This window comes from Coenobita brevimanus, chromosome 60 (genome assembly GCF_032717465.1).
Source record: "Coenobita brevimanus isolate Jiangsu-jjx chromosome 60, ASM3271746v2, whole genome shotgun sequence".
NCBI lineage: Eukaryota > Metazoa > Arthropoda > Malacostraca > Decapoda > Coenobitidae > Coenobita > Coenobita brevimanus.
Genome location: NC_137013.1, coordinates 23,702,532 through 23,774,620, shown reverse-complemented (window position 1 = coordinate 23,774,620; position 72,089 = coordinate 23,702,532).

The following is a 72,089-nucleotide window of genomic DNA, read 5'->3' as shown; positions in this document are numbered from 1 at the left end:
CAGCTCGGACATAGGCTATGTGAAGGTGACGTCCGAGGTCATTTGAGGTCACCAGTTGGAGGTCATTTGAGGTCACCGGTTGGAGGTCACTTGAGGTAATTGGTAGTAGTAAGTGTGCACAAATACTGTGGATCAGTCTGCGAAAGCTAAAATAGAACCTCTTGTAATCCGTCTTCAAAAGCATAAGAGGTAAATGATCTGTCTGGAGTATAGAGAAAGATTGAACTAGAACCAATAGGATAAAAGTGTTCACCTTTTTGGCCTGGCGATGCCAGGTACCCCTGCTAGTCTCATATATATATATATATATATATATATATATATATATACATCATCACATCATCATCAACTATTGCATGTCCACTGCTGAATAAATGCCTCCCTTAACCTTTTCCATGAATTCCGTAACTGAGCCAATCTCTGCCACGTTTTCCCTGCAAACTTTTCTGTTGTCGCTCAACTTCCTGTCTGGCTTTTTTCTGGAACGTTTGAAATCTCTTAGAGTCCAGTAAGTCAGCTTTCTGCTCCATCGGTGTCCCTTATTCTTGCTACATGACCTGCCCATCTCCATTTCTGTTCTTTTATAGCTTCTATAATGTCTTTGACTTTAGTCTGCACCCTCAACCAAGTTGCTCTTTTTCTGTCTGTTAAAGATATTCCCAACAGTGGCCTTCCCATTGCTCTCTGAGAACGGATTAATTGATTTTCCCTCGTTTTTTTTTTCAGTCTCCAGGTCTCACAACCGTACATCATAACTGGAATTAAACATTTGTAATATACTTTTCGTTTCATACATACTGGCAGGCTGCTTTTCATGTCTCTATGTTTACCGATAGTTTTTCATCCATCTGTAATGCGTCCCTTTATTTCACTATCATTGTCTTTTGTTACTTTATTATTTGCCCCAAGTAATAATTGTATTCGCCGACTTCTTCAAGAACTTCTTCGCTGATTCTGATGACACTCTTTGGTGTACTGTATTTGGATTAAATATTACTTTAGTTTTACTCCGGTTCATCTTTAGCTCTGCTCTGAGACTTCCTCTGTTCAGGGCTTTTACCATTTCTTGCAGTATCACTGCTGTTTCTGAGATTAGGACAATATCATTTGTAAATCTTAAATGGTTTATCTATTCTCCATCTATGTTTATTCCTTTGTTTTCCCAGTCTAGCGTTCTGAAAATACTTTCTAGACAATGCTGTAAATAATTTTGATGAAATTGTATCTCCATGATTCATATCCTTCTCAATTTTATTTTTCGCCGATTTTTTTATGCAATTTAACCGTAGGAGTTCTGCCTTTTGTATGTTTTCGAGCAGTTTTACAATGTCCACATTTATTCCTTGCTGCTGCATTGAATTTTTATTTGCTATATGCTCCACTGAGTCGAAAACCTTTTCCTAATCAAGAAAACCTAAGCATAGTTGTTTATTATTTTCTACAGTTTTCTCAGTTAGCTGATTCACTGTCTGTATATTATCGGTAGTCAAAAACCCCTCTTCATAATCCTTCCTGTTCATGACGTTGTTTTTGTTGTTATTCTATTCCTAAAGACCTTAGTGAAGAGTTTGTAAATAACTGATAATAAGCTATTGGGCCAATAGTTACTAAGATCTTTTGAGTTGCCTTTTTTGTAAAGTAAAACAACTATTGCATTACACCATGTTTTGGGAATTTTCTTTTTCATGCAATGAGTAAATAAGTTGGCAGGCCTGTTTTGTGCTTCTTCTCCTGCATCCAACAGTAAATCTGCTACTTTTTCATCTTCTCCTGGGGCCTTTCCTGTTTTCCTACTTCTAGTAGAAGTGTTTACTATGTCTAGTGTAACCTCAGCTATATCACTTGTGTCAACTGAAAAGTTAGCTATGGTTACTGGTGTGTTTGATGTATACTGTTCGTTGTGCAATTATTAAACTCTCTTCATCATCCTATCTTTGTATTTAATAACTTCATCATTACTGTTGTTCAGTATTATTATCTTCTTGTGCCATTTTACTTCGGACCTGTTTCAGACTGTTTCCTTTCTCGGTGGTTTCTTTGACCTGATCCGTGTTGCTCTTTCTTTTTCTTCTCTCTGTCTCATGTTCACAAGCTTATCTAATTCCGCTTGTTGTATTTCACCTTTCTTTTTTTCACTTTCATTTCCTTTGAGCTCCTGTGTCTTTTCTTAATACCTGTTGACTTTGATTGTGTTAGGTTTACCTACTGCCTCCTCTGATTCTCTTAGCAGTTTTGTTAGTCTATCATTCAATTTATCAATGTTACACTCAGCATAACTTAAAGCCTGAAACCTGTTCATTATTTTAAGCAGAAAAACTGCTTTGTTTTTACTCTAATTGCGCATATCTTTTTATATTTATCATCTTTCCTTCACATCTGAAACTGAATCCGCTGGTGCAACCCAACATTCTATGGTCACTTCTTATATTTGCTGATAACTGTGATATGATTGTGTTATTTTTATCTACTATAATGAAGTCTATTTTATTCTTTGTTTCTTTATTTGGCCTTACCCAAGTCCATTTTCTCCCTGTTCTTTTGTGAAAGAATGTGTTAATTATTTTCATGTCATGCATTTCACCAAAATTTATCACCATTTCTCCTTTTTCATTCCTTTCTCCCGCTCCAAATTTTGCCATATCTGCTTTTCCATTTTTCGATTTCCCAACTTTTGCATTGAAGTCTCCCATGAGTATCGTATATGTGATCTTTTTTTTCTTCCATCAACTGGGAGATGTCATCATAGAATGTTTGTATTTCCTCACCTTAGGACTGAGAAGTTGGTGTGTATACTTGTATTACTTTCGGGGTGAATTTTTTAAATAGTCTGACTACAGTCAGTGCTAGTCTGTCAGATACACTGCTGAACTTAACCCATTAGTACCCACAGTTCCTGTATGAGGGATATTGTTGGAAGGGCACTAAGCGTACCGCCTCCGCCTGTCGGCTCATAGTCGCGAAGGTCATAGGCCCCTACCCTGGGGTTTCCCTCTTTATTAAATTTTCAAAATGCCCAGTTCCGTCCTATATTGAGGATGCTGGGCTCAAATGGGTTACATAGACTGATAGATTTGCCAGAGTTTACCCCCTGGGGGTAGGGGGGTTTCAAGAATACTCCCCCAGTATCCCTGCTTGTCGTACGAGGCGACTAAAAGGGTTGGTGGTGGGTTAGTGCCCCACCCCGTAAAAAGAACTAACTAAAAAAAGCAAATAAAGCGCCTCGGACCCGGACAGACCATACGTTGACGACTAAGGAACGGACAAAGGACATTCTGAGGGTAGGAACATGGAATGTGAGAGGAGTGAATTATGAAGTGAAAGAGAGAGAGATTGTCCAGATGCTTGAGGATGCAAAAGTGGATATATGTGGATTGACTGAAACTAAATGGAAAGGTGAAAGGATGAGAGAATGGGAATACGGTGTAGGTATATGTGCAGGAGTCAGTGAGAATGAGAGGGCAAGAGAGGGAGTATGTCTGATGATAAGCAAGAAGTGGAAGGAGAATATAAGAGAGTATGGAACAGTGGGTGCAAGGATTGTATGGGTGAGGATGAAAGTAGGTATACAAGCATGGGCGATTGTATGTGTGTATGCTCCAACAGAGGATCGAGTGGCAAGAGTGAAAGATGAGTTTTGGGCGAGAGTAGAAGCATGTATGGACAAGTTTGAGAGGAGCGAGAGAGTGCTGTTGATTGGAGACATGAATGGCAAAGTTGGGAATGTACGAGTGGATGGAGTGGTTGGTCAGTGGGGTGTGCCAGCTGAAGTAGATGGGAATGGTAGTGCTTTGGTGGACATCTATGCTGGTAAGGGGTTGGCAATAGCCAACACCTACTTTCGTCATAAGATGATCCACCGGTATACATGGAGAGTAATGAGGAGGATGGATGGTGAATTTGTTGAACGAAAGGCAATGATAGACTACGTGTGTGTGGATGAGCGAATGAGAAGACAAGTGTTGGATGCAAGGGTGTGGAGAGGGTGGGGGAATGGAGTCTCGGACCATCACTTAGTGATGGCCAAGGTAGAGCTGCAAAGAAAGTGGTTGAGGAGACGAAGGGGAAGACAGGAGGAAGCAGCTCCTGTGAGAAGAGTGGAGAAATTGCAAGATAGTGAGAAAATGACAGAGTATAAGAGCATAGTGGAAGAAAGATTGAGAAGGTATGAGCTAGAGCAGATGGAAGGGGTGGAAGACGTATGTAAGATATTCATGGAAGAGATAAGCGCAGCGTGTGAGGTGGTTTGTGGAGTGAGGAGGAGATGCTAGGGTGTGCAAGGGACAGCATGGTGGAATGATGAGGTGAAACGAGCTGTGGAACAAAAGAAGAAGGCATATGGTGAATGGTTGGCGAGTAGAGGTAGGGGAGAAGATGAGAGAGAGAAGAGAGAGGTATATGTGAGCAGGAGAAGGGAGGTTAAGAGACTGGTGAAGGAGAGTAAGAAGAAAGTGGATGAAGAGTTTGGGAGGAATCTGAGTGTGAAATGGAGGAAGAGTAAGAAATTGTTTTGGAAGGAGGTAAAGAAAGTAAGGCAGTGTGAAAGGGGAAATAGTAGGGGAGTGAAAGATAGGAATAATAGATTGTTGGTGGAGAAGAGAGAGAAATTGAGGAGATGGAAGGAGCACTTTGAGGATTTGTTGAATGTAGAGAGTGAGAGCAGTGTGAGTATAAGTGGTTGGGGAATGGCTGGGAGAAGAAGAGATGAGAGGAGGGAGGAAGAGATCAGTAGGTCGGAAGTAGTGGAAGCGATGAAGAAGACTAAGCTGGGAAAGGCCCCAGGAATTGATGGAGTGTGCGGTGAAATGCTTAGGTATGGGGGTGAGATTGTTGTGGAGTGGATATGGAAGTTGTGTAGATTGGTTTGGGAAGAGGGAAGGGTTCCAGAGGACTGGAAATCAGGTATAATTGTTCCTCTGTACAAAGGAAAAGGGGAGAGAGAAGTATGTGGTAACCATAGGGGTATTTGCCTTCTTAGTGTGACTGGTAAAATATATGGTAGAATACTCATTGATAGGGTTAGGCATATGACAGAGGAGCTAGTTGGAGAAGAACAAGGGGGATTTAGGAAGGGAAAAGGGTGTGTAGATCAGATATTTGTTCTAAGATGTTTAGTGGAGAAGTATCTAGAGAAGGGAAGGAAAGTGTATGCTGCCTTCATGGACTTGGAGAAAGCTTATGACAGAATAGATAGGCAAGGTATGTGGAAGGTATTAAGAATATATGGAGTGGAGGGGAAATTGTTGAGTGCTGTGAAGAGTATGTACGAGGGAGCTAGGGCTACGGTGCGAGTGGATGGTGAGCTGAGTGAGTTCTTTGATCTCAATGTGGGACTGAAACAGGGGTGTGTGATGTCTCCATGGCTGTTTAATATATATATGGATGGGGTTGTAAAGGAGGTGCAAGGTAGGGCAGTGGATGTGGGGCTGGCCCTAATGAATGAGGGTGAGATTTGGAAGCTTCCGGTGTTGCTGTTTGCTGATGATACAGTATTGTTGGGTGAAGATGAATGGGAGTTGCAAGGTTTGGTGAATGAATTTGGGACAGTGTGTAGGAGGAGGAAGCTGAAAGTTAATGTAAACAAAAGTAAAGTTATGGTGTTTGAGAGGAATGAAGTCACAGAGTGTGCAGTGAGGTTGGATGGTGAGGATATGGAGAATGTGAGTGCATTCAAGTACTTGGGTAGTGTGATGAGTAAGGATGGAACTTTGGGGGATGAAGTACGTGAAAGGGTACAGCAGGGAAGAAAGGTTGTTGGTACACTGAAAGCAGTGATGAGAAATAGGGAGGTGAGTATGGAAGTTAAGAAGTCACTGCATGATGGTATTGTGATCCCTACCCTGACGTATGGAAGCGAGGCGTGGACCTTGCAAGAGGGGAACAAGTCAAGAGTGAGAGCAGTGGAAATGAGTTACTTGAGAGGAGCATGTGGAGTGACGTGGAGGGACAGGTTGACGAATGAAGAAGTGAAGGAACGTTGTGGGGTAGATGTGGATGTGGTTGAAAAGATTAGGAGAAATACACTGAGGTGGTTTGGACATGTGGAGAGAATGGAGAATGAAAGACTGACTAAGAGGGTGTATGTAGGTGAGGTGGAGGGAGGGAGAGGGAGGGGCAGACCGAGGATGAGGTGGAGGGATGGAGTTGAGAGGTATATGAGGGAGGGGGGGGTGAGTTGGGGGGAGGGGAGTCAAATGGTGGGTGACAGAGTGACTTGGAGGCGTTTTGTCTGTGGCCACCCTTTGCGGGATTAGGGCGTAGGGCTATAGATAGATAGATAGATAGAGTAAACCAGTAGCTCCCACAGTTCCTGTGCAAGGGATTTTGTTGGAAGGGCACTAAGTGTACCCCCCCTCCACCTGTCAGCACATAGTCTCAAAGCTCATAGGCCCCTACCCGAGGGTTCCCTTCTTTATTAAATTTTGATAATGCCAAGTTCCGTCCTATACTCAGGATGTTGGGTGCAAAGGGATTAATAATGTTGTCTGAAAGATTTCTCTTAATTAGAAATCCTACTCCACTAGCTCTTGCATTTTGCCATCCTCTGTAATAAAATAGGTATTGTTGTCTTGGAGCTGAATTAATTTTTCTTTATTCCTGTGGATTTCACTTAAATATACAATATCCCAACTAATGTTTTCTAATTCAGTCATTAGGTTATCAAGGTTGTAATCTTTTGCGAGGCTTCTTACACTGTACGTATATATCATAATGGATTTCAGTTTGTTTAATGTCCCGGTCTCTAATTTGACGAGACAGTGCACCCTCACTTTCAGTGGCACACTACCCTTAACACTAGAACGCCTAGGCTTTCAGTTCACCTTGCATGCCCGGCCGGAGTCATTTTGACTCCTTACCAGTGTTTCATCTTTCATGCTGTTCACTAACAACGAATATTCATATTTCAATCGTAATTGACCTCTTATGTTTACAGTGTGTTAGTTGGCTGTAATCTGTTGTGCATTATAAATATAATACTGATATATATCAAACAATGGATGTCAAAAATAAAGCTAAGCATACTGGCTCACTGACCTTTTATTTTTCTGAGCTGCAGGCAATATCACAATGTAACAGACAGAAACAGGAAATTGCAAGAAAAATACTTCAAAGTTATTTGAGACTAACTACAGTGAACAAAACCTCAGGCTTTCTACTCGTAATGTAACAAACCGAAAAAGGGAATTGTAAAAAAAAATACATCAGAGTTATTTGAGACTAACTACAATGAACAAAAACTCACGTTTTATTTTTACTCATTATTGCATTTTTTACAAGTGCGTCGAACCTCAGATGTGCAAGTTCCACACAACGATTTTTTGCAGTGATAACAGATACCGACAGTTCGGTTCTTCTTACAGAGTATCTTCACTTGGCAGTACTTTTTATTGTTCTGTTTATTGCTGTGTATCCTTTCCTTGAACTTCGCTGTAAGTGGCCTTTCTTCACTGCATATATGGCTCAGCTAGCTCTTCTGCCAGATTTTGGAGGAATATTCTTATGGAAATATTCTCCTTAGTGATTTCCTTGTAAAGGATCCACGCAATTATAGCGGCTAGATCCAATGTATTTTGGAACGAGTATACAGGCCAAAGTCTTGTGCTTGTTCTGACAGTGTACTTTCTGGCCATTTGATCTATGATGTCTAATCCATAGTTCGTTTCATTATATTCTGGTTAGTTTTACTTTTGGTGTGCAGCATAACGATATAATACTTATGGATTTTCTTACAAATAATGAGGTATAAATGAAATCATTCACACTACTATCAACTCCAATGATTTCACAATGAACCCCAGAACAATTGAACAACTTCAGGTAAATTTATATTAATTGAACACTTCAAATCAATATTTCAAGAGTCAAAATGACTCCTCTGGGCATCGGTGGTAATTTTTTAAAATCAACTAAAAATATGACAGTACCAAATCCTCCTACATGTGTTTCTGTAAAGCCATTGAAATCAGTAAAAGTCACCGAGGAACTTCGGTCAAATGAAAGACACAGAAAGACAAAAGCCGTTAAAAGATTTTGAAGGAATCAAAATGACTCCTTCAGGCATTCTAGTGTTATGCACAGGGAGCAGCACAGTTGGATCTTTAGTAGAAGATGATCCAACAGGAACGCCTGTGAAATTATTTACAGTAGAATTCGTTTTTGCCTGGGAGGATTGTAGCAAATTGTCTTATCTCTCTGCCACAAGTGGGTATACATGTTGAAGACTTTGTTGGGTTGATAGGTGCAAAAACTGAGTCTTTGAAGCATTAAAAACAACCAGATTATTTTTACCCCAGCTAGAGATACGAGCCAAGTCAGACATTAGGTGTGCCATAGCCTCATCCCTTATTTGTAACTGCTGAGATGGACGTTGCGGGAATTGAATGGAAAGGTGAAGGGTGGAGTCATCAGCGTATGAGTGGATATGGTTAGATGTACAGCTTAGAAGGTCATTGATGAATAAAAGGAAGAGGGTTGGTGATAGGACAAAGCCCTGAGGAACACCACTGTTAATACATCTAGGAGAAGAAAGATGGCCGTCTACAACAGCACCTATAGAACGACCAGAAAAGAAGCTAGAGGTGAAGGCACAGATAGAAGGATAGAAACCGTAAGAGAGCAGTTTGGAAATTAAAGATTTATGCCAGACTCGATCGAAAGCCTTTGAGATGTCAAGTGCAATGGCAAAGATTTCGCCAAAGTCCCGAAAGGAGGATGACCAGGAGTCTGAAAGGTAGGTGAGAAGATCGCCGTGGAGCGTTCCTGACGGAACCCTTACTGATGATCACAAAGAAGGTTGTGATAAGAAAGATGCTTTAAAATTTTTCTATTAAGGATAGACTTGAAAACTTTTGAGATACAGGATATTAAAGCAATTGGACGATAGTTAGAGGGTTGGGAATGGTCACCCGTCTTTGGGACTAGTTGAATGAGAGCAAACTTCCAGTAAGAAGGAAAGGTACAAGTTGATAGTCAAAGGCGAAAGAGTTTGCCTAGGCAGGGTGTAAGCACAGAAGCACAGTTCTTGAGAACAACAGGAGGGACTCCATCAGGCCCATATGCCTTATTAGTACTGAGGCCTGTGATGGCAGAAAATACATCAGCTGAAGAAATTTTAATGTCAGCCATGAGGAAGTCAGAGGGGGGAAGTGATGGAGGAACAGCACCGGAATCATCTAAGGTGGAACTGGAGGAGAAAGTCTGAGCGAAGAGATCTGCTTTATCAGTAGAAGAAATAGCAACAGATCCATCAGAGTAGAAAAGAGGAGGGAAGGATGATGAGGTAAAGTTGTTAGAAAGGTTTTTGGCAAGGTGTCAGAAGGAGCGGGAAGAATTCGAGTTGGAGAGTTGAGAGCATTTAGTACGGAAGAAATTATTTTTAGCAGAGCAAAGAACAGACTTAGCACGATTCCGGGCAGAAACGTATAAAAGATGTGATTCAGGCTCTTTGGAGGGTCCGCAGGCCGTACCAGAATGATAGGACAGGTTAAGGTGATAAGGTTGTGATCGGAGGAGCCCAATGGAGAGAAAAGATTAACAGTGTAAGCAGAAGGATTAGTTGTAAGGAAGAGGTCAAGTATGTTGGAGCTCTCTCCAAGGCGGTCAGGGATATGGGTAGGGTGCTGTATAAGCTGCTCTAGGTCATTAAGGATACAAAAGGTGTAGGCTTGTTGACCAGGTGGATCAGTGAAAGAAGAGGAAAGCCAAAGGTGGTGGTGAACATTGAAATCTCCTAGAATGGAGATTTCAGAGAAAGGAGAAATGGATAGAATGTGTTCCATCGTAGACGTAAGATAATCAAAGAATTTTTGATAGTAGAGTTAGGAGATAAGTAAACAGCACAGATATATTTAGTCAGAGAATGACAGGAAAGCCGAAGCCAGAGTGTAGAGAATTCAGAAGAATCGAGTTCAGGAACACGAGAGCAAGATAAGTTGTTGCGTATATACAGTATACACAACAGCCACCTTTGGCTTTGAAATGAGTATAGAGAAAGTAGGAGAATACAGAAACGGGTTTGCTGTCAATTGCCTCAGACAGCTGAGTCTCAGTTAGAAAAAGAAGGGGAGATTTAGAGAAGGAGATGTGTTGCTCAACAGAGCGAAAGTTAGAGGAAAGGCCACGAATGTTGCAGAAATGAAGAAGAAGAGAGTCAGACAGTGGTTCCAGGCACCTTGAGTCGTCACTGGGAGAGGGGCAGAAGATGGGGACATTCATGGTCCCCCCCCCCCGTGGACCCCGATGTTATGTTATTCGAAGCCATTTATATATATATATATATATATATATATATATATATATATATATATATATATATATATTTTTCCTGTGGCACCCCACGGGATCCATAGGGCCTCGATGAACTCTCTTCACCAATATTTGTCTCTTGTCCTCTCCTTCAGGTCCCTCCAACACTCCTCTCCTGCTTCTCTTTTCATTGTCCTCAACCTTATTTCCCATGGCCTACCTCTACCTCTTCTTCCTCTAGCAGTCCACTCTAGCACATCCTGTATTAAACTGCCTTCTTTTCTATATATGTGTCCCAGACACTTCCAGCGAGACAGTCTCACGTATTCATCAACTGGTTCCACTCTCGTATTATCCCTTACTCTTTCATTTGTAACTCTGTCTTGCCACTCTACCCCAAGTATCGTTCTCAGTATTTCATTCTCAAATCCTAATACTTTCTGATCTGTTGCAATTGTACTGCACCATGACTCATGCCCATAAATTAAAATTGGTCTAACCATGGTCTTGTAAATTTTTACTTTAGTATGTACCGAAAGCATTTTATTATTCCAAACTGAATTCAACATTCCAACAGCTCGCCAAGACTGTCTAATCTTCTCCTCAATTTCATTATTTAATGATCCGTTAGATGAGACAATCGTTCCCAGATATTTAAAATTTTCTACATTCTTCACCACATTATTCCCAATTACACAATCGATTTAGTTCTCCATGTTCATATTAATAATTTCAGTCTTTCCACAATTTATTACCAATCCCACTTTTTCTCCTTCCTCCAACAGACAGTCAAGCACCCTTTGCATCTCGTGAATATTTCCGCAGATCAGTACAATATCATCAGCATAGTCCAAATCCATCAACTTCTTATTTTCTTTCCAGTTAATTCCTGCACCTGTTCTCCTTGCAACCTTTCTTATAACATAATCCATAACCAAAACAAACAGCAATGGCGAAAGAACTCCTTGAATCACTCCTGACCTAACTTCAAATGGATCACTCAAAGAACCACCCACCATTGCCTTACAAAAAGTACCTTCATGCAGGCTTCTAATAATATTTACAAACTTTTCTGGTATACCATAGAATCTCATAATTTTCAACATAGCTCCACGTGAAACACTATCAAACGCCTTTTCAAAATCCACAAAACACATGCTAAGTGGCATTTTCATCTTATTAGCTTGTTGCATTAGATGCCTTACAATAAAAATCTGATCATTACATCCTCGACCCTTTATAAATCCCGTTTGTTCTCTTAAAATTTTATCAGTTACTGGCTCTATTCTGTTCAACAAGATTTTGTAAAAGACTTTTGCAACAACAAAGTGTCAAAGTTATCCTCATCCAATTGCCACACACATAAATCTCCCTTTTTTGGTATTATTATAATCACTCCATTTTTCCACTCTTTTGGAATTTCACCATTATCCCAAGCCACATTAAAAAGATTCAAAAGCGCATTCATCAACTCATCATTTTCCACCTTAAGCATTTCAGGAAATATTTCATCCTCTCCTGGAGCCTTAAAATTCTTTAACTCCTTTATAGATTTTGCTACCTCTTCCAGGGTTATATCCTTTGTTTCTATCTGCAAATCTCTCTCGGCTGGCAAAATATCCTCTTCAGCTGGGATTGGTCTATATAAAACAGATTCAGAATGCTCTTTCCACTTTCCTTTTATTTCCAAATCTTTAGTCATCAAGTTACCGTTTCTATCTCGTACAGGTATTTCCTTCCTTCTCTTTTCAGTCCCAGTTAACTCATTTATGGCCTGGTAAGCTGCTCTTGTGCTCTGACCGTCATTTTTACTTAATTTAATTTCTATCTCTGTTGCCTTTTCATCATGCAATCTCCTCTTATCACGTCTAATGAGTCTTTTTTCTTCAGAATGTAAACTCCAGTACTTTGTTCTAAGCACTTCAACTACCTGGCCATCAACATGTTGCTCTTCACTTCTTAACTTCGCCTCTTTCCTTTTCTGAATTGCATTCCATGTTTCATCTGACATCCACTTTTTCCTTCTCGCTTTTCCCTTTTTTTCATTTCAGGAACATTAGCACTCTCATGCAAAACCTCTTTTACCTCTCTCCACATTTGATTAATATCATTGTCTTCAGATTCCATCAAAGTCTGCAGGACTAGAAACCTGTTCTTACATTCCCACCGAAACTTTTCCTTCGTGTTTTTATCATTTCTCAGCTCATCAAAATCACAATTATTACCTCATGTACAATTACCATTAATGTTTTTCTTAAGTTTTATTTTAACCTTTGACACAACAAGTTGGTGATCACTACCTGTATCTGCCCCCCTCCTTTCGAAAACATCTTGCAAATAACTCCTATGCCTTCTGCTAATTGCAATGTGGTCAATCTGGTTTCAATATTTACCACATGGTGAAATTCAAGTAGTTTTATGTATTTTTCTATACTCATAGATAGTTCCACAAATCATAAGGTCATTTGCCAAACAAAAGCTTCCAAATCGCACCTCATTTTCGTTTCTTATATCAACACCCTCCTTACCCATACAATCTTCAAAGCCATCGCTGCTACCGCCAACAATCGCATTAAAATCATCAATGCAAACTAACACATCATGTCTTGCCACTCTTTTCACTACAAACTGCAGCTTCTCATAAAAGTCATCTTTCATTTTATCAGCAGCCTCATTTGTCAGCGCTTACCCTACCACCATACTGATATTACCATGGTCAGCTTTTAAAAGAGCATAAAGCAAGCGCTCATTAATTGCCTCAAACTCACATAGTACCTTACAAGCATCTCTACCCAGCAGTAAGCCTACTCCTTGGTAATGATTTCCATCACTCCTACCAGAAACCGAAAAAATAATACCATATTCCAAATTCATTTTATCAACTCCAAGCAACCTCATTTCTGTAAGAGCACAAATGTCTATATTGTATTCTCTGAACACTAAAATAAGGTCTTCCATTTTACCAGCCTGATTGAGAATTCGCACATTCCAGTATCCTATTCTTAAGGTTCTTTTTGGATGTATAAACTTATTCCTACACCGTGGGATTCTTAGTACCCCCTGCCCACTTAAGGGCTGCACGGAACTGAGGGCCATTGCTTCGTAACCAGAGTTCATCAAGATTTCTTAGGCAGAAAAATCTTTTACCCTGGAGCCAATGCCAGTGGCTCGTAGGAATCAGACAGTGGAGAGAGGAAATTAACTAAATGAAAGTAAAATGCAGAGGGTTTGGACAGACAAAGTACAAGGGAAAGAGAGACAACAAAAAGAATGTAGATAAAAGTGTCCCTTTTAGTCGCCTCTTATGACAAGCCAGATTTTCAGAGGGCTATAACTTGAAAACGGTTGAAGATAGAGGTATTTACTATGAACATATAGGAACTCGTAATATGGGCTTTCATTTGGCAGCAAGACCTTTGATCTTGAATGATCTTGAAAGGTCAAAGTCAAGGTCACGTATATTCAGGGGGTTATAATTAGAAAATAGTTGAAGATAAGATATTTACTACTATGAACATATAGGAAATCCCACATGGGTTTTTAATTAGTACATTGACTTTTGATCATAAGTGACCTTGAAAGGTTAAACTCAAGACCACGGATATTTAAAGGGCTATAAGTTGAAACTCGTTTTAGAGATATTTACTATTACCAAGACATAGGAAGTCACATATGGGCTTTCATTTGGAAGCATGACCTTTGACCTTGAGTGACCCTAACACATCAAACGCAAGATCACGGGTTTTTCAGAGGGCACAACTTGAAAACGCTTGTGCCATTACCTTAGACTTTTCTTATGCACTGACACTAAATGGTCTAAAACTAGCCAGTATTTTACAGCAATATAATAACAGCTTTCGGGCTACGTTTGTTGTGCCTGGCACCATTTGTTTCAAAAGATTCAATACCTTTGCTATGAACCAATTTTTTTTTTTTTCGCTTGTATTACATAACAATATGCAGTAGTTGTTTAATTATATTAAAAAAATAAACTCTACTTTTTCTAGTTTCAATATTTATTTTTCATTCTATATGATATTTCTGGTTTAGTAATCTCTACCTATCCACCATCACAAAAATCTAAAATGAAGAAGAAAGATTCATGTACAGATATATATTCTTCGTCTTTATTTTTCATGTTAAAAAAATATTCAATTCCAGTTTAACATTTTTACCACTTAGTTTCTCTTTCACTTAAACAGATTAAAAACTCTATTAGCTATTGCCAAAAATCATTTTTTATGGCAGTTACGACATTGGTGATTGAAATACCCGCAGTAGCAACAAAACACTGCAGAGACGTCGCGACCCTCACCCCTGGAGGAGACCATGGAGGGGATTTGAGGGCGCTTGCACTATCCAGGCAGTATGGGCATATGTCCTCCACCAATATCCATAGAATACAATGTCTACTCACGGGCCGGCCGGGAGCAAAAGAAAATGCGCCCGCTCCTGGGTGATGACGTCACACTCTCCTCTCTCTTTTCCCGCGTCCCAGCTCATACCTTACATTGTTACACATTAAAATGACTTATTGTTTCCTACAATATCTTAACATGTACTTGCACATTATGTCAGAAATGATGTAAATATATAATATATGAATCTCTAGCCAAACAATATATTGGTTTCAGTCATAGCATGCTCATATCATAGGCTTGGAAACAGTATTTATTCATATTGACTAGAAAATTTTAGTATAATTAAAGTTCATTGCATATGAATCTCTCTCTCTCTCTCTCTCTCTCTCTCTCTCTCTCTCTCTCTCTCTCTCTCTCTCTCTCTCTCTCTCAAGCAATCAGTCAGAATTTTATACATCTCTTTATCAATTATCAGTTTACTCATTTTGTGTACAGGTATTCTGGATGAAATAATTTCTTATTTAGTACTCGCATTCTAAAAAACATACGACAGCGAACAAAATATGTATTTTCTTCATTAGACAAAGAACAAGTTCAGCAGTTTGACTGGCTAGATTCTGGGCAGTGGCTTTTCCAGGTTGCAGGGCTTTAGCTCCATGATGGCAAATAACTTTTCCATTTTCTTTTTTCTAGGAATTCAAAGCTAGGTTTCATCAATTTTTCGTTTTCCCTGCTAATTGCACCAATTCATGTTACTTCTTTGTTTGATGCCTGTGAACCGCTGTACTCATACTGAGGAAATTTATGTGCTAGGAATCTACCAAAATACGCTAGGCATCTATCTCCTGTTGCTGTTAAACATCGGGTTAGGTCACATCTCGGAAAAAATAGTTCACTTGTGAGGTCAAAATACAACGTGGAGGGGAAAAAAAAAAAAATGGCTTGAACATGTCAGTAAGATCATTTTCTAGCTTCAGTGATGAACATGCTCCATTGTCTGCGGATAGCGACGAGAATCTCCAGGATGAACTGACCCTGTCTGCAATGATGTTCTGCTTGTCAGACGAAAACGATGAACAAGAGGCAGAGGGTATGGACAAGGGAAATATTTCAGATAACCTGGATTTAGAAGTTTAAGGGTTAAAAGAAGTTATTGAGCAAGATGGCCTAGCGTATTTTGGTGGAGTCTTAGCTCATAAATTTCCTCAATATGGCTACCTCTGCTCAAAGGGATCAAACGAAGATAACAACTGGATTGGTGCAATTAGCAGGGGAAATAAAATACTGATGAAACCTAGCTTTGAATTCCTAGAAAAATTTAAAATAATGGAAAAGTTATTTATTTATCATGGAGGTAAAGCCCTGCAGCCTGGAAAAGCCACTGTCCAGAATCTAGCCAGTCAAACTTCTGAATTTGTTTCTTTGCCTAAGGAAGTAATTACTTATTTTGTTCGCTGTCGTATGTTTTTTAGAATGGGAGTACTGAATAAAAAAATCATTTCATTCAGAAAAATTGTAAAAAAAAATGAGTACTCATAAGATAATAGATGTATAAATATACTGACAGACTGATTGCTTGTGAGAGAGAGAGAGAGAGAGAGAGAGAGAGAGAGAGAGAGAGAGATTCATGTTCAATGAACTTTTAAGTATGACAAATTTTCTAGTCCATATGCTTAAACACTGTTTCAAAGCTTATAATGATATAAGCAGGGAATGACAAAAACCAATACATAGTTTGGCTAGAGATTAGTATGTTATTTGCCTCTTTTCTGACATAATATGCAACCACATGTTAAGATATGATAGGAAAAAAACGAAAAATTTTACTGGATAACAATGTAAGGTTTAAGCTGGGACGCGGGAGACGAGAGAGAAGAGTGTGACGTCATCATCCAGGAGCGGGCGCGTTTTCTTTCGCTCCCGGCCGGCCCGTGAGTAGACATTGTATTCTATGGATATTGTCCCCTACTACTTTGCACCCTTAATCCCCACAACAAACCCGATGGGAGCTACTCAGTGCAAGGGCATTACCCTCCAGCCGAACCAGCCCTCGCCAGGTTCAGGGTGGGGCTGAATATTCAGTCCCCAACAGCACCCCCGTGATGGCCTGTAGCCACACATACAACGTGAGGGCCTGTAGCCGCACATAAAATGTGAGGGCCTGTAGCCACACAAAACAAGTGACGGCCTCTAGCCGCACAGTAACAGAGACGGCCTTTAGCCACTCAATTGCTGCTAACCCCCCCTCTCCTGCAGAAACCATCGACAGCCTCCAGCCACACTCGGGGAGAGAAGGTAACGCCCCCTCTCCTTCTGCAGCTGTCTCCGGGAGTAGGACACCCGTGACGACCTCCAACTGCACCAGCAGGCAGGTGACGGCTTCCGCCTGCACCTTGACTGCACATTACTCCCCATGCAGGACACTGGTGATGACCTCTAGCTGCACCCATGGTCAGGTGACGGCCTCCAGCCACACCTCGTCAATGGTCCTGTCAAGAAGTCAGGCCCCAGTGATGGCCTCCAGCCGCACCAACAGGAAAAGGATGGCCTCCAGTCCCCCTCCTCCTGTTGCCCATGAGACCTCGCCGATGGTCTCTAGCCACACCAGGGAGAGACAACAACCAAAGTCTCTCACCCCCTAAGACTTCCCCTGCGAAGGACGATCCTTGATTGGCTCACCCCTCCTGTAGCCGAACAGGATGCTCCTCCGCTTCTCTCCACAGAGGCAGCCCCCAGGAGGAGCCTTCCTGCCTGGAAGAAGTGTGGTGAGGCCCCGTGTTGTTCCCAGGAGTGTGCAGTCCAGCCGGCGCCCATGGGAGATGACCAGCTGACAAACTCCCACTTGAGGTGATGCTGCAGCCTGACCCTGATAGCGGCCTGAAGGGAGGGAGACTGGAGACGCCGGACTCCCCGCGGCGCCCTTGTAACCCCGAGGTGCGACCTCCCCAGCCCTAGATGGCGGCAGCCTCCTCCCCGGGGTGGGCGCAGACAAGCACACCTACTCACATTGTTTGGCCTGAGCCCCGAGGACCAGACTACCCAGCCAGGCTCCACGAGCAGAGGGCCTCTCACCACGCCCAGCCGCAGCCCACAGAAGATGACGTCACCTTTGAGGGTAATCCCCTGGCCCTTAAGAGAAGGGATACCGGACGGGACCCCTCCAACACCTGGCCGACACCTGGGGGCCACCCAGCTCCTGCAGCCTATTTGGAGCCCTCCGGCCTGCCCAAGTGTAACAGTGGCTGACTAGTGCATATTGTGATATTAGCACTCATGTTGTATACAGTGCCAAACTAGTGCTCTGGTGACTGAATAGTATACTGTGTGTTCTCTATATTCATATTGTGTACTGCGTCTAACTAGCGCCCCTACCACTGCATAGTATATGGCGTGACATTGATATTCAGATTGTGTGCTCGAGACCAAGTAACATACTCTGTGAGACCTACCCCCACCTCGTGTACGGTGTCCGTCTAGTGCCCTTATGACTGGATAGTAGACTATCCCGCGTGATACTGACACCACACAAACCAATCAGAGACCTCTAGTCTGTGTAGTGCAGTTGATACTGAATAGTGTATTGTGTATAACTTGCATTCATATTGAATGCTGGGAGCTGTAATTGAGATAATACACATGTCAGGTTGTTGTCCAGAGTTTTTATGTCCTGCTCTTCTCATTGTGTGTTCTAGCTCAGGTCTCGAAAGAGGACCCCAGCTGGTGTTCCTAGGACAAGAAGTCAGCCTAAAAACACCTAGCATAAAAGAGATTGGCAGGGCAATGCCTGCATCTATATATATATATATATATATATATATATATATATATATATATATATATATATATATATATATATATATATACTGTCCAATCAAAGACAAAAGTCGCGTCGTGAAATTTGGTGAAAATATCTGTTGAAAGACTATAGCTCTGAAAAGGTCTGCTTTGTGTCGAACGATCGGTTGGTAGCACTGACTTGAGTTGACATTTGCTCCAGGTGAACTGTGGATGCCAGCATATAATTTTTTTGTAACTTACCGAAACTAATCTACATAATTATAAAATCTTTCTGACTGCTTTTGTTATTTAGTATTTATGAAGCGTTTCTCATCTTTTATTATTATGACAACATTCTCAAACGTTACAGTTCAGTTAGCTTAATACGTGTTTGGAAGTCAGTTCTCCATCTTTATTAACTGTAAATTAGCTAATCAAGTTGATAATTATGATCTGGGACAACAAAATTCACTATAGTACTGAACACATGAGAACAGAGTTATTGTATTATGATAACTGATTTTTTTTCTTTTAGAGTGGCTGGCAAACTGAATCCCATAGACGAGTTCGAACACATTAACCAAACGACCTAAGTCTATGCACAACTGTTCGTGTGCTTCATTCTAGGTGCACTTTGTTTCTTACATAAGCACTGCTTGTGGGTGCTGCTTCCATCGTTGTGATTATTTCCTGGTCCTATAGTGTTGTGGTAAGACGAGAATGACCTGGACGATGACGGTTCTCCGTTGTGCCTTCCTCCTGAAATCCTAATCCACCTTTTTATGGTTATGCCTATACCAAATGTTTGAGCATTCTGTTCAGGATTCGTTTCCCGTAAATAAAGGAAGATCATGCCCCTCTCATATTCCTATTAGTTGGATGTATATTGCTTGACCTCTCCATACAATGGTATAGTAGGTCTGCTAGACGTTTTGAGGTAAGACGTAAGATGAAATGTCAGGTGATCATCGCCTAACCATTGGCATTTCGTCTCTCATACGAAGTTCGGAATCAGCAATTCTTGTGAGTCGATGTTAAGGCTTCAGAATTTCATGGATTCATTCATACCATCATCCCATCAGCAGCAGATATGAAGCTTGACGAAGTCAGGCTAGCCAACCACGAACATGTAAGTGTGGCAGAGCTTTCATAATGTTTCAAGTGTTGCACTTAATCATCGGACAAAACCGTGACAACTTTTGTCTTTGTACAATCGCCCAAAGAAGTGATGACTTGCTTTCTAGTTTCGGACAAAACTCCATGGGTCTGGCAATGTTCACTTAATTGGGAGTTAGGAGATGAAAACAATCGTTGCCTACCCTGCAAACATTATTTATGGTTTAAAAAAAAAAAAAAAAAAAAAAAAACTAGTCTTGCAAAAATATTTAAGTTTTGCCTTTTCATTCTATTAATCAAAAATTAAACAAAAGGTGACATCTGGCACGTTTTCACCAATCGTCACGACTCATGCCAGCAGTGTTACCAATTACTCGACTTTCCCGCCAAATTTAGAGGTTTTAAAAGCAATATTGCTGCTAAATTTTTAATTTTTACATTTATTTTGCATTTTTTTAAGGTCTGTTCTATCATTTTTGTCATTAATTTCCCTCAGTCTGGCGGATTTTCACTGCTTTTGAGACTAATCTAGCAGATTTCTATAATTTTGCCTTTGGCAACACTGCACACCAGGCCTTCCGGTACATATTATCACGCCATGGGTGGGAGTCAGTATGTCTTGGTCTTGTCAAAAGGGATTGTTCTTGAGCACATGACTGTATAGGTCTTGTGCAAAAAGGGGGATCTTCTTGGCATCTTTTCTGTTCTGCCTCTATATCTTATCCATCTGTTAACTGTCCTTTTCTTGATGTAGCTGCCTGGATACCTGTCTTGCTGGAATATTTGCTAATTAAAGAACAATAATCTGCTCACACCGAGAGGTTGTAGTTTCGTGTTGACAATTCATCCTGCTTAAAGCGCCCACGACGTTGTTTTCACATGTAAATATGATCCCGCACAGAGATTTATATGCGGATAATAACAGTTTTACATGTTTATTTTTTTGATTTATAGGGAGTCGTGATTTGGACATTAACATTATCTGTGGGTTTCATTATATGGGACATTTTTCCTTCAGTAGGCCCTGTTGTTGATTTACGATGCAATATAAGTATTACGAGAGTTTCTCCACATTGTTAACCCTGAAACTGTTGAGCGACAGGCTGTGTGTTTCACATTCTTTTGTACAGCTAACCCTTAACTTTAGTATATTGTGGTTTCCTGTCACTCAATGCGAGATACACACATGGTAATAGCACTTGTATACCACTTCTTGGTGTTATTTACCTAAATACTGCTCTTTCCCGTGTGCAGTGTAGGAAATACAACTTAGCTGTGGTAGTTGCCAGATCCCATTTTCTAAACGAAAAGTACTGGGCGTCTGGCCATCACTTCTCTGGGCGTTTATACAGCATATATATATATATATATATATATATATATATATATATATATATTGAAATATGAGATGTACCAAGGGCAGAGCACATAGAGGAGCGAGAAGACAATGAGCGACCGGGACAAGACAGACATACGTCCCCAGCCACCACAAACCTCTCTTCCCCTAAACGGAATCCAGGAGAGGTACGTCGCCCTGCCGCATTACCCTCTACCTGGACCAGCACTCACCAGAATCGAGGCAGGATCTGTGTGCCAGAAGACTCCCCAACTAGGACCACGACGATGCCCACCATGCTCGTCGGGAAGGGATCGCCCACTGTGCTTCCCTCACCTGCAGTCCCAGGGTCTAGCAGAACCATGGCAATGCCCACCATGCCCGCTGGGGAGGGATCGCCCACTGTGCTTCCCTCACCTGCAGTCCCAACCCGGAGCAGGACTGCAGTGATACCCACCGTGCTCGCCGGAGAGAGACGCCCACTGTGCTCCTCTTGCATGCAGTCCCAGGGTATAGCAAAGCCGCGGCGGTGCTCACCATGCCCGCCGGGGAGGCCTCACTGACCATGCGGGCCTCAACTGCTGAACCTTCAGCACTTATAGAGGGCCACGACCCTTGCTAACCTCACTCCTCCAGAGAACGAGCAGATCTTGTCCCTTGCTCGCCTCACTCCTCCAGAAGCAGAGCAGGCTCCCCTACAGAGTCGCTACAGGAAGGGGTCTAGAGTGGCCCTATGGTGAGTCCTGGGGTGTACTCAATCCAGCCAGCATCTTTAAGACACCAGTCATCGTCGGACTTCCGAAGGAAGAGAGACTGCAGGCAGCCCCTGTCGGACTCCTGACGAAGGCAAGACCACAGGCTCCGGATGCAGAGGGACGCCCCCAGAACTCCCGGGCGAGACCTCCCTAGACAAGCCAGCAAACTGTCCTCCCTCAAGCAGGTGCAAGGAAGCACACCTATTTGACCTGCTTGGTCCCAGCCCGAAGGCCGACACATCGTCTGAGACCCTTTCAGTGAAAGGCCTCCCTCTACACCACCCCACAGCCCTCACCCAACGATCAGGAGTGAAGTAGTGGTCCCGCGCCCCTTCAGAAAGTGCACACCTGACGAGACACCTCCCACACCTGGGCACCACCTGCATTTATCTTACCAGCCCACTAGACCCAGACTCAGACCCTTATACTTCATAATTATAGTGTGTATAATCTATCATATTGTATTGTGTCAAGGAACTGTATACCTTGTAAGTAATATACATGTTAGACTGGTTAGCCTGTGTTTTAAGCCCTGTTCTCTAGTTGCATGCTCTGTACCCGGTCTTAGAAAGAACCCAATACCAGACCTGCATACTCAGAGAACAAGAATTTGATCTCTGAGTACATGGCATAATATATATATATATATATATATATATATATATATATATATATATATATATATATATATATATATATATATATATATATATATATATATATTGTTACGTGTGTAAGAATGTATATATTTTTTTGTGTATATTGTGCATGTATGTATAGTGCGTGCGTGTCACTGTGTGTGTGTGTGTGTGTGTGTGTGTGTGTGTGTGTGTGTGTGTGTGTGTGTGCATCGATGCTGTGTATGCCAGCATATACGCACATGCACTCGCTATCATGTTGCCTATTTAGTGCGTACACATTTATAAAGTCTTAGTTAAATCTGTTTGCTCTCTCAAAGCGGGTGTGACTAAAATTGTTTTTAATATCAGTGGGTGAAAGCGAAATTTGAACGTGAGTTGTGGGTGTTTGTGAGTGCATATGGGCCTGGTAGTGAAAGGGATGAACAAGAGAGGGAGTCTTTCTGGAATGATGTTGATGAGTGTCTGCAGAGTTTTGGAGCGAATGTGAATGTGGTAATGATGGGAGATCTGAATGCTAGAGTGGGAAATGTAGCAGTTGAAGGCGTAGTTGGTATGCATGGTGTGCCTGGAAGAAATGAAAATGGGGAACGAATGATAGCGATGTGTGTTGAGCGAGAGATGGTGATTGGGAATACTCTGTTTGAGAAGAAAGATATTTATAAGTATTCATGGGTGAGACAGGAGGGTGGAAGGGTTGTTGATAGAGCCTTGATGGACTATGTGGTTGTGTCTAGGAATGTAATAGGAAGATTATTGGATGTGAGAGTTCTGAGAGGGGAGGGTGGAGGTATGTCTGACCACTACCTGGTGGAGGGAAAGTTAAGAGTAGGTAAGAGATGGGTGAGAGCTAGGAGGGTTAGGTGTGGCAGGGAGGTTTTGAAAGTGAGTGAGTTGGATAAAAGAGAGAAAAAGATAGAGTATCAGGAGAAATTGAAAGATGAGTGGAACGCAGTGAAAGATCGGGAAAATGGCAGCGTGGAGGAGGAATGGCAGTTGTTTAAGAGTGCTGTGGTGGGGCATGCAGAAGAGGTGTGTGGTGCGAGACGTGTGGGTGGTGGTGTAAGAAAAGGAAGTGAATGGTGGTGCGAGGAAGTAAGTATGGCAGTGGCTGAGAAGAGACGGGCATATGAAGTGTGGCTGCAGAGGAAGGATGAGATGTCACATGAAAGGTATAAGGAAAAGAGGAATAGAGCGAGAAGGGCTGTGCGTGATGCTAAAGTGGCAGCAGATGAGAGGTGGGGTAGGCGGCTGACAGAGAATTTTCAACAGAATAAGAAAATGTTTTGGAAGGAGGTGAAAAGGGTGCGAAAGGGAGAGTCTGGGAAGGAAGAACGAGTAAAAGCAGAGGATGGAAGGATGTTAATTGAGATGGATGCAGTAAGGAAGAGATGGGCAGAGTATTTTGAAAGATTGTTAAATGTAGAGGAGGAAAGGGCGGCTGAGATTGTGGCGGATGGAAGGGTGCAAGGAATAAATGTGTTGGGAGAGTTGAATGATTCTTTGATCACGAAGGAAGAAGTGGAGAAGGCAGTAAAGGATATGAAAACAGGGAAAGCTGCAGGTATGGATGGGTGTGCTGTGGAATGCCTGAAGGGTGGTGGAGTGACTATTGTTGACTGGTTAGTAAGATTGTTGAATATGTGCTTTGAGAAAGGTATGGTGCCAATTGACTGGGCAAGTGCTTGTGTGGTCCCGTTGTATAAAGGCAAGGGTGATAAGTATGAATGTACTAGCTTTAGGGGTATAAGTCTGTTGAGTGTTGTAGGTAAAGTGTATGGTAGAGTGTTAATTACGAGAGTTAGAGAGGGTACAGAGGGAGTGATTAGTGATGAGCAGTGTGGCTTTAGGAGAGGGAGGGGATGCGTTGATCAGGTGTTTGCTGTGAGACAAGTCTGTGAAAAGTATTTAGCGAAAGGCAAGGATGTGTTTTGGGCATTTATGGATTTAGAGAAAGCGTATGATAGAATTGATAGGGAGGCTTTGTGGACAGTTTTAAGATTGTATGGACTTGATGGTAGGTTACTAAAAGGGGTGAAAAGTTTTTATGTAAATAGTAGAGCGTGTGTAAGAGTGGGAAATGCTGTGAGTGATTGGTTTCCCGTGAGAGTGGGGCTGCAACAGGGATGTGTGATGTCGCCTTGGTTGTTTAATATTTACATGGATGGTGTTGTAAGGGAGGTGAATGCAAGAGTTTTAGGTGGTCTGAGTCTGGTAAATGTTGATGGAGGAGAGTGGAATCTGAAGCAGCTGCTGTTTGCAGATGATACTGCACTGGTGACTGATTCAGAGGAGAGATTGAGACAGTTGGTAGAGGAGTTTGGAAGGGTGTGTGAAAGGAGGAAATTGAAAGTAAATGAGAATAAGAGTAAAGTGATGAAGTGTACGAGGTTGATAGATGGTAGGGGGATGAATATAGTTTTGAATGGTGAGTTGCTTGAGGAGGTAGATTGTTTTAAATATCTAGGGTCACATGTTGCTGTGGATGGAAGAATAGATGCAGAAGTGAAGTTTAGAATAAATGAAGTAGGAAAGGTGCTGGGAGGAATGAAAAAAGTGTTTAAATGTCGTTCGCTTAGAATGGATGTAAAGAGAAGGCTGTATGAGGGTGTTGTGGTACCAACTGCATTATATGGGGCTGAAACATGGAATGTGGGTGTAGCAGAGAGGAAAAGTTTGAATGTAATGGAGATGAGATGTCTGAGGAGTATGTGTGGAGTGACGCGTATGGATCGAGTGCGAAATGATGAAGTGCGAAGGAGAACTGGAGTTGTTCGGGAGATGGCTGGTAGAGTTGAGCAGAGGATGTTGCAGTGGTTTGGGCATATGGAGAGAATGGATAATGAACGATTGGTGAAAAAGATAACTAGATCTGATGTGAGAGGTGTAAGGCTGAGAGGGAGACCGCGAATAGGATGGATGGACAGTGTGAAGAGAGCACTGGATGCGAGAGGGATGTCTGTTGAGCAAGGAAGAGTGGCTGTGCGTGACAGAAATAAATGGAGAGAAATTGTGAATGAATAAGTGATGACGCAGCCCTGAGGGGATATTCTCCCGCATTTGGTCTGATCAGCTAGTCAGGTCAGGTGCGGGTAAGGGGATGGGTCTGTTGTGATGTGGCAGGGGTAAACCAGTTCTGCTGTCGGGCCCTGCTGCGGATGTCACTGATTGCATTGCACAGTTGACCCTTGTGCGGTGTGATGCGGTGAGGATCTGTCCGTTCTCCCCTTTGGGGCTAAGATGCGAATGAATGTGTTTGAATGGATGAGTAAATGGAGAGTGAGTCGTCCTGTCTCGGCTACCTCCCTTTCCTTGGGGGAAGCAGCCTAGGTATATAGATAGATAGATAGAATATCAGTGACTTTTGGTGGAGCTTAAACTGGCAATATGAAGATTTGTATTCATCAGCGATATTTATAACGTTTGGAGTGTGGGAAAGAGAAGCCTAGCTCTTTTCTGTACATTTCTCGTAAGGCCTCCAGCTGCGTGTTGATGCATGCACGCAGCCGGAGGGTAAATAAGACGAAGAATTTTGGATGGAGAGGTTTGATGAATGGTTGTGGAGAAGGAAGACGTGTTTCTGAGCTCTTCTCTAGCTGCAGGGTTGCCTCACCGGCGTTAGCTTTTTCTTTTGTTCACCACTAGGGCGTTTTTCAATAAAGTTAGGTTAGCTAGACCTCATTTTCCTCCCTGGCCTTAGTAGATATAGTAGGTGTCTATATCTAATTTCTGAGATTGCCTTTGCTTACTCACCTCTGGAGTGTACCCCCCACTAATCGCTCTGGGGTGTGAGTCACACACAGGCGCATCCTCCCGAGAGTGGTTTGAGAGGGTAATCTCAGCCTAGGTGGGTCTTCCCCAGGTACTTTGCCCCTTGGTCGTTTTTCTCTCTCTTCCCACTTCCCCTTCACGGGGGAAGTGGTAGCTATGACGGACGCCCCTACTGCCTCCCCCCCCTTCAGGGGGGTAGGTAGTCCTGACGACATTCCTACCGTGACTGACCGGCCCCAGACTGACGGACGCCAGACTCATTCCCCGCTTGACATACCTGTAAATAACGCGACCTTCGTAACGCTTCATGCACTAGGTTCCACTCCCCTGTCCAGACTCGATCCCTTCATTATCAAGAAGGTGATTGACCTCTGTGCAGAAGAGGTGGAACAAGTAAAAAAACTTGGAAATGGGGACCTCCTAGTAAAGATATTCAACTCAGCTCAGGTTAAAGACTTGCTAAAGCTGCGCAAGTTTCACTGCCATGATATCGAAGCCAAGATCCCAACATCCATGAATTCCCGCAAGGGTGTTATCACTTGCAGGGATCTCATGGTGATGAGTGAGGAAGAAGTCATACAGGAACTTGCTCAGCAGGATGTAATTGATGCCAGATTCATCACTCGTTTTCAGGAAGGCGTAAGGACGAAGACAGCCACTGTTGTCCTCACTTTTGGCAAAGTTTTTCTACCTACAAATGTCAAAGTAGGATATGAAATTGTAAATGTAAGACCGTACATCCCCAATTCCCTTCGTTGTTCAAAATGTCAGCTCTATGGACATCATGAAAAGGCTTGTCGGGCTTCCAACATCGTGTGTGGCAAGTGTGCGGCTGTAGGTCACTCTGCGGACAACTGTACATCCGAGACAGTGCTGCTTTCACTGTAAGGATGCTCACTCCACTTCCTCGAGGGTTTGTCCCAAGTGGAAGGAGGAGAAAGAGGTCTGCACTGTGAAAGCGACTGAGGGCATTTCCTTTTACGATGCAAGGAAGAAGGTGAAGGAGTTGCATGCAACTCCCAAGCCTAATATCTCCTATGCATCGGCGGTTGTGTCCCGTCCTGTGATGTGCACCGTTGAGACACAGACTGACCAACATTTGCTCCTCATGCCCCACGCCCTACCTCTCAGTCTAAGCCTCCTGTACGCTCCAACTCTCTTACGGACATCCCTGTTGCTACATCATACTCTCAGGCTGCCGCTGCTCCTTCGCAGTCAGTGCGGCCAAAACAGAAGCCTGACAAGTCTGACAAAATTAATTTGACCCCCCTCACTAAACAGTCACGTCCTCATGTCCTTCCCGCTCCTGGTCCAGCGAGGGAGAGAAAGAATAGCTCTTCCTCGGTGGAGTCTGGGAGCCTTATCATTGATGAAAATATGGAAGTCTCCAAGAACAAGAACCGGGAAAGTTCCCCCGGTAGCCACTCGCCTGGACGCGGGGGGCATAAAAAAACTAAGCATACTGGCCACCCTCGTAAATCTTAAACCGCCGCATTCACTCTATTACAGTGGAACTGTAGAGGTGTCGGGAATAAGTTACACAATATAGCAATCTTGCTGTCAATACACAGGCCAGACGTTGTTTGTTTACAGGAGACACGCCTGGAGGATCATCCTGATCCACCACAGTTCAAACACTATCACTCGTATAGAAGATATGAAGGTCACGGAGTTGCCATATACACCCACAAATCACACCCACAAACAGAAGTGATTCTAAATTCTACTCTGGAAGCTGTCGCGTGCAGAGAAAAATTTAATAACACGTGTCTGTCTATTTGCTCTCTGTACTGTCCTCCACACGGCCCCATTGATAGTGATGCTTTAAATTCACTAGTTGAACATCTACCTGGGAATAAGTTAGTGTTGGGCGACTTTAACGCCCGTCACTATCAATGGGGTAGCTTGAGGATTGATGGTCGTGGGGAGCAAGTAGCCGACCTAATACTACAATCCAACCTCTGTCTTCTGAACGATGGTAGAGCGTCTCGTGTAGATGATCGTACTGGTAACTTTTCGGCCATTGACTTATCTTTGGCCTCCCCTGGTATACATCAAGATTTCTCATGGGACCCTTATGACGACTCCTTGGGAAGTGATCATTTACCCATCTGTCTTTCTTATACACGCGACATCATTTCAGACCCTCCACCTCCAAAATTTAACTATAAGAAAGCAGATTGGGGATCCTTCTCAAGGATCGCCAACTTAGATATATCTGGGGAGACCATAGATGTTAAGGTCGAAAATATAACCCAATCCATAATACACGCAGCTGAGGCTGCTATTCCCAAGACTTCTACAGTTCATGCGAAGCATAGAGCACGTTGGTGGACGTCAGATTGTCGACAAGCATTAAGAAAACGCAATAGGAGATACAGGATTTTTGATAGTCAGCCTAGTTAGATAAATTTTATTGCATACAAACAGGCACGGGCTGACGCAAGGAGAATAATAAGAAGGGCCAAACGTGACTCCTGGCGGTCCTTTGTGTCCACGGTGACTCGTACTACACCATTACATAACGTCTGGTCCACTATAAGAATATTAAACAATAAAGGCCCATACATACCTATCACCACCCTGAAGGTTAATAATAACATCTATGACGAGCCCGTGGACGTTGCTAACATCCTCGTCAGGAGTTTTTCACATGTACAGTAAGTAGCTCAGCCAATTATGATCCGCGTTTTCAACATCATAAACGTATGGCTGAGCTACAGATAATTGACTTTCCCAGAGAAGACGTAGACTCCCCGTATAACCAAGAGTTTATGCTAGATGAACTGCTTCTTGCCCTTAAATCTTGTAAAGACACCAGCCCTGGACCAGACACCATCACGTACGGTATGATCCAGCATCTTAATCAGGACAACCTGATTAAGATATTAGCATTGTACAATGAGATTTGGGCGTCTCGAACGTTCCCAAACTCATGGCATTTTGCGCACGTCATACCGATACCCAAAGAGGCTGGTTGTCTTCATTTCGACCTATTGTGTTGACTTCTTGTCTATGTAAGGTCATGGAACATATGGTAAACAATAGGCTTCTTTATGTTTTAGAGTCGAAGAATTTGTTAAATGATCAACAATGTGGCTTCCGTAAACACAGAAGTTCACTAGATCATTTTAATGAATTTGGAGCATTGTATTGCACAGGCATTTGCCAATAAAGAATTCATGATAGGGGTGTTCTTGGACATCCATAAAGCCTATGACATGACATGGCGACAAGGTATACTAATGAAGCTCTATACTTATGGGTTAAAAGGAAATTTGCCAATTTTTATTTCAAATTTCTTAAGGGACAGGACTTTCTCTGTCAAATTGCCCCTTAATGCAACATCGGATATATTTATCCAGGAAAACGGCATGCCACAGGGATGTGTGCTTAGTCCTACTTTATTTAGTATTATGTTCAATGATATTCTGTCATCAGCTCCCACCCCCAGGAATCTTAAATACTCTCTCTACGCTGACGATTGTGCAATATGGCACTCTTCCCGTAATGCACAATTTTCGGCTGAGCGGATTCAAGCAGGCCTTGACTCCGTCCACCAATGGGCCTTGCAGTGGCGATTTAATTTTTCCGTCCGTAAGCGTGCCGCTTTAGTCTTCACTAATCGTAACGTACCTAATTTGTCCTTAACTTTGGATAATCAGGCGGTACCTTTTAAAAATTCTGTAAAGTTTTTAGGAATATATTTTGATCGTAGAATGAATTTTAAACTTCACGTTAATACTTTGCTTGCTCGTTGTGATAAACCGTTAAATGTCCTCAAGTACCTAGCAGGTACTACCTGGGGTGCCGACAGAAAATATTTATTAATGGTGTATAAGTCCCTTATTCGATCGAAGTTAGACTATGGCGCACAGGTGTATAGCTCGGCATCCGATGCCACGCTGAAAGGATTGGATGTACTACAGAATAATTGTTTGCGAATGTGTCTTGGAGCCGTCCGGTGTACCCGTGTCACTCTTATGGAAGTGGAGGTGGAAGTGGAGGCGAATGTGCCTCCCCTCCCTATTCGCCGTGACCACCTGGCCTTGTCCTACGGCGTAAGGACAATTAGGAAAAGTAATATAATATCGGCAATGTGGCCTGTACCCCCCTGCGTCAATACTACCACCTTCTGTGGGGGGTGCGTCAGCCACTTGCCGCTCGCCTCCACTTACTGACTCAGGAGCTTGGTGTGGACCTCAGTGACTGTGACAAGTTGGTGTTTAAAAATATAGCGCCTTGGGAGCCACCCGGCTTTACAGTGGATGTTACATAGCTCCCAGCACCAAAGGCCAAGGCGCCGGAGGCGGAGGTCCACCACTTGTTTTGTAACATCATTGTTCGTCCCTTGGGGTCCCATCAATTGTACACCGATGGCTCCAAGTCGGGTGAATGTGTGGGTGCAAGTGTGTTGTCGACTGAATGTGCCCTCAGGTATCGGTTGCTGACTCATACATCTGTGTTTACTTCAGAACTTTTTGCTATTGACAAAGCCATAGACTATGCTCTCAATTCTAGGCATGATTCATTTGTCATATTTTCTGATTCAAAATCAGCCCTTCAGGCAATTCCATCTTGCACTACGGACTCTCACGAGATCCAGGGCCGCATCGTTAATAAGTTGCATTCATGCAACAAATCATTCACGCTGATTTGAGTGCCTGGTCATTGTCGTATCTACGAAAATGAGCAGGCTGACTTACTTACAAAGTCGGCTGTAGAGCTCGAGGAGACTTGGGACGTTCCTCGTGATCTACGGTCGAGTCTATCTCTTGGAAAGAACTCAATAAATATTCTTTGGCAAGGTCAGTGGACCAGACTAAATATTCCAACCTGTAAGCCATACCTGGGCGACTGGGACACCGCCAACCGCCCCAGTCGCCTGGAAGAAAAAGTGTTGGCATGGTTACGGCTCAATGCCACCATTTTAACCCACATGAAACCATATATGGAAAGACGCTTCCCACCGCACTGTGACATCTGTAATGTGGTGTTATCTATCAGTCATATCATCCTGCGCTGTCAGCGATTTATTCGTGAACGTGCTTCACTTATAAATTACTGCAGCGCAGTAGACGTCCCCTTCACCCTTTCCACTATCCTGGGTGATGGGGACATTGTTATGACTGATAAATTGATGGCTTTCTTGAGAGAGACCGGACTGATCAGAGTGATGTGACTTTTTTACTGTGTGGTTATCATTTTTATCAATGGTAACTATGTATATATTGTAATTTTAATTAGGGTTGACAGTTGACATATTTTAAATAGTTCCTCCTCCCACCGATCTATTTCTAATATAGATGTCCCCTACATTAAGCCAAGTTCCTCGCCTGACAGTCACCAGCTGATGAGTGCAAGTGTAGGACTACATATTATATTTACAAATCATAATAGATAGATAGATAAATAGATAGATAGAAGCAGGGAGTCAGATGATGAGAAGGTGTTGTGTCTGCGAGAATCGAGCAGTGCTAAACATGCTTACACACTCTTGACGCGAGGAATGCTTGATAGGCACACGACAGCGTCTGGTGACCATATACACACATACACACATACTCACACACAGGCTGCGAGAACTTTCCATCCACGAGGAACACACGTGACACACCCCTGCTACACCAGAATTTAGGAAAGAGAGCTCAGGCGGAGATTAGCCACAGAACAGGCAAGAAAGAAGGGGACAAGCGATCCTAGAGACCGGTCACGGGAGAAGGGCTTGGCAATTAGAGAGAGAGAGACAGATAGCGAGACAGGGAGGTAGCTACCCAGGACTTATACTTCGTTCCGTGTGAGAGACTTGTTAATATTTCCAAGACAAATAAAAATAGTCCCATACTATTCTTTACCTCTCCTGTCACTACATGACAAATGGGGAAGCTACTACAAGATATAAAAGCCGCTCAACCACAAGTCTAAAATATATATATATAACTCAACTACAAAGAATCACAAGGTATTGTATGACCAAAGTCATTTATGACATTTGGTAGCAGCGAACGTATACGAACCTCGTCTACGAATCAACATTAAATTCCTACAAAATATCAAGATTGAAAACAAGAATATCTCTCTCTCAACCAACAACACAACCAGCTCCTGACACTTCTCTCCAACCAGCCCCCTCCGTCTCCCAGATCATCATGCTGATGCAGAGGTCAAGAGATCACACGACGCCTTGCAAGTAGTTTAACAAAATTGATACAATATTGCAATTTCTACGACGACCCAGCGAAACTACGGACATCGTCTCCCAATTAAAAGCAAACTTCTACAAAAGCAGGCGAGACTCTACAAGATTAGCTTCAGTTCTACAGTGAATCCCGACAAAATACAGCCTACAATGCAAATAGTCTACAAGTCTACGAAACAATTCTATAATCTTCACGTAACTTCAAGCAGCAACAAGAAGAATATAAAACGAAGCAAGTAAAGAGGAGGAAAAACCAAAGCAACAAGCACACCACTCTCTCCCGCCTGACCCAGAGGTCAAGACACGCAGCAAAACACCAAGTCCATATTCACAACTCGTCTTACTCACCCGTCTTCACTCATGTTACTCATCGCTACTCATTCACTCACCACAGCTACCAGTGTGGGAAGCCGACGTCACCATGTGCTGAGATGACATCACAACGGGAGTCTGCCATGCCAAGCAACGTGTGACTGAAACCAGGCACTTCTCACCCACTACTCATTACTCATTATTCACATAGCTCCTACTCATACTCATTTATTTTCACAGTTAAGTTGGAAATTTGACGTTCTATGCTGAGGTTTGCCTGGGACAGCCGTTAACCACTACAAATAACAGGCCATGGAATTTCCTGAGTAATATCGTCCATCAACACACCACTAGAATTATCAAGAGATCTTCAATCAAACCTGTATTTTCTTCCGAGATCGACTTTTGTATCGACACACCTCTACGATCTGTATCAAATGGGTAAAATTATACTTGCTCATTTCTTCTCAGTGCTAAAATTAGCTATATTCAACTTATTTACTCATCTAGTTTGCTAGGACATAAATAAACAAGAGGCGTATTTCATAACACCATATCTTAATGACAGGAATATTTTCGTCACCACCCACGTTAATACCAGATGACACACAAATTGCCACAACATCAGACTCACAATTAAGAGACAGCCCACCCCTTGTACAAACCTCACCACACTCAAAAGATAAAGAAACAAATACGGGAGTTTCAGATGATGAGTGGGAAACCCCTTCAGACATAGAGAGTGTGGACTTTGCAGCTGCCTTGCATACGTATGCCAATATACTTAACAGGGTTCACCGGTCCGGTCATATATATTCCACCATTCCCTCACACAACGATAAACACGTACAAGTTGAATTAACAGGGCAATCATTAAAAATGAATCAAGACTCAAATACCGCTGATCTAAAAACCACACCTCACGTTTTTGTGTATCACGAGGATAAGACTGCCCCAAAATTCTCTGGCACAAAGATCGCATTGATGTCATTTCATTAGTCAGTCAGTGCGAACAAATGTTCATCAAGCGCCACATACTAGATGAACAAGAGAAAATTGCTATTTTTTCATCTTGCATAAGCCAGGAAAGATGTCCAGCAAGCAATTTATTGCGCTCCGATAAGCTACATCTTGCTAGGACATATGATGAATTTAAAACTGAATTTCTGAAGAAATTTTCTGGAGGTATGAACTTCTTGCCAGGTATAATTCCAGAATTACATAAAATTGTAGATCTTGTAAGGGAGCACACTACAAACCATGTGCTCAGTGAAATAACTGCTGATGTCTCCACAATCAAGAGAACTCTATTAGCTACTCTGGAGAATTCTAATTGGATAACAGATGATGGAAAGATGTCCCCAGACCTCGTCGTGGACATCATTGGTTATGTAGCTGCCTTGTGTAAATTACCTGATAGGACCCTTAAGATCGCCAAGACGATCGCGTACACCCCAGGGATGTGCTTGCTAGACTTAATGAACGAGGTAGAGATGCAGTGCAGTAAAGCAGGTATGGTCGACACACATGCACATTCTGGTAGAATCAGGGTACCTGAGACAGTATCAGCTGTGAAAACATCTACACCGACCCCAAGCGGAGAACAAAATCGATCGCGACCAGAAATGAGGCAGCCCAAACAAACAAAGACGCCTAGAAATCGTTCCCACACGCCTTCCTACAGGCAGTTTCATAAGTTTTCGCGCAGCCCGAGCAGGTCTCGCGCCATAAACAACACTTCTTATGGGAAATCACCTCGTAGGTCACAGTCAAGGGATAGGTCCATTCTATGTCATTATTGTGCAAAACCAGGACACACAAGGTATGAATGCTTTATCAAGGCAAAAGAGGATAAACAAAAGACACAAGGATTTGGTCCTTACTGTAGGCATCATGGATACCAAGGGCACTGGACTAGTGATTGCAAAACAGTAGAAAAAATTGTGTCTATGTTCAAATCGGGGGAAGACCAAGTCATGACAAAAAACGAACAAACGTAAAGAAGAACAAAAAAGGGCATTTAACAATCTAAAAATTAAACTAACAAATGCACCTTGTTTAGCATATCCGGATTACACGAAATCATTTCTTATTTGTACAGACGCATCAGTTAAAGGATTAGGGGCTGTACTGATGCAGGAAGATAAAAGAGGAAAGAATCAACCGATTGCATTTGCCAGCAGACAAACAAGAGGTGCGGAGAAAAATTATTGCACTACAGACTTAGAGGCACTTGCAGTGATTTTTGCATTACAAAAGTTTCGAGATTTGGTATATGGTTACGAAATCCACTTATTCACCGACCATAAACCACTGGTGGGTATGTTTAAAGGAAAACTCCTTTCTGGGAGGAGAGCAAGATGGAAATGTACAGTTGAAAACTACAATGTACAAATTCATTATATACAAGGTAAAATGAACATAGTAGCTGACGTATTATCTAGGAACCCGAACACAATTCAGGTCGCGGCGTTAGATCTCAAAGGAAATATCCCAAACCACGAGGATATCGCAAAGGCACAAAGACTTGACCCAATATGGTCAAAAGTAATATACAAGTTAGAAAGTGGAGATGACATACAATTACCCAAACTTCATGTCCCACTTGAACAATTCACAATGGTCAATAATACATTATACAAAATTAACTCTAAACAACCAAAACGCCAAAGAAATACTAACCAGTTGGTAGTACCTAATGACATGATGCCCCAAGTATTACAATTGATACACGACAGCCCACATGCAGGACATCCTGGAAAGGATAAGACATTCAACCAAGCCCAGCTATTATATTACTGGCCTTCATTACGAAAAAATATAAACAATCATATAGACAGATGCGAATCATGTGCGAAACACAAAGGATACCCAATCACACCTGCACCGATGGGTAATTACCCAGTACCACATCAACCATGGGACGTTGTCGCTGTTGATTTACTCAAGATGCCATTATCATACAATAATAACCTATACTTATTCGTAGCAACGGATCATTTTTCCCGTTATGTCATTTTAGCTCCAATTAAAGATAAGACAGCAGAGACAGTAGCAAAGGCAATAACAGATAATGTAATATGTCACTTTACTACCCCAGAGGTATTAATAAGTGATAATGGAGGAGAATTTAATTCTGAGATCTTACAAGAAATATGTAAACAATACAACATCAAAAAGGTTAACGTTTTGGCCTATCACCCAGCATCGAATGGGTTGGTAGAGAGACAAAATAAAAAGGTATTAGATGTGCTACGACACATTCTCAGTGAAAATTATGCAAGCTGGGATGATTGGATTCCCAGAGCAGAGGCCTCCATTAATGGGTCTATAAATAAATCCATTGGTGACACACCACATTTCATTATATATGGCACAGATAAAAAATTACCATATGAGCTCCTAGAAGGTGACAGCATACCTATATACAATTACGATGATTACTCTAAACTCCGTTTACGTGAATTCCAGGACATTCACAAAAGAGTGAAAAAACAATTAACGATGTCCAAGGAAGAAATGACGGAGGCATTTAACAAGAAGGCAAAAGATTCACCTATCAGCTTAGGAGACATTGTTTACGGAGTCATTCATACGAGAGACAATAAATTATCCCCAAAATTTGAGGGCCCATACAGAGTAATTAACATAAAAGCAAACAAAGTTTTAATTAAGTCACTTTCAAGTGGCGAGGAGAAACAAGTTCATGTTGACCATTTAAAACGAGTTTCAAGGGAATTATCACATAATTATTCAGCCTCGGATACAACCGAACAGGCGAACGTACCTCAAGAAACCAAGCAAGAACACAACAATGATTACAAAAAGAAATTAAGGTCATATACCAAACAATCGAACATAGATGCAACTATTCCAATAAAATCTACAGTACATCATTTACGAGAATTAAACATCGATTTATACTCCTTCTATAAATGAAATAACAGTCAACCGTAATGCACATCATCACTATCATCAACCACAGCTTTATAGGAAATTAATAGATTTTTTTTTTTTCGGTAGGTTACGATGAAGGGACTTATGCTATGGATTCTCCTCTACATAGTAAGAGTATATGCGCACCTAGACCCCAAGCATATAGTACGACAAGGATGCCTCATAGCTCCAACGGCCACGACTACAATCGTTAAGGACGTCATGAGTACTGAAATAAGTCTAGATTACTTGTATGACTTACCTACTTATCTTGAAAGACCTGCGACGCCGATGCGAACTCTGGATTTCAAGATAGGGAATTATGTTTCACAAGCACATAACACCAAGGAAGTGAATGAAATGGTGAAGTTAGCGAAATGGAAACTAGAACAGGCGAAGTCAACTATGCTCGTCATGATCCAAGATCTCCCATCTTATGGAACGGAGGTACTGAGCGACAGGAACAACATCACAAGTACTCGCCAAAAGCGCGGTTTGTTCGATCTGGGCGGCGCAGTTCTTGGGAACATCTTTGGATTGGCTACAGAGGATGACCTTAAAAAAAAAAAAAACAAATTTAATAAGATAGCTCAGGTACTAACATACCAAGATAAATTCATCACAGGACAGAACTCAGCAATGAAGACAATTGTGAAAAATCTGAAACAAGCAGAAAACGTAGCTCTCGAGAGTGTAGATAAAATTAATGAGTTAGAGGGAAACGTTACTCTTTTCCAGCACTTCTCCATCATCACAGAACATATTGACACGATTCTACTACAATTAGAGAACACTAGAGATCGTTTCAGGGCACTTATGCAAGGAATTTCGAATGCTGGTGATGGCAAGATCACAAATGACTTACTCCCAGTTCATGAGCTACGTCAGATAGTTAGTCAAGGCATACATAAACATAAATTGAAGCCATTGTTCCGCAGTAGGGAATTTATGCAATATTACCCGTACTTAGAAGCAACACTAACACCAACATCAGTGATAGTTCATGTACCATTCATCACTGAAGACCTGTTCACAGTATACCAAATACACCCCTTCCCCTATAAAAATAACAACACTTTGGTCATCATCAACATCAACACAGACACCGAACTCATCATGGTCTCCAAGAGACGGGACACTGTCACTTTCGCAAGTGAGTCAACGATTGAACGAAAGTGCCGCACATCTTTACATGCTGTTCATCTTTGTCCTGCGTACATTTTCACGTTTCAGGCTACTGATACGGTCCCTTGTGAAATGGCTATCATCAGCAATAACAATATTCATCGTCATTGCAACTTCACTTTTGCTCCAGATAAACTTGTACACCATCAACGCATTGGACACTCACAGTTTTTTTATTTCCCTCATAACACATCAGTTTACATAGTCTGTCCAGATATACCACCATCTCATACATCAGCATCAGGATTATACATAGCACCAGACTACTGTGCGGTATTTACACCAGCCATGTCTACTTTTTCCACCATCAATCACTACGCCATTCTCAATCACACACACAAACATTTCCACCCACTGCCTAATATGAACTTAAACATGAGCACAAGTATTAAGCTGACTTCACCTAAGTTTGAAACTATGCAGCTGATCAATGAAACAATGAAGCCCTGGGAAGATTTGAGTTTGAGTATGTTCAACCCATATTATGTGTATAGCCCAGCACCTACTGTCTTTATAATCGTCTGCATTGTAGTTGCAGTACTGCTGTTCGCAATGCACAGAATGCATGCAAGAATTGCTAATTTGGAGTCATTATTTAGTGGGGGGAGAGTTAACATCACAGTTAACCACCCTGAATGAAGTGTATATATTTTGTATATAGTATTAGTTATATATATATATATATATATATATATATATATATATATATATATATATATATATATATATATATAAAATAATACAAAGAAGAATGACCCATATATGGCAGACCAGTACCATTATCTTTAAATGAAATATTAATAACTCTTACAATAATCTTAATTTTAAACTATTTTTATTTTTGCATGTATGCATTTCACTATAATAACCCAAGTACATACTGTATTACAGTTAAATAATTTACTTTAATGCATTTATTCAAATATGTATACAACTTATTTAAAATGTAATATTACTGAATAATCACTATTTACTATAAATAATATATGTATACAATATTCATACAATTATGTTACTTTACAATATTATGTATTTCACTTAATTAGCTTATAAGTTCATTATAATGTGTATATAATATGTATTAATATGTTAGGACTATTAACTGTCGATGGTACGCCATTTTCGCGCGGCCGAGCAGATGTAGGACTACATATTATATTTACAAATCATAATAGATAGATAGATAGAAGCAGGGAGTCAGATGATGAGAAGGTGTTGTGTCTGCGAGAATCGAGCAGTGCTAAACATGCTTACACACTCTTGACGCGAGGAATGCTTGATAGGTACACGACAGCGTCTGGTGACCATATACACACATACACACATACTCACACACAGGCTGCGAGAATTTTCCATCCACGAGGAACACACGTGACACACCCCTGCTACACCAGAATTTAGGAAAGAGAGCTCAGACGGAAATTAGCCACAGAACAGGCAAGAGAAAAGGGGACAAGTGATCCTAGAGACCGGTCACGGGAGAAGGGCTTAGCAATTAGAGAGAGAGAGACAGATAGCGAGACAGGGAGGTAGCTACCCGGGACTTATACTTCGTTCCGTGTGAGAGACTTGTTAATATTTCCAAGACAAATAAAAATAGTCCCATACTATTCTTTACCTCTCCTGTCACTACATGACAAATGGGGAAGCTACTACAAGATATAAAAGCCGCTCGACCACAAGTCTAAAATATATATATATAACTCAACTACAACTCAAGCACAAAGAATCACAAGGTATTTTATGACCAAAGTCATTTATGACACAAGTGTGCAATATAGGAAGGTATTGGGCACTTGCAGTCGATGGTGGTCTGCTGGGCGAGGTTCTTCACTTTTTGTACAAATTATGTAAATACATTATACTATCTTGCATAAGTTATTCTAATTAGGGACGACAGCTGACGTATATGGAAATGTTCCTGACTCATCTGGTTCCCTTTCATATATTGATGTCCCCTATATTAGGTTGTGCCTCGACTGACAGTCACTAGGTGATGAGTGCAGGTATGTAATGTAGAAAGGCATTACATATCTGCAGTCGATGGTGTTCTATTGGTCGAGGCTTTTTTAACATTAGTGTAGGTCTAGTTATTTGTCTCTTAGGATTTAGTATAGGTTAGTGATTTGTCTGTTAGGTGGTTAGTTTTAGGGTATTTAGATTAGGAATTTTTGATTATAAGTAATATAAGGTTAAAAATATAAAAAACTAAATAAAAATAATAAAAATAAAACTACAAAAAAATAATAAAATAAAAATTATTATATATATATGTACGTGTGCATGAAAGTGTGTATGTTTATATGCATGGATGTGTGCTTGTATGTATGTATGTATATATATATGTTCGTATATATATGTATATGTCAATATATATACATATATATATAATAATATATATAAATATATATATATATATATATATATATATATATATATATATATATATATTTGCCTTAATGACCAGAGGCTCTGGCCTGAATGGTCGATAGGCAAAAAAAAAAAAAAAAAAAGGATGGAGAGGGACTTTGATGAATGATTGCGGAGAGTGCAGTCGTGTTTTCGTTGCTCTCTCCTCTAGCGATCTAGGGCTGCCTCACTGGCAATAGTTTTGTAAATAGGGGAGTAAAAGTTAGGTTAGCTAGATCTTATTTTCCTCCCTGGCCTTAGTAGATATAGTAAGTGTCTATATCTGTTTCCTGAGATTGCCTTTGCCTACTCACCTCTGGAGTGTACCCCCCACTGATCGCTCTGGGGTGTGAGTCACACACAGGCGTGTCCTCCCGAGAGTGGCGGACGCCCCTGCTGCCTCTCCCCCCTTCAGGGGGAGAGGTGGTCCTGACGAAAGTAGGCATAACAGGACTGACCACCCCCAGACTGACAGACGCCAGACTCGAGCCCCACTTGACATACCTGTAGCTAATGCGACCTATGTCACCATTGATGCGCTAGGTTCCACTCCCCTGTCCAGTCTCAATCCCTTCCTTATCAAGAAGGTGACTGACCACTGTGCAGAAGTTGAACAGGTAAAAAAACTTGCTAATGGAGATCTCCTGGTCAAAACTGTAAACTTGGCACAGGTAAAGGATTTGTTGAAACTGCGCAAATTCCATTGTAACGATGTCGAAGCCAAAATCCCAGTCTCCATGAATTCTTGCAAGGGTGTTGTCACTTGCAGGGATCTCATGGTGATGAGCGAGGACGAGATCGTAAGTGAATTGGCGCAGCAAGATGTCATCGAGGCTAATTTCATAACTCGCTACTCGGAAGGCATAAGGACGAAGACAGCAACTATCATCTTGACATTTGCCAAATCTTCTCTTCCTAGTGATATCAAAGTTGGTTACGAAATTATTCACGTTCGGCCGTACATCCCTAACCCTTTGCGTTGCCTGAAATGCCAGCTGTATGGGCATGGTACAAAGACTTGTCGGGCTTCCCAGCCAGTGTGCAGCAAGTGTGCAAGCCAGGGTCATGATGCGGAAAGTTGCACATCAGAGACAGTACTTTGCTTTCACTGCAAGGGTACTCACTCCACTTCCTCCAGGGATTGTCCCAAGTGGAAGGAGGAGAAGGAAGTCTGCACAGTGAAGGCAACTGAGGGTATTTCCTACTACGAAGCTAGGAAAAAGGTGAAGGAATTGCATGCAACTCCCACGCTGAATAGGTCCTATGCTTCGGCGGAAATATCCCGTCCTGTGATGAGCTCTGTCGAGACGCAGACTGACCCTGTCCTTCTCCCTCCTGCCACTCACAGTACATCTCCATCTCGACCTCCTGTCCATTCCAGCTCTCTCACTGACATCCCTAAGGCTTCAACTTACTCTCAGACTGCTGCTGCCTCTCCATCAGTACGGCCTAAAGCGAAGCCTGACAAGCCTACTAAGAATAACATGACCACCCTCACGAAACAGTCACGTCCTCATGTCCTTCCGGTTCCTACTCCAGCGAGGGAGAGAAAGGTTAGCTCTTCCTCGGGGGAGGCTGGGAACCTAGTTATTGATAAAAATATAGAGGTTTCCATCAACAACCACCGGAATAGGTCCCCCGGTAGTCGCTCGCCTACTGGCGGGCGACAAAAAAAAAATAAAGCACACTGGCCCCCAACGAAAATCTTAAACCGCCGCATTCACTCTATTACAGTGGAATTGTAGAGGTATTGGGAATAAGTTACAAGATATAGCAATCTTGCTGTCAATACACAGGCCAGACGTTGTTTGTTTACAGGAGACACGCCTGGAGGATCATCCTGATCCTCCACAGTTAAAACACTATCACTTGTATAGAAGATATGAAGGTCACGGAGTAGCCATTTACACACACAAATCACACCCACAAACGAAAGTGATTCTAAATTCTACTCCGGAAGTGGTCGCGTGCAGAGTAAAATTTAATAACACATATCTGTCTATTTGCTCTCTGTATTGTCCTCCACATGGCCTCATTGATAGTGATGCTTTATATTCACTATTTGAACATCTGCCTGGGAATAAGTTAGTGTTGGGCGATTTTAACGCCCATCACTATCAATGGGGTAGCTTGAGGATTGATGGTCGTGGGGAGCAAGTAGCCGACCTAATACTACAATCCAACCTCTGTCTTCTGAACAATGGTAGAGCGACTCGTGTAGATGATCGTACTGGTAACTTTTCGGCCATTGACTTATCTTTGGCCTCCCCTGGTATACATCAAGATCTCTCATGGGACCCTTACGACGACTCCTTGGGAAGTGATCATTTACCCATCTGTCTTTCTTATACTCGCGACATCGTTTTGGACCCTCCACCTCCAAAATTTAACTATAAGAAAGAAGATTGAGGAGCCTTCTCAAGGATCGCCAATTTAGATATATCTGGGGAGACCATATATGTTAAGGTCGAAAATATAACTACTTCCATATTACACACAGCTGAGGCTGCTATTCCCAAGACTTCTACAGTTCATGCGAAGCATAGATCACGTTGGTGGATGCCGGATTGTCAACAAGCATTAAGAAAACGAAATAGGAGATACAGGATTTTTGATAGTCAGCCCAGAGAGATAAATTTTATTGCATACAAACAGGCATGGGCTGAGGCAAGGAGAATAATAAGAAGGGCCAATCGTGACTCCTGGCGGTCCTTTATGTCCACGGTGACTCGTACTACACCATTACGTAAAGTCTGGTCCACTATAAGAATATTATATAATAAAGGCCCATACATACCTATCACCACCCTGAAGGTTAATAATAACATCTATGACGAGCCCGTGGACGTTGCTAACATCCTCGCCAGGAGTTTTTCTCATGTAAGTAGCTCAGCCAATTATGATCCGCGTTTTCAACATCATAAACGCACGGCTGAGCTACAGATATTAGACTTTGTCACAGAAGACGTAGACTCCCCGTACAACCAAGAGTTTACGCTAGATGAACTGCTTCTTGCCCTTAAATCCTGTAAAGACACCAGCCCTGGACCAGACACCATCACGTACGATATGATCCAGCATCTTAATCAGGACAACCTAATTAAGATGTTAGCATTGTACAATGAGAATTGGGCGTCTCGAACGTTCCCAAACTCATGGCACTTTGCACTCGTCATACCGATACCCAAAGAGGCTGGTCGTCTTATGAATCCCACTTCATTTCATACTATTGTGTTGACTTCTTGTCTATGTAAGGTCATGGAACGAATGGTAAACAATAGGCTTCTTTTTGTTTTAGAGTCGAAGAATTTGTTAAATGATCAACAATGTGGCTTCCGTAAATACAGAAGTTCACTAGATCATTTAATGAATTTGGAGCATTGCATTGCAGAGGCATTTGCCAATAAAGAATTCATGATAGGGGTGTTCTTGGACATCCATAAAGCCTATGACATGACATGGCGACACGGTATACTAATGAAGCTGTATGCTTATGGTTTAAGAGGATATTTGCCAATTTTCATTTCAAATTTCTTAAGGGACAGGACTTTCTCTGTCAAATTGCCCCGTAATGTAACATCGGATATATTTATCCAGAAAAACGGGGTGCCGCAGGGAAGTGTGCTTAGTCCTACTTTATTTTGTATTATGATCAATGATATTCTGTCATCAGCTCCCACCCCCAGGAATCTTAAATACTCGCTCTATGCTGACAATTGTGCCATATGGCACTCCTTCTGTAATGCACAATTTTCGGCTGGGCGGATTCAAGCACCCCTTCCTCCGTACATCTATGGGCCTTGCAGTGGGGATTTAAGTTTTCCGTCCGTAAGTGTGCCGCTGTAGTCTTCACTAATCGTAACATACCTAATTTGTGCTTAACTTTGGATAATCAGGCGGTACCTTTTCAAAATTCTGTAAAATTTTTAGTAATACATTTTGATCGAAGAATGAATTTTAAACTTCACGTTAATACTTTGCTTGCTCGCTGTGATAAACCATTAAATGTCCTTAAGTACCTAGCGGGAACTACCTGGGGTGCCGACAGAAAATCTTTATTAATGGTGTATAAGTCCCTTATTCGATCAAAGCTAGACTATGGCGCACAGGTGTATGGCTCGGCATCTGATGCCACGCTGAAAGGATTGGGTGTGTTGCAGAATAAATGCTTGCGAATGTGTCCTGGAGCCGTCCGGTGTACCCGTGTAGCTCGTATGGAAGTGGAGGCGAATGTGCCTCCACTCCATATTCGCCGTGACCACCTGCCATTATCGTACGGGTTACGAACATTAAGGAAAAGTAATATCGGCATTGTGGCCTGTACCCCCCTGCGTCAATACCACCACCTTCTGCGGAGTGTGCGTCAGCCACTTGCCGTTCGCCTCCACTTACTGACTCAGGAGCTTGGTGTGGACCCCAGTGACTGTGACAAGTTGGTGTTTAAAAATATTGCACCTTGGGAGCCACCCGGCTTTACAGTGGATATCTCATGGCTCCCAGCACCAAAGGCCAAGGCGCCAGAGGCGGAGGTCCACCACTTGTTTCGTAACATCATTGTTCGTCACTTGGAGTCCCAACAATTGTACACCGACGGATCCAAGTCGAGTGAATGTGTGGGTGCAAGTGTGTGATCGACTGAATGTGCACTTAGGTATCGGTTGCCGACTCATACATCTGTGTTTACCTCAGAACTTTTTGCTATTGACAAAACCATAGACTATGCTCTCAATTCTAGGCATGACTTATTTGTCATATTTTCCGATTCAAAATCAGCCCTTCAGGCAATTGCTTCTTGTACTACGGACTCTCACGAGATCCGGGGAAGCATCGTTAATAAGTTGCATTCATGCAACAAGTCATTCACCCTGATCTGGGTGCCTGGTCATTGTCGTATCTACGGCAATGAGCAGGCTGACTTACTTGCAAAGTCGGCTGTAGAGCTCGAGGAGACTTGGGACGTTCCTCGTGATCTACGGTCGAGTCTATCTCTCGGAAAGAAATCAATAAATCTTCTGTGGCAAGGTCAGTGGACCAGACTAAATATTCCAACTTGTAAGCCGCACCTAGGCGACTGGGACACCGCCAACCGCCCCAGTCGCCTTGAGGAAAAAGTATTAGCACGGCTACGGCTAAATGCCACCATTTTAACTCACATGAAACCATATATGGAAAGATGCTTCCCACCGCACTGTGTCATCTGTAATGCGGTGTTATCTATCAGTCATATCATCCTGCGCTGTCGGCGATTTATTCGTGAACGTGCTTCACTTATAAATTACTGCGGTGCAACAGACATCCCCTTCACCCTTTCCACCATCCTGGATGATGATGACATTGTTATGACTGATAAATTGATGGCTTTTCTAAGAGAGACCGAACTGATCAGAGTGATGTGACTTTTTTTACTGTATGGTTATAGTTTTTAACACCTGTAATATGTATATATAGTACTGTTAATTAGGGTTGACAGTTGACGTATTTGAAATAGTTCCTCTACCCAGTGATCTATTTCTAATATTGATGTCCCCTACATTAAACCCCGTTCCTCGGCTAACTGTCACCAGCTGATGAGTGTAAGTGTTCAATATAGAAAGGTATTGGGCACTTGCAGTCGATGGTGGTCTGTTGGCCGAGGTTCTTCACTTATTGTACAAATTATGTAAATACAGCATACCATCTTGCTTAAGTTATTCTAATTAGGGCCGACAGCTGATGTATATGGAAATGTTCCTGACTCGTCTGGTTCCCTTTCATATATTGATGTCCCCAATATTAGGTTGTGCGTCGACTGACAGTCACCAGGTGATAAGTGCAGGTTTGTAATGTAGAAAGGCATTACATATCTGCAGTCGATGGTGTTCTGTTAGTCGAGGTATGTTTACCATTAGTGTAAGTCTAGCTATTTGTCTCTGTAGGATTTAGTATAGGTTAGCGATTTGTCTGTTAGGGGATTAGTTTTAAGGTCTTTAGATTAGTTTGTCTTGATAATATAAGGTATAAAAAATATAAAACCAAGAAAAAATTTTAAAAAATAAAAATACAAAAAAAATAAATAAAATTAAAATTATTATATATATATATATAGATATATATATTATATATATATATATATATATATATATATATATGTATATATGTACGTTTGCATGAAAGTGTGTCTATGTATGCATGGAAGTGTGTGTGTGTGTGTGTGTGTGTGTGTGTGTGTGTGTGTGTGTGTTTGTGTGTGTATGTTTGTTTATATATGTATATATGTTTAAATGTATATACATATATATATCCGGCCTTAATAACCAGGGGCTTCGGCCCCAGTGGTTGATAGGCCAGGAAAAAAAAAAAAAAAAAAAAAGGATGGAGAGAAGGACTTTGATGGATGGTCGTGGAGAGCACGGACGTGTATTCGTTGTTCTCTCCTCTAGTGCAATAGGACTGCCTCACCGGCAATCGTTTTGTACATAGCCCAATAAAGTTAGGTTAGCTAGACCTTATTTTCCTCCCAGGCCTTAGCAGATATAGTAGGTGTCTATATCTAAGTACTGAGATCGCCTTTGCTTACTCACCTCTGGAGTGTACCCCCCACTGATCGCTCTGGGGTGTGAGTTACACACAGGCGCGTCCTCCCGAAAGTGGTTTGAGAGGGTAATCTCAGACTAGGTGTGTTTTCCCCGGGCAATTTCTCCCTTGGTCGTTTTTCTCTTTCTTCCCACTTCCCCGTCACGGGGGAAGTGGTAACTATGGCGGACGCCACTACTGCCTCCCCCCCCCTTTAGGGGGGAAGGCAGTCCTGACCGACCCCCGACTGTCTCACGGACGGACTGTCCCCAGACTGAACGGCCCCAGACACGTACCCACCTTGACATTCACGTAAACAATGCCTCATTCGTCCTGATTCATGCGGTTGGTTCTACTCCCCTGTCCAGCCTCAATCCCTTCATCATCAAGAAGGTGATTGATGGGTGTGCAGGTGAGGTGGAACAAGTGAAAAAACTTGCGAGTGGAGGCCTTCTCGTAAAGACCATGAATTCTACCCAGGTCAAGGATTTGCTGAAACTGAGGAAATTCCACTGTCACGATGTCCAAACAACGATCCCACGCCGTGAATTCCTGCAAGGGTGTTATCACCTGCAGGGATCTTGTGCTTATGGAGGAGGAAGAAATCGTACAGGAACTTTCTCAGCAAAATGTAATAGAAGCCAGATTCATCACAAGATTTTCGGAAGGCATAAGGACGAAGACCGCAACTGTTGTTTTGACTTTTGGAAAGGTATCTCTCCCAACCAATGTGAAAGTTGGATATGAAATAGTAAATGTCAGACCATACATCCCAAACCCCCTTCATTGTGCAAAGTGTCAACTCTATGGACACCACGAAAAGGCTTGTCGGGCTTCCAACATTGTGTGTGGCAAGTGCGTGGCTGTAGGTCACTCTGCTGACAACTGTACATCCGAGACTGAGTGCTGCTTTCACTGCAAGGATGCTCACTCCACTTCCTCGAGGGTTTGTCCCAAGTGGAAGGAGGAGAAAGAGGTCTGCACTGTGAAAGCGACTGAGGGCATTTCCTTTTACGATGCAAGGAAGAAGGTGAAGGAGTTACATGCAATTCCCAAGCCTAATATCTCCTATGCATCAGCGGTTGTGTCCCGTCCCATGATGTGCACCGTTGAGACACAGACTGACCTTACATTCGCTCCTCATGCCCCACGCCCTACCTCTCAGTCTAAGCCTCCTGTATGCTCCAACTCTCTGACGGACATCCCTGTTGCTACTTCCTACTCCCAGGCTGCCGCTGCTCCTTCGCAGTCAGTGCGGCCAAAATCGAAGCCAGACAAGTCTGATAAGATTAATTTGACCACCCTCACTAAACAGTCACGTCCTTATGTCCTTCCCGCTCCTGGTCCAGCGAGGGAGAGAAAGAATAGCTCTTCCTCGGTGGAGTCTGGGAGCCTTGTAATTGATGAGAATATGGAGGTTTTCATGAGTAAGAACCGGGAAAGGTCCTCCGGTAGCCACTCGCCTGGTCGCGGGGGGTATAAAAAAACTAAGCGCACTGGCCACCCTCAAAAATCTTAAACTGCCGCATTCACTCTATTACAGTGGAATTGTAGAGGTGTTGGGAATAAGTTACACAATATAGCAATCTTGCCGTCAATACACAGGCTAGACCTTGTTTGTTTACATGAGATACGCCTGGAGGATCACCCTGATCCTCCACAGTTCAAACACTACCACTCGTATAGAAGATATGAAGGTCACAGAGTTGCCATATACACACACAAATCACACCCACAAACGGAAGTGATTCTAAATTTTACTCTGGAAGCTGTCGCGTGCAGAGTAAAATTTAATAACACCTATCTGTCTATTTACTCTCTGTACTGTCCTCCACACGGCCCCATTGATAGTGATGCTTTAAATTCACTAGTTGAACATCTACCTGGGAATAAATTAGTGTTGGGCGACTTTAACGCCCATCACTATCAATGGGGTAGCTTGAGGATCGATGGTCGTGGGGAGCAAGTAGCCGACCTAATACTACAGTCCAACCTCTGTCTTCTGAACAATGGTAGACTGACTCATGTAGATGATCGTACTGGTAACTTTTCGGCCATTGACTTATCTTTGGCCTCTCCTGGTATACATCAAGATTTTTTACGGAATCCTTATGACGACTCCTTGGGAAGTGATCATTTACCCATCTGTCTTTCTTATACACGCGACATCATTTTGGACCCTCCACCTCCAAAATTTAACTATAAGAAAGCAGATTGGGGATCCTTCTCAAGGATCGCCAATTTAGATATATCTGGGGAGACCATAGATGTTAAGATCGAAAATATGACTACTTCCATATTACACACAGCTGAGGCTGCTATTCCCAAGACTTCTACAGTTCATGCGAAGCATAGAGCACATTGGGAGATGCTGGATTTCCGACAAGCATTAAGAAAACGCAATAGGAGATACAGGATTTTTGATAGTCAGCCCACTGAGAAAAATTTTACTGAATACAAACAGGCACGGGCTGAGGCAAGGAGAATAATAAGAAGGGCCAAACGTGACTCCTGGCGGTCCTTTGTGTTCACGGTGACTCGTACTACACCATTACGTAAAGTCTGGTCCACCATAACAATATTAAATAATAAAGGCCCATACATACCTATCACCACCCTGCAGGTTAATAATAACATCTATGACGAGCCCGTGGACGTTGCTAACATCCTCGCCAGGAGTTTTTCTCATGTAAGTAGCTCAGCCAATTATGATCCGCGTTTTCAACATCATAAATGCACGGCTGAGCTACAGATATTAGACTTTGCCACAGAAGACGTAGACTCCCCGTACAACCAAGAGTTTACGCTAGATGAACTGCTCCTTGCCCTTAAATCCTGTAAAGACACCAGCCCTGGACCAGACACCATCACGTACGGTATGATCCAGCATCTTAATCAGGACAACCTGATTAAGATGTTAGCATTGTACAATGAGATTTGGGCGTCTCGAACGTTCCCAAACTCATGGCACTTTGTGCTCGTCATACCGATACCCAAAGAGGCTGGTCGTCTTATGAATCCCACTTCATTTCGTCCTATTGTGTTGACTTCTTGTCTATGTAAGGTCATGGAACGAATGGTAAACAATAGGCTTCTTTTTTTTTAGAGTCAAAGAATTTGTTAAATGATCAACAATGTGGTTTCCGTAAATACAGAAGTTCACTAGATCATTTAATGAATTTCGAGCATTGCATTGCAGAGGCATTTGCCAATAAAGAATTCATGATAGGGGTGTTCTTGGACATCCATAAAGCCTATGACATGACATAGCGACACGGTATACTAATGAAGCTGTATGCTTATGGTTTAAGAGGAAATTGGCCAATTTTTATTTCAAATTTCTTAAGGGACAGGACTTTCTCTGTCAAATTGCCCCGTAACGTAACATCGGATATATTTAACCAGGAAAACGGGGTGCCGCAGGGAAGTGTGCTTAGTCCTACTTTATTTAGTATTATGATCAATGATATTCTGTCATCAGCTCCCATCCCTAGGAATCTTAAATACTCGCTCTATGCTGACGATTGTGCAATATGGCACTCCTCCCGTAATGCACAATTTTCGGCTGGGCGGATCCAAGCAGCCCTTGACTCCGTCCACCTACGGGCCTTGCAGTGGGGATTTAAGTTTTCCGTCCGTAAGTGTGCCGCTGTAGTCTTCACTAATCGTAACGTACCTAATTTGTGCTTAACTTTAGATAATCAGGAGGTACCTTTTCAAAATTCTGTAAAATTTTTAGGAATACATTTTGATCGAAGAATGAATTTTAAACTTCACGTTAATACTTTGCTTGCTCGTTGTGATAAACCGTTAAATGTCCTCAAGTACCTAACAGGTACTACCTGGGGTGCCGACAGAAAATCTTTATTAATGGTGTATAAGTCCCTTATTCGATCAAAGCTAGAATATGGCGCACAGGTGTATGGCCCGGCATCCGATGCCATGCTGAAAGGATTGGATGTGCTACAGAATAAATGTTTGCGAATGTGTCTTGGAGCGGTCCGGTGTAAGCGTGTAGCTCGTATGGAAGTGGAGGTGAATGTGCCTCCCCTTCGTATTCGCCGTGACCACCTGGCCTTGTCCTACGGCGTAAGGACATTTCAGAAAAGTAATATCGGCAATGTGGCCTGTACCCCCCTGCGTCAATACCACCACCTTCTGCAGGGGGTGCGTCAGCCACTTGCCGTTCACCTCCACTTACTGACTCAGGAGCTTGGTGTGGACCCCAGTGACTGTGACAAGTTGGTGTTAAAAAATATAGCGCCTTGGGAGCCACCTGCCTTTACTGTTGATGTTACATGGTTCCCAGCACCAAAGGCCAAGGTGCCGGAGGCGGAGGTCCACCACTTGTTTCGTAACATCATTATTCGTCACTTGGGGTCCCACCACTTGTACACCGACAGCTCCAAGTTGAGTGAATGTGTGGGTGCAAGTGTGTGCTCGACTGAATGTGCCCTCAGGTATCGGTTGCCGACTCATACATCTGTGTTTACCTCAGAACTTTTTGCTATTGACAAAGCCATAGACTATGCTCTCAATTCTAGGCATGACTCATTTGTCATATTTTCAGATTCAAAATCAGCCCTTCAGGCAATTGCATCTTGTACTACGGACTCTCACGAGATCCAGGGGCGCATCGTTAATAAGTTGCATTCATGCAACAAGTCATTCACGCTGATCTGGGCGCCTGGTCATTGTCGTATCTACGGCAATGAGCAGGCTGACTTACTTGCAAAGTCGGCTGTAGAGCTCGAGGAGACTTGGGACGTTCCTCGTGATCTACGGTCGAGTCTATCTCTCGGAAAGAAATCAATAAATCTTCTGTGGCAAGGTCAGTGGACCAGACTAAATATTCCAACCTGTAAGCCGTACCTGGGCGACTGGGACACCGCCAACCGCCCCAGTCGCCTGGAAGAAAAAGTGTTGGCACGGTTACTGCTCAATGCCACCGTTTTAACACATATGAAACCTTATATGGCAGGACGCTTCCCACCGCACTGTGACATCTGTGATGCGATGTTATCTATCAGTCATATCATTCTGCGCTGTTGGCGATTTATTCGTGAACGTGCTTCACTTATAAATTACTGCGGCGCAGCAGACGTCCCCTTCACCCTTTCCACCATCCTGGGTGATGGGGACATTGTTATGACTGATAAATTGATGGCTTTCTTGAGAGAGACCGGACTGATCAGAGTGATGTGACTTTTACTGTGTGGTTATGGTTTTCATCAACGGTAAATATGTATGTATTGTAATATTAATTAGGGTTGACAGTTGACATATTTTAAATAGTTCCTCCTCCCACCGATCTATTTCTAATATAGATGTCCCTTACATTAAGCCAAGTTCCTCGCCTGACAGTCACCAGCTGATGAGTGCAAGTGTGCAATATAGGAAGGTATTGGGCACTTGCAGTCGATGGTGGTCTGCTGGGCGAGGTTCTTCACTTTTTGTATAAATTATGTAAATACATTATACCATCTTGCTTAAGTTATTCTAATTAGGGACGACAGCTGACGTATATGGAAATGTTCCTGACTCGTCTGGTTCGCTTTCATCTATTGATGTCCCCTATATTAGGTTGTGCCTCGACTGACAGTCACCAGGTGATGAGTGCAGGTATGTAATGTAGAAAGGCATTACATATCTGGGGTCGATGGTGTTCTTTTGGTCGAGGCTTTTTTACCATTAGTATAAGTCTAGTTACTTGTCTCTTAGGACTTAGTATAAGTTAGCGATTTGTCTGTTAGGTGATTAGTTTTAGGGTCTTTATATTAGGGATTTTGTTTATAAGTAATATTAGGTTAAAAATATAAAAAATTACAAAAAAATAATAAAAATAAAAATACAAAAAAATAATAAACTAAAAATTATTGTATATATATATATATATATATATATATATATATATATATATATATATATATATATATATATATGTACGTGTGCATGAAAGTGTGTATGTTCATATGCATGGATGTCTGTATATATATATATATATATATATATATATGTCGATGTATATACATATATATATATATATATATATATATATATATATATATATATATATATATATATATATATATATATATATATGTCGATGTATATACATATATATATATATATATATATATATATATATATATATATATATATATGTCAATGTATATACATATATATAATTTTGCCTTAATGACCAGGGGCTCCGGCCTCAATGGTCGATAGTCAAAAAAAAAAAAAAAAAAAAAAAAAAAAAAAAAGGAGAGTTTTTGGTGGGATTGGCGTCGGGAGGGGGAGTGTTTGGATTGGAGATCAGAGAGGGGGGAGAAGCAATGTTTTGTGTGTTGTAAATATTTCTGAACATCTTTTCACTTCGTATCAGCATCCAATCACAAGTATTTTTGTTATCATTATTTGTGGCAATGAAGTGCAGTTCAATTATCTTATTTTATATGATTTTACTTCTTTTGTCTGGCAAGTTTGTTCCCAGACTTTAGTGTAAATATTCAGCATATTAGCAGGTGGATTGTTTTTCTCATTCTTTTGTGTTTCATTGTCTCATTGTAAATATTGTAAATATTATTAGCTTGTATTATATTAGGTATTTTTCATTGTGTTTATTTTGCCCCCTCTGACGTCAGCTAATTTTATTTACTTTCGGACCTGTGTTGCAAGATTGGAGTTAGTTTTTTTTTTTTTTAATTGTTTTTCATCACTTGCCTATTTGTTCAACTTCCTTTTCACTTTGTTTTTCTTAGTTTTTACACAATCAGATTTAGTTATCTTGTGTTGCCTAGTCCCATCTCATAACATATTTATTGGCTTTACCTCGCCAGGATAATACCCTGATAATTTGTTTATTATTGCATCATTGTGGTTTTGTCATCATGCAGGGCAGAATTAGTGATGTTACTGAGGTACCCCTACACATTGTAAGTCAGCAAGATGCAACTGACTTCATCAACTCAGGACCAACGGAGGATAAAGTTAGGTTAGGACTTAACCGTAGTTGCCCGAGCTCTTGATATTCAGAGTGGGTCAGGTAATGCCTTCCTGTTAACTAACTTAATCTGCCACCGACTGTTTGGCACGGACCCATACAAAGTTCCTGGATCCATGCCAGAACTTGAATCAGTTTCTAGATCAGTTCATTCATCCCATGATAGTTTAGCTAAGGACACTGTCATCCAACAGAAAGAATTTATTGATGCAGAGCAAGCTAAGCACGATCATGAGTATAGGATGTTACAGCTTCAGCTACAGCTTCAGAGGGAGAAGAAGGAGGAGGGGAATAAGATGTTACAGCTTAAACTACTGCTTCAGAGGGAAAAGAAGGAGGAGGAGAATACTAAACTGCAGCAGATGAAGCTTGACTATGAAATGCGTATGAATTATCCAAGTGCCCCAACCAATTTTCCCCATGCTTTTTCAGAATTTAGAGCCGTTGAACCCACTAAAATAGTTCCCCCATTCGATGAGTGCTTAGTCCTGGAGTTCTTTGACCGATATGAGACGATTGCTGCAGGTGAGAAGTGGCCCAGAGACAACTGGTCATCTCTAGTTCAGACAGTAATCAAAGGTAAAGTGTTGAAGGCCTATGACAATCTTAACCACCAAGAATCACAGGATTACGAGGTACCGGTACTAAAGAAAGCCATACTGCACACACCCGAGATGAGACCTGAAACTTACAGGCAGAAATTTAGGAATTGTAGAAAGCGCCCTCATGACACTTTTGTAGATTTCAGTAGGCAGATGACTGATGCTTTTAATCAATGGATGCGAAGTGAGGATGTCTCAGAATCCTATGTTAAGCTTAAGGAACTTGTTACCCTCGAGAACGTCCTTGATAAGATAGATACAGATTTAAGAACTTACCTTGCTGATAAGAAAGTTAAGAATGCTGGTGAAGCTGCAGTTTATGTAGATGATTATTTGTTGTTTAAGATTTTGATTAAGGGTAAGGAAGTTCCTAAGAGTGTTCCTCAGAAGTGTTACCCCTCTCTGCTCCCCAAACAACCATCTCAGAAGCCAAACTCCACGAATTACTCCACACCCAAACCTGATACACCTCACATTTCCCCAAAACCTACACGCCACCCATTTACTTGCTCATATTGCGAGAAGCCAGGTCACACTGTAGATAGATGTTGGCAAAAGTCAGGTGTTGTGAAGCCAGTGAGCTTTGTTTCTCGTGGAGCTCCCGTGGTTACCCCTTCAGTTGGTTCCCCAGGTGTTATTCAGGGAAACTTTGATGTTTTACCTCCTTCTAGAGTTGATGTTGTTCCGGAAGGTGGGAAGAAAGAGGCCCCAGTTGTGTCAGAGCCCAATGTTTCAGGAGTGGTGCAGGCGGTGATGAGCAGTGTTGCCCCTGCTTCTTCACATGCCCCCTACCTGTATTCTTGTTCGGTGAAGACGAATGGCTTGCAGCATCCTGTATGTGTTCTACGTGACACTGGTTCTTCAATTTCTTTGTGGGTAAGGCCAAATAATGAAGTTCTTGATGTTGCAGGAGGAGAATTTGTTCTGATTAGGAGAGTAACGGGTGCAAAGACTGCCGCTAGTTTCTTGTGAGGTTAAATATCAGTTGTTTGATGGACTGGCACGATTGGGTGTTGTAGATTATTTACCAGAGAGTGGTGTTGATTTAATACTTGGTAATGACCTAGTGAGAGGTGAGGAGATTACCATTCCAGTTTTATCAGAGGTTCCAGTGCCCAAAGTTCCTCCACATGTTGATCCCAATGATGCAGAGGTATTCCCAGTTTGTGCAGTGACTAGGTCCATGTCACATGCAGAGAGGAGTCGACAGGAGAAGGTTGCTTGTAATGTGCCCCTCATTATCGTACCAGAGGCAACAGTTAGTCCTACGTCCGAGGACATGAAAGAATCGGACGATGCAATATCTTTGGTAGATATGTTTATGGGTTCTTTGGAAGATATTCCACCTGTTCCCTCAGAGGAGGGTGAACATTGAGAAGGTAAAGGAGTTGCAGTCTGGAGACCAGGAGATTCAGAGGTTGAAGTTGTGTGCAGTGGATGATTTTGGGAAGGAGAAGAGTGGATGTTTTTATGTGAAAGATGAGATTTTGTGGAGACGGTGGAGACCTCTACATGTGAATGTAGATGATGGGATGTGGGACTACCATCAGATCGTAGTACGTAATGTGTGCAGGCAGGAGTTAATTCAACTGGCCCATTCTGTTCCATTTGCAGGGTGTAAGGAAGACCATGGAGAGGCTGCGTGTGGAATTCTACTGGCCCCGCATGGCAGCGGATGTGGCTATGTTTGTCAATCATTGTCATACCTGTCAGTCTGTCCCTAAGGCCCCTCTTGTTCCGATTCCTGCCATTGATCCCCTTTTTCCAGGTTAATTATTGATGTGGTGGGACCCTTGCCCCCAACTTCTAGCAGTAACTCATATCTGCTCACTATCATTGACCCCTCCACGAGGTACCCTGAGGCGATACCTCTACATTCTATAAAAGCTAAGGCAGTGGTTAGAGTTTTGCTAGATTTCTTTACAAAGTTTGGTTTGCCCCAGGAGGTTCAGTCAGATAGAGGGGGTCTAATTTCCTTTCCAACATCTTCCAGCAGTCGTTATCTCAACTTGGCATCACACACATTAAGAGCAGTGCCTGCCATCCGGAGACACAAGATACCTTGGAGCGTTACCACCAGACGCTCAAGAATATGCTCTCCAAGTACTGTCTGGAGCACTCTAAGGACTGGGACCATGGTGTGCAATTCCTCCTGTTCGCTATGAGGGAAGTACCCCAGGAGAGTTTGGGTTTCTCTCCTAACGAGCTCATGTTTGGCCATCGAGTTCGGGGTCCCCTGAGCTTGGTTAAGTGGACCTGGAGCAGTAACCTCGCTGAGAGCAGGAGCTTACTCCGTTATGTGCAGGACTTCAAGACCTGTGTGAGTGAGACTCTGGAGATGGCCAGGGAAAATCTCAAGCAGGCACAGGAAAACATGAAGTTGTAGTACGATCAAAAAGCCAGGCTGAGGGAGTTTAGGGTCGGCGACAAGGTTTTGGTGTTGCTACCACTGCAGGATCAGCCGCTGGATGCTATGTTTCGTGGTCCTTATCCTGTAGTGCAGTGTATTGGAGACACTGACTACCTGGTGGAGACCCCCGACAGAAGGAAGAAGCACCAACTGTGCCATGTGAACATGTTGAAGCCGTACCATCATGCACCAGATTCTTTGGCTCCCATACGCTTCGTCTCCGCCACTGCTGCTGCTGCTGCTGAGGAGGGTGTTGATAGCAGCTTTTTTGAGGTGGACTGCAAGTTTCTAGATTGTAGCTGGGTGAAGAATGATGAGGCAGAGTCCACTCTCAACTCCAAGTCAGCACATCTGCCTCGGATCCTAGCATCTCAGTTGGTTGCCCTCTTGTCAACTTACCAGGAAGTATTCAGCAGTACCCCTGGGAAGACCAATTGGATCCAGCACGACGTGGATGTGGGTAACTCCATTCCTGTAAAGTTGCCCCCTTACTGAGTCAGTCCTCAGCATGTTGGCGTGCTGCATCAGGAGCTAAATTATATGTTGAACCTCGGGCTTATCTCCCCCTGTGTTAGTCCCTGGAGTTCCCCTGTGACGTTGCAGCCTAAACCAGACAGCACCGCAAGATTCTGCACAGACTACAGACAGGTGAACGCGCTAACCAAGACCGATACGTACCCATTGCCCCAGCTTCAGGACTGCATCGATCGCATCGGCTCATCTAGTTATATCACCAAATTAGATCTCAAGAAAGGCTTCTGGCAAGTGCCATTGACCAAACAGGCTAAGGAAGTCTCGTGTTTTGTGGCAGACGGACAAACAAATTAGTGTAATGTGATGCTGTATGTATGAAAAACGCCCCGGCAACGTTCCAGCGATTAATGAACATGGTTGTCAGTGGTATGAAGCATTGTGTGGTATACTTGGATGATGTAGTAGTCTTTACCGATAATTGAGAAAGCCACATAAGAGAACTAGGTGTTTTGCTGTCAGGCTTTCTGAGGCTCGCCTTGCAGTAAATTTAAAGAAGGGTGAGTTTGTTTGTGCACAAGTTCAATGCCTTGGTTATGTGGTTGGTCATGGTTGTGTATGCCTCCCTGACTCTAAGGTGGAGGCAGTGAAGAATTTTCAGGCACCACAAAAGAGGCGCGAGCTTTGGAGATTCCTTGGCAGTATTGGTTATTACTCTCGTTTTTTTTTTTTTTTGAAGAACTTTGCAACAATAGTGGCCCCTCTCACTGAATTGCTTAAGAATGACAGAAAATACATCTGGACTGATGTGTCAGAATAGTTTTGATGCAGCCAAGGAGGTCTTATGTAATTATCCATTTATGGCTGCATCAAACTTTAATGAGACATTTAAACTTGCTATAGTTGCTAGTAATGTGGGTGCAGGAGCTGTGTTAATGCAGGATGACGATCATGGCGGAGAGCATCCTGTTTGTTATTTCAGTAAGAAGTTTTCTATTCCTCAACATAATTATTCTGTTATCAAAAAGGAACTATTAACCCTGATCCTCGCCCTGCAGCACTTTTCTGTGTATGTTCCTGCATTTGGACCTGCTGTCATTGTACATTCGCAGCAAAAAGTATTGGTGCAGAATATGTGTTAAATATTATGACACACGGAACAAAGGAAACTGGAAATTGCGGCTCTGTCCTTTCACATGCAGGCATCCCAAACGACAGATGACAGCTATATCAAATATAACTCTTGTGTCCTTCATAATATTTAGGAAATGGCCGTAAATGTTATAATATGTACAGGTGTTAATGGGCTGTCAATTCTGCAGGTCGAATAATTCCAGAGGGCATCGGACCCATAGTGCACCGATACTTTCTGGTGCGAGTGTACATACTGATCATCACCCACTCAAATTTCTGAATAATTTAAAGATGAAGAATCAGCGATCGATGCGTTGGAGTTTGTTCCTTCAGCAGTTTCATTTGGACACTAGACATATTAACGGTGTTGACAATATCATCGCTGATTGTTTGTCACGTTCTTAAGAATGAATTTTCCTAAGGGAAAATTCTTTCTTAGGTGTGTGCTTGGTATGTGTGTAAGAATGTATATATTTTTTTGTGTATATTGTGCATGTATGTATAGTGCATTAATGTTGCTGAGTGTGTGTGTGTGTGTGTGTGTGTGTGTGTGTGTGTGTGTGTGTGTGTGTGTGTGTGTGCGTCGATGCTGTGTATGCCAGCATCTACGCACATGCATTCGCTATCATGTTGTTGCCTGTTTAGTGCATACACATCTATAAAGTCTTAGTTAATTCTATTCGCTCTCTCGATGCAGGTGTGACTAAAATTACTTTTAATATCAGGGACTTTTGGTGGAGCTTAAACTGGCAACAGAAACATTTGTATTCACCAATGATATTTATAATGTTTGGAGTATGGGGGAGAGATTAATTTGCCTGGCTCTTTTCTGTATATTTCTCGTCTGGCCTCCAGCTGCGTGTTGACGTGTGCACACAACCGGAGTGTATATCAGGTGGAGAATTTTGGATGGAGAGTTTTTTGTGGGATTGGCGTCGGGAGAGGGAGTAAACGGAATGGAGATCAGAGAGGGAGGAGAAGCAGTATTTTGTGTGTTGTATATATTTCTGAACATCTTTTCACTTCGTATCAGCATCCAATCACAAGTATTTTTGTTACCATTATTTGTGGCAATGAAGTACAGTTCAATTATCTCATTTTATATGAATTTATTTCTTTTGTCCGGCAAGTTTGTTCCCAGACTTTAGAGTAATTATTCAGCGTATTATCAGGTGGATTGTTTTTCTCATTCTTTTCTGTTTCATTGTCTCATTGTAAATATTGTAAATATTATTTGCTTGTATTATATTAGGTATTTTTCACTGTGTTTATTTTGCCCATGCTGACGTCAGCTAATTTTATTTACATTCAGACCTGTGTTGCGAGATTGGGGTTAGTTTTTTTTTATTGTTTTTCATCACTTAACTATTTGTTCAGTTCCCTTTTCCCTTTGTTTTTCTTAGTTTTTACGAAGTCAGATTTACTTATCTTGTGTTGCCTATTCCCGTCTATTTTATATATATATATATATATATATATATATATATATATATATATATATATATATATATATATTTTTAAATAGACTATGATATATATATATATATATATATATATTGTTACATAGCCTATGATATATATATATATATATATATATATATATATATATATATATATATATATATATATATATATATATATATATATATTGTTACATAGCCTATGATTTCATCATCCTTTGTATAATTCTAACGTACAGTATGCTGCATGTTTGATCACGATTCGCCTCGTGGCTTCCATAGTGACCAAGTTTCCGTGTTCTACCTCACTCCCCCCTTCTCCTCCCTTATAGTAGAGTAAGTCGTTCTTTCTGTTGTTCAGAGCAGGAGTGTCAACTCTTTGTCCCCTATGGCTTCATTTGCGTGTCCTTCTTACAAGTTGTATCAAGCTCTGCCAGCCCCTATATAATGAGCTCAGTCTCTACATTAATTGCCACTTATATCTACTCCTCATTTTGTTCACATCTCTATCCTCCCCTGTACAGTTATTATTATTTTTGTGAGTGCTCAGGAAGTCTCCAACCATCTAGCTGCTGTGTAATTTGAGTATAAGTGTTGTTACATTTTTTCTTGTACTGTATAGCATAAGGCGTTAATTCGTAGGCCTGGTAAGGTTATTTGTGATTCATGTAGAGTTTTGATGTCAGCCATTGTTAATAATATTTTGTATCTGTAATAATATATCTTGCATTAACTGAGCATTATCCGGTTTTCTCATTTTATCAGGGCTGACTTAGATAAATTTACTCTTGCTAATTTCGTGTTAATAGAGGCTATTGCAGTTAACCATATATTTAACCTGTTTTTTGCCATTACATTATCCTTATGAGCCCTGAATGTTTAGTTGTTAGTTTGTGCATTAAACTTTAACTTGTAATTTTACCTAACTCCTTTGTTTTGAACCTGGAACTTTGCGGGACAGTAGTGATTTTAGTATTCTCACTTGAAGTGTTCATTATCTCTGTTCCATAACATAAATTTGGCGACCTCTTATCAGGATATTCAGGATATTATGATAAGGATATTGCTTGATATTTTTTGACTGTGATTTATTCATGATGTCTACTATTACTACTCTTGATGAAGCCAAAGATTTTTTGTCAAATGTGCAAACAGTGTGTGATGTAGAAAGAACAAAGAATGAACTTAAGCTTGTTGCTCAACAATTGGGAATTGCTGTTCGCTCTCATCATTCTAAAGATCAAATTGTTGACATGATTAATAAAAGCTTGTTTAATGTAACTCCTCCAGATGAGCAAACGCAGATTGAAATACCTAAGTTGCAGCTAGCCCTGCAGGAGGCTCGTGCTAAGGAGGCTGAGTTTCAGGCCCGTGCTAAGGAGGCTGAGTTTCAGGCTCGTGCTAAGGAGGCTGAGTTTCAGGCAAATGCTAAGGAGGCTGAGTCTCAGGCTCGTATTCAGGAGGCACAGGCACAGGCTCAGGCACAAATTGAACTTGCTAGGATTGAGGCAGACCATGAGTATCGCATGAAACAAGGTGGAACTGGATCATCTAGCTCTGATGATTTTGATATGGCTAAAAATGTTAAACTTGTCCCTCCTTTTAATGAATCTGATTTAACAAAGTATTTTCAGTTGTTTGAGAGGGTAGCTACAGGTTTTAATTGGCCCAAAAAGTATTGGCCAGTACTCCTTCAAACTGTTCTCATCGGTAAAGCTCAAGTAACTTATGCATCTTTGCCTCAGGATCAATCTGATAATTATGATGTAGTTCAGAGCTTGATTCTTAAGGCCAATGAACTTGTTCCCGAAACCTATAAAGCAAAATTTAGGACAACTTATAAGCAAGATAAGCAATCCCATGTTGAGTATGCAGAAATCAAAGAAGATCTGTTAGAGCAGTGGTTAAATTCTAAGAATGTAAATTCTGATTTTGATAAATTTAAGCAGATGATTTTGCTGGAGGACTTCAAAAGGTGTATTAATAATGATGTAAGCCTATATCTTGATGAGAAAAGAATAGATACTTTGTCTGATGCTGCAGTTTTAGCTGATGAATATGTTCTCTCACAAGAGATATTATAAAGAAAAAAGGAATGCTGAGAGTAAGTACGTTGCCTCTACTCAGAGTACAGGTAACAGGAAAGAGAATAAAGATGATGTTTCTCAGGAAGTAAATACCAGCTCCACCTCTAGATTTCAGAAAAGTAAATGTATTTATTGTAGTAAGCTTGGTCGTACTACGGAGAAATATTTCAGGAGACAGCGTGATGTGAACAAAAAGGAGTCTTTAAATATTCAGTCAATTGGTCTAGTGTCCACCCTTGAGAGTTCCCAGAATTCTTTAACCGAGTTAACTGAACCTGCTTTGAGGGGTAAATTAAATTCTCATGATGGAGCTCCTCTTTTGAGCAGTAACGTGGGTGACACTCTCAAGAGTTCATGTGCTAATTTCCTGTCTTATGGTTTTGTCAGTCCTCTGGACAGTAATGACAGGAAATCAGTTAAAATATATAGTGATACAGGTGCTTGCCAATCCCTTATGCTGACCAGTGTTCTAGGCTCTAATGTTAATTCCTCTGATGAAACTGTAATCTTACAAGGTGTAGGGAATAATTACTTCTCTGTCCCTCTGTGCAGAGTGAATTTAGAGTCTGGTTTTGTTAATGGTTTCGTTATGGTTGGGTTGGTTGAGACACTCCCAATGTCAGGTGTAACTTTCTTACTTGGAAATGATATTGGTGGAAGTCAAGTGTGTCCAGCTCCTCAGTTGTCTAGTGAACCGGTGACTGCGACCCAGGATTGTGATGTCCCTGATGTGTTCTCTGCATGTGCTGTCACTAGGGCTAAGTCTAAAGTTACTGGTGACTTAGAGGATAATGATGATGATGATGTTATCCTAGCTGACACTTTTCTTGGTAATTTGGACCACTCACCAGATGAGGCATTACCCCATAGTGTTGATAATTTGTCTTGTCAAGAGTTGGTTGAGTTGCAGGTTGCTGACCCTGAGTTGAAAGGTCTAGCTAACTCTGCTTGCAGTGAGGAAGAGTCAGCTGGTGCTTCTACTTGTTATTATATAAAGTCAGGAGTACTTATGAGAAAGTGGAGACCCCCAACAGCATCAGCCGACTGTGAATGGGAGGTTGTACATCAAGTTGTCATCCCTCGTGTTTGTAGGCTGGATATCATTAGAGTGGCTCATGATTCCAGTTTGGCAGGACACCTTGGAGTGAGGAAGACTGTGGCACGCATTTTGAAACACTTCTACTGGCCAGGTATCTTCAGAGATGTTTCCTGGTATTGTAAGTCTTGTCACACCTGTCAAGTTGTGGGGAAGTGTAATCAGACCGAAATGGTTGCACCTCTAGTTCCCATTCCTCCTTTTGAGGCGCGATTCACCCGTGTGTTGGTGGATATTGTGGGACCTCTTCCTAAGACTTCTTCAGGATTTTCTTATGTGTTGACCCTGATTGATATGGCTACTCGTTATCCTGAAGCCATTCCACTTAGAAATATCTCAGCAAAGAACGTGGTTAAGGAAATGCTAGGGTTCTTCACAAAGTTTGGTCTGCCCAAGGAGGTACAGTTAGACCGGGGAAGTAATTTCATGTCAAATGTTTTCAAGCAGTCTCTGAAAGAGTTGGGCATCACCCAGATCACGTCTTCAGCTTACCATCCCCTGACCCAAGGAGCGTTGGAGAGATATCATCAGACACTCAAATCGATGCTCAGGAAATACTGTTTGGAACATCAGAAAGACTGGGATAAAGGTCTTCCATTCGTTGTATTTGCCGCAAGAGAATCTCCAAATGAATCACTGGGCTTCTCACCCTTTGAACTACTGTTTGGCCATGAAGTAAGAGGACCCCTTAAGCTACTCAAGGAATGCTGGCTGTCGGAGGAAGATGACGTCAACCTGCTGGAGTATGTGATGAAATTAAAAGAACTGCTGTCCACTGCTTTACAGCTGGTGAGAGAGAATTTAGGAGCTGCTCAGGAGAAGATGACTTGGTATGATAAGAATTCCAGGTTACGCCACTTTTAGCCAGGAGATCAGGTTTTGATTCTACTACCGGTGCATGGGCAACCTCTTCAAGCCAAGTTTAGTGGTCCTTATTTCGTGGAGAAGAAACTCAGTGATGTCAACTATGTCATCGCCACACCAGATCGTAGAAAGAACAAGCAACTTTGTCACATCAACATGCTAAAGTTATATCACAGGCGGGACGAAAATAACCCAGTCTGCACTGTAGCTGTTCCACCCAAGTCTGCAAGTGAAGATCTCCCATGCAGCATGAGCCTGAGCGATAGTTTGGGGAAGAATCATGATATCATGAATGATCTCCAGACTAAGCTTTCTCATCTAGCTCCCGAGGAAAGGCAGGAGTTATCGACATTACTGCAGGAGTACCCGCAAGTGTTCCATGCCACTCCAGGAAGAACCACTGTGTTGATGCATGATGTCGATGTTGGAGACGCAAAGCCTATTAAACTGCCTCCTTACCGTGTGAACCCAGTGAAAGTTCCTCTCATCGAGAAGGAGCTTGGCTACCTGTTGGACCACAAGACGATTGAGCCCTGTCAGAGCGAGTGGAGTTCTCCTGTCACTCTAGTCCCTAAGCCAGGTGGGTCACAGCGGCTTTGCATCGACTACAGACGTGTTAATCAGATAACCAAAACAGACACTTACCCTCTCCCTCGCGTGGAAGATTGCATAGACAAGATCGGAAAGGCTAGGTACATAAGTAAGTTTGATTTGTTAAAGGGATACTGGCAAGTACCTATGACTGAACGTGCTAGGGACATCTCATGTTTTGTAACACTAGGAAAGACTTTTGCATGTTCTGTAATGCCATATGGTATGAAGAATGCACCAGCCACATTTCAGAAGCTCATGAATGTTGTAACAGAGGGTTTGGCAGGGTGTGTTGTTTATATTGATGATGTATTAATCTTCAGTGACAACTGGAAAGATCACCTATGCCATGTCAGTAAATTTCTTGAGCGTTTGGTTCAGGCTAATCTTGTAGCTAATTTATCAAAGCGTGAGTTTGGTCAAGCTAAAGTTCAGTACCTTGGGTACATAATTGGTGATGGACATGTTGCACCACCAGCAGCTAAGGTTCAGGTTATAAGTGATCTTCCCAGACCTAAAAGTAGGAAAGAGCTACAAAGATTTTTGGGAATGGTAGGTTATTACAGGAGATTTGTTCTTAACTTTTCAATTCTTGTATCACCACTTACAGACCTACTGAAAAAGGGAGTTAAATTTGTCTGGACCGATAACTGTGAATCCTCTTTCAGCAAAATTAAAGCTATCTATTAAGTCAGCCAGTGCTCGCTACTCCAAATTTTGCTAAGCCTTTTAAGATGGCTGTTGATGCAAGTGATACAGGAGCTGGGGCTGTTTTGCTGCAAGAGGATGATCAGGGTATTGAACACCCTGTATCTTATTACAGTAAGAAGTTCACTCCACCTCGAAAGAACTACTCAACTATTGAGAAAGAGCTTTTGGCCTTGATTTTGGGTTTACAGCATTTTTCATTTTATTTCTGTTCTGGTTTTGACCCCATAGTCATTTATACCGATCATAACCCACTGAAATTCCTTAGTAAGTTTAAAGATAAAAATCAGAGATTGACAAGATGGAGTCTACTTCTTCAGGAGTATTCATTAGACATACAACATGTCAAGGGGAAAGAAAATGTTATTGCAGATTGCTTATCTAGACTTTAGACAGATTGTTTTAGAGTAATAAGAAATTTCCTTTGTAAATTTCTTTTCTTTTTTTGTGGGGAGGTGTTACATAGCCTATGATTTCATCATCTTTTGTATAATTCTAATGTACAGTATGCTGCATGTTTGATCACGATTCGCCTCGTGGCTTCCATAGTGACCAAGTTTTCGTGTTCTACCTCACTCCCCCCTTCTCCTCCCTTATAGTAGAGTAAGTCGTTCTTTCTGTTGTTCAGAGCAGGAGTGTCAACTCTTTGTCCCCTATGGCTTCATTTGCGCGTCCTTCTTACAAGTTGTATCAAGCTCTGCTAGCCCCTATATAATGAGCTCAGTCTCTACAGTAATTGCCACTTAGATCTACTCCTCATTTTGTTCACATCTCTATCCTCCCCTGTACAGTTATTATTATTTTTGTGAGTGCTCAGGAAGTCTCCAACCATCTAGCTGCTGTGTAATTTGAGTATAAGTGTTGTTACATTTTTTCTTGTACTGTATAGCATAAGGCGTTAATTCGTAGGCCTGGTAAGGTTATTTGTGATTCATGTAGAGTTTTGATGTCAGCCATTGTTAATAATATTTTGTATCTGTAATTATATATCTTGCATTAACTGAGCATTATCCGGTTTTCTCATTTTATCAGGGCTGACTTAGATAAATTTACTCTTGCTAATTTCGTGTTAATAGAGGCTATTGCAGTTAACCATATATTTAACCTGTTTTTTGCCATTACATTATCCTTATGAGTCCTGAATGTTTAGTTGTTAGTTTGTGCATTAAACTTTAACTTGTAATTTTACCTAACTCCTTTGTTTTGAACCTGGAACTTTGCGGGACAGTAGTGATTTTAGTATTCTCACTTGAAGTGTTCATTATCTCTGTTCCATAACAATATATATATATATATATATATATATATATATATATATATATATATATATATCATCTCATCAGCCGTTTGTGTGTCCACTGCAGGACCAGCCTATCTCGACCGAAGTGGGGACGATACAGCCAATGTATCTACCAAGTGGCTTAATCTGTCTAGTAGAGATTGTATGTAAGATGAGAAATGCTTGTAAGTGTAAATCTAGTGTTGGACTGGCTTTGGATGTGTGTGTATTCTGTGAACCAAGTGTAATCGGCCCGCATAAGCCGACTGGGTGCAAGCATACTTTATAGTATGCGACACTGGTTCAACCACAGCACCCCTTGTGTCCGCTAATGCAGTACGTGGCCTGAAGAACGCTCCCAAAGTTTATTACCCTGGCGGGGCGCGAACCCTCGTTCTTCTGTGTACGAAAACGCACACTTTACCACTGTACCACAGAGGCTCCATATATATATATATATATATATATATATATATATATATATATATAGTCCACTGCTGAACAAAAGCCTTCCCCAACCTTTTCCATGAATTCCTTGACTGAGCCAATCTTTGCCACGTTTTCCCTGCGAATTTCTTTATCTCATCTCTCCGTCTCCTGTTCGGCCTTTTTCTGCTACGCTTACATTCTCATGGTGTCCAGTCAGCAAGCCTCTTGCTCCATCGGTTATCCCTTTTTCTTGCTATATGGCCTGTCCACCTCCATTTCTGTTCCTTTATAACCCCCACAATATCTTTGACTTTAGTCTGCTCTCTCACCCAATTTGATCTTTTCCTGTCTCTTAAAGATATTCCCGACATTGACCTTTCCATTACTCTCTGAGAACGGATTAATTTATTTCCATTGATTTTGTCCGTTTCCAGGTCTCACAACCATACGTCATAGCTGGAATTATGCATTCGTTATATACTTTTCGTTTCATACAAACTGGGAAGCTACTTTTCATAATCTCTTTATGTTTACCGTAAGCTTTCCATCCAATTGTAATGCGTCTTTTTATTTCGCTACCATGATCTTTCGTTAATTTTAGTACTTGTCCCAAGTAGTTGTACTCCTTAACTTCTTCAAGAATTTCATCGCTTATTCTGATGACGCTCTTTGGTGTTTGTGGATTAAACATTACTTTAGTTTTACTTCGGTTCATCTTCAGACTTTCTCTGTTCAGGTAATTTAACATTTCTTGCAATACCTCCTCTGTTTCTGAGATTAGGACAATGTCATATGGAAATCTTAAATGGTTTAGCTTTTCTCCATCAATGTTCACTCCTTTGTTTTCCCAGTCTAGCTTTCAGAAAATACCTTCTAGGCATGCTGTAAATAATTTTGGTGAAATTGTACCTCCCTGACGCACGCCCTTCTCAACCTTAATTTTTTCTGAGTCCTTATGTAATTTAACTGTAGCAGTTCCCTCTTTATATATGTTTTCGAGCAGATTTACAATGATCTCATTCACTCCTTGTTCTCGCAGTGAATTTATAATTGCTATGTGCTCCACTGAGTCGAAAGCCTTCACGTAATCAACAAAACCTAAGCACAGTGGTTTATTATATTCTATAGTTTTCTCAATTAGCTGGTTCATTGTATGTAGACGATCATTGGTCAAATACCAGCTTCGGAATCCTGCCTGTTCACGAGGTTGGTTTTCCTCCAAAACTGTTGTTATTCTCTTCGTAAGGACTTTAGTGATGAGTTTGTAAATGACTGATAATAAGCTAATGGGTCGATATATATATATATATATATATATATATATATATATATATATATATATATATATATATATATATATATATATATATATATATATATATATATATATGATATATCGCCCTCACTTCGGTCGGGATTGGCCGGTCCTGCAGTGGACACTCAAACGGCTGATGAGATGAGATGAGAGATATATAAAACCACCTCTGGGCTTCAAGAATCAATACCCCTGACAACTCTCACTTTCGACAACCACAGATACACACGAGGAATAAAGACCGTGTTTATTCCATGAATATGATGACGTCTTCTTTACTTTTGCTACCAGATGCTGATTCAGTTCTAGAAATGGTTTTCGTATTAATGTGATATCTAACCTCTCCAGTTTGACAACTGTTTCCTAAACTACAAAAACTTGACAGGGAATAGGAAAAATCCCATGCTGATTGTGCTCAACGTTATATAGATCTCTAAACTATTCTGAAAAAAAAAAAAAAAAAAAAAACCGCAGCTGTTCGCAGTCTTCCTGTGTCCACTCGACCACCATCTATTTTTATTATGAAGGCACTGACTGAAAACGACAAATTAAGAACATTGCAGGACAAACAATTGAAAGTGGGCAAATTATTTTATTCTACTGGAATGAATTTGGTGTTTGTCACTGACGTGCTCTTTGTATAAGTTTGCATGAGGTAGTGTGTGTGTGTGTGTGTAGGAACCGATAGGTCGGAGAAATAAAAAAGATTTTATGGGAACAGTATGCCATACTTTATTCCGTTGAACAGACTGTTTGCAATGGGCATAGTTTAAATGTTTAAGTTACAAATTAAATACGTCAGTAATTTGCTCATAAACAATAAATATTCCTTATGCAAAGTTCGTGATACTGTTAAAACAAAACTTCGTTTTAATATTTTTTACTGAATGCCCAATTGTTGGGTATACAGTAGTTTGACATTAAAGAGGTTTAGAATCAGTAAAAATTTTCAAGACTTTTCCAATTATTTTTGAGAAATCACAGGCATGATATGATTTTTAAACTGTCAATATCTTACCCTCCTAAATCCGACGACGTATTTTGTGTTCTATCTTTGCTGTGACCAGGTAGTTATATCAAGCCTAGGAAGGATTTTCTGACATTCAGTACGAAAAATTCCCTCAGTGGAAATGAGTGCAAGTGATGACAAAAAAAAAAAAAAAAAAAAATACAGATACGTCTCCGGGCTGAAGGGGTTAAAATCTACAAGTGTCCCTGTTGCACCATTGTCAGTGGAGTGGTGGTAATCTTGCCGTCACCGCCACACACCTGCCGGTACACTGCACCTGGGGCTGCCACATCTACAGCTAAGCGTACAACACGGCTGCAGGACACAATACAAACAACATTGAAGGTACATTGATAATAAGGGTTATTGACTAAAGAAGTACTGGGTTTAGTCTATATATAATATTCACACACACACACACACACACACACACACACACACACACACACACATATATATATATATATATATATATATATATATATATATATATATATATATATATATATAAAATGAGAGAGATTTTATCATATGACGTGTGCCGACACGTGTTAGCACGTGACTGGTCCGTCAGGAGCGTGTTAAGCATTCTAGAATTTCCATTTAATACATATATTTTCAGTACCTTCCACGTTCTCTATTTTTCTCACATGTTTCTCCAGATCCATAAAGGCAGCATACAATATCTTTCCCTTCTCGAAATAGTTTCTTCTATATATGGGCAGGTATCTTTACACACACATCATCCTTTCGTAAAAGAATGAAAAAAAAAACTATACTCCTCAAAACAATTCCTCACTTTTCACCCTAACGGTGTCGACAAATGCTCTGCCATTATCTTTCCAGCTACAAAATGATTGCCATGATACTCCTTCACCTTTCCCATATAATCTATCTATCTATTGCCAGACGCCTCAATCCCGTTTGGGGTGGCCACAAACAAATCGCCTCCAAGTCGCCCTGTCCCCCGCCATTTCACTGCCCTGCTCCCAACTCACACCCCCCTCTCTCATATACCTCTCCACCCCATCCCTCCATCTCATCCTCGGCCTCCCCCTCCCTCTTCCCCCCTCCACCTCACTCACATACACTCTCTTCGTCAGTCTTTCACCCTCCATCCTCTCCACATGGCCAAACCACCTCAGTGTGTTCCTCATAACGCTTCCTATCACACCCACATCCACACCACAACGCTCCTTTATATCCTCATTCGTCAGCCTGTCTCTCCACGTGACTCCACAGGCTCCTCTTAAATAACTCATTTCCACTGCTCTCACTCTTGACTTGTGTCCTTCCAACAATGTCCAAGCTTCACTTCCGTACGTTAGAGTTGGTATCACAATACTTTCATGTAGTAACTTTTTCACTTCCATGCTCACTTCCCTGTTTCTTATCACTGCTTTCAAGGAACCAGCAACCTTTCTTCCCTGCTGTACCCTTTCAAGCACTTCACCCTCCAAACCTCCATCCTTACTCATCACACTACCCAAATACTTAAACGTACTCACATTTTCCAATTCCTCACCATCCAACCTCGCTGTACATTCACTAACTTCACCTCTCTCAAAGACCATCACTTTACTCTTCCCTACATTCACCTTTAGGTTCCGTTTCTTACACACTCTCCCAAACTCATCCATCAGGCCTTGCAGCTCCCCTTCGTCTTCACTCAACAACACAGTATCATCTGCAAACAACAGTACAGGGAGTTTCCAAACACTATCCTCTCTCACCAGGGCCACTCCAACATCCACTACCCTACCTTGTACCTCTTTTATTACCCCATCCATGTACAGATTGAACAACCATGGAGACATGACACATCCCTGTTTCAAACCAACTTTTAAAGAGAAAAATTCACTTAGTTCACCATCCACACGCACTGCAGCCTTCGCACCATCGTACATACTCTTCACAGCATTCAACAACTTCCCATCTACTCCATATATTCTTAACACTTTCCACAATCCTTGTCTATCCACCCTGTCATATGCTTTCTCCAAATCCATGAAAGCCGCATACAACTTCTTTCCCTTCTCTAGAAACTTTTCCACTAAAGATCTAAGAATGAATATCTGATCTACACAACCTCTTCCCTTCCTAAAGCCTCCCTGTTCTTCTCCAACTAATTTCTCTGTTCTTTCTCTAACTCTGTTTATAAGTATCCTACCATACACTTTTCCTATTATACTAAGAAGACAAATGCCCCTATGATTACCACACACTTCTTTTCCCCCTTTTCCTTTGTACAAGGGAATAATTATACCCGACTTCCAATCCTCCGGGACTCTACCTTCCTCCCAGGCCAATCTGCACATCTTCCACATCCATTCTACTACTATCTCTCCCCCATGCTTCAGCATTTCACCACACACTCCATCAATGCCTGGGGCTATCCCCGATTTAAGTTTCTTCATTGCTTCCACAACTTCTATCCTACTGATTTCTTCCTGTCTTCTCACCTCCCTCCTTCTCCCAGCCATTCCCCAGCCACTTATACTCGCATTACTTCCATCCTCTACGTTCAACAATTCCTTAAAGTGTTCTCTCCATCTGCTCACTTTTTCTCCTTTCTCCACTAGTAATCTACCATTTTTATCTTTCACTCCCCTGCTAACTTCACTTCCACCCTGTCTTACTCTTTTCACTTCTCTCCAGAACATTTTCTTACAGTCCCTCCACTTTACACTCAAATTCCTTCCAAATTCCTCATCCACTCTCTTCTTACTCTCTCTTACTAATCTTTTCACCTCTCTCTTCCTTTCCACATATAACTCTCTCTTCCGCCTCTCAACTTCTTCCACACCCCTATTTCTCATCCATTCATTGTATGCTTTCTTCTTTTGTGCCACAGCTTGTTTCACCTCTTCAGTCCACCACGCTGTTCCTTGCACCCCCCTCCGTCTTCTCTTCCTTCCACACACCACATCACATGCTGCACATATTTCTTCTGTAAATATCTTACACACACCTTCCACATCTTCCATCTGCTCCAATTCATATTTGCCCAATCGTTCCTCCACTTCTCTCTTATACTCT